Source organism: Pinus tabuliformis, chromosome 1_1, assembly GCF_031772625.1.
Source record: "Pinus tabuliformis cultivar Carrire ecotype Pingquan chromosome 1_1, CPIR1, whole genome shotgun sequence".
Classification (NCBI taxonomy): domain Eukaryota; kingdom Viridiplantae; phylum Streptophyta; class Pinopsida; order Pinales; family Pinaceae; genus Pinus; species Pinus tabuliformis.
This window is the reverse complement of record NC_142297.1, coordinates 460268875-460340963: the sequence shown is the minus strand read 5'-3', so window position 1 is coordinate 460340963 and position 72089 is coordinate 460268875.

Genomic DNA, 72089 nt, shown 5'->3' with positions numbered 1-72089 from the left:
GGAGCAAGGAGCTGGGAACAAGAGACAAAGAGAGAGGACAGGATTGACAAAAGCGAAAGACACCGGTTGGTCAATCTTTTCTTCCTTCTCTGTACTTTCATAAAGGAAAATAATCAAAGCTTTACTTTCAGTTGTTGCTAAGGACTGTCACCCTTAGAGTAGGGATAGGGTCATCCGAGTCGGATACTTTTCCCCACAACAGTTCTAGCTAGCAAGGGAGGCCTGGTTCTATATGCATTGTAGGGTTCCAATAGGAAAATGGAGAAGCTTGAGGATTAATCTTGAGAAATGCACAGTTCAAGTTTGGCTAGGAGGAGATACTATGCAATTCTGGGGATGAAGGGAGGTTGCTCAACTTTGGAATTATGAAGTGCAACTGCCCTGAGGGATAGTGAATGCACACTGCATAGTTCTAGGCAACAAGGTTGCAGCACTAGGGGTTGAGACTGCACAATACGTAGTATAGTCAGGGTCTGGTGAAAGTGAGTTTCCTGGTCGGGAGGATTTTTGGAGAAATGGCTAAGTGCGGGAGGAAAGTGAACTTGTGAGGAGATTGAAATTGTGATCACACACTTAGCGTACTTCAACAACATGACAACATAGACCATCGAGACAATAAGACAAAGCATTACCCTCTATGTAACTGACCTAAAAAAAAAAAGAAACAAGTGCCACACTTGACCTTAGGAGGACCGTGGAGACACTTTTGCGAGAGTGCTTAATTTTTTTTGTATGAGTACGATAGATGTTTACATAGCTAGGAGAACACGAATACACAAATACCAACCTTTGAAACCACTAGAAAGGTTTGAAAGCATGGTAAAACAATCAAACATGCCAAAAGACGACAATTGATCAAACAAGAAAAAGGGGTGAAATAATATAAGGAATCTCATGAAATGAGCTGAAGTGTTTGCAAAAATAAAGGGAAAGACCAAGGAAGGTTATGAAATTTGAGTGCAAGCCAAAATTTTGGAGGGTGTTGTAGCTGCCACAACACTTTGTGACACACTGCTTGAATACTAGCTTCTCTGTCCTCGTTCATTTTTTTAGTGTAGGACCTTGTTCCTTCAGGGAGTATTGATTCATTGTGTAGATTACTTTGGCTTCCCCACTTACCGCATGGGAAGACATGGTTTCCTTTGTACCTTGTCAGTTGAACACAACATAAGATTTATCCAGATCATGGTGTTTTGAATTGGGAAGGGTAATTTAGCTCGTGAGCTTAAGATTTTCAAAGTATAGTTTTTCATCTCTGGTGTTGCTTCGCTACCAGCAGGCCTAGACAATACCCCAACGAAGTCAAGCAGGAACACAAGAATTGCTCCACTACTAGCAAGACTAGAAAGTACCCCAGTGGAGTTGCCTTCTTCACCTCTCTACACAGGAAGCCTTTCTATTCTTTCACATTTATTTATTTATTTAAGAGAACTGTGCATCGACACTTATTTATTTTGGGGCAAAAGAGGGATCCCAACTTATTGAGAGAAGGAGAGGTTTTTCCTTCAGAGAAGCATATAAATATCTCTGATTTAGGTTTTCTCATTTAGATTTTCCCCTTCTACATTTCTACTAGTTTGATAAGCTTGAAAACACCAAAGCATAAAACTGAGTATATGCATGAGGTTCCCAAACTGGACACGAGTTTATGGTTGGACCAAAACTCTCCTTATGGACAGATCATATTTTCCATCATAACTTCTGTTATCACAAAATCAAGCACTGAAGGCTGCTAATCAGTAAGACTCTGTGTAACTATTTCAAACCAGACTTTTGACTAAGGCTTAGCCTCCTTAGTCAAAAGTTATTAATGTTGACTAATGACAAGATGGCTAACTCTTATGAGACACATGAACAAGTATGCTGGCTGGACAAATATTAAATTGATTCCCATTGGGCTTATGGAGTCACTCATACCTCAGTAAACAATAGCACTATCTTTTCATAGAAATCAGGGCACTTAACATCTAAATGTTCAAACATAACTTACATGAAACCACAGTTTGCAAAGGCATACAGGAAGTCAGAGCATGATGAATGAGTTCTGAGTGATTATGCATTTACAAAACTGTAAAAGAACATTAAAGAAAATATACCATCACACATTTGAACAAGAAGATCCATTGTGAATCCTAAGAAGAAAAACAGTCATTTGTATTACTGAACTCTGTTTATACATAAGCCAAAACAGTCTTCTCCTTTTGTAAAAATATCCAACCCTCATTACATCCAAGTTTGATCTATATATAGAAGCATATCCTTAGCTACTTTGAGCTTCCTCCTCCAGCATGAGGGGAGCTTGATGACTGCTACTAATTACTCCTATCTACTATTTAACTAACTCATTAAATACATTAAGTGCTGAACTGGAATTACGAAGAGTCCTAATTAAACTATATCTCTAATTCTATCTTCCTCGTAGCATGATCCTTCTTTGCTCTTTGACACCTGTCTTCTTTCAGTTTGGCCGAGATAACTAAGAAGAGGATGCAATGAACAAGCTGGCTTTGGATACTGAATGCGTTGATGTTTCATTAATCATTAGGATAAAACCCCTGTTTTTCCGGTCCTTGTCTTCCACCACTCTTCGCAAATGTAGCAGCATGTCCCCAGCTTTTTAATACCCCAAAACTGATGAACATCACCATATTTCAGATGTGTTGGAGGCTTCGTTGATAGGCAGGTGTACAAGCCAAAACAATATTCCTCATATGCACCTCCTTCCAAACCCTAATAACCGAAAATAAAGTGCCTTTATGATGAAGACTTTAACTTGAGACAAAAACACTTCACTTTACAAAAGAGGCACACCTGTCATCATTTGAATGGCCTATGTTAGCTTCATGTGGTCTCCTTAATGTTCCTTAGGTGTTTCCTTTGGCAAATTTTTGATCCTCCCATCAAATTGTTTGTCTTCGTTCAAAAACAACACCTACAGCAGTTTCGTAGCGCGCTACGAAACTGCTGAATTTGCTAAAACAACGTTTATTTGCCTTGAGGAATTTTATGCCTGGACCTTTGATTCTTTAAACCCCCTTTACATGTGGCAGAGACCTATATATCTTCAAAATAATGGAACTAAACAAAATTTGACAAAATTTAGCACAACACCTTTTTCAACATCAATGAGCAGCTAATTAACCTAGCTGTGCTTTCAAGTCTGCAACCTCTCTCCTCAAGGCTTTGTTTTCAGCTCTTAGATGCATGTTCATTTTTCTGATGAGTTTAGCTTGTTTGAGAGCTGGAACTGTCCATGTATACACATCAGCTACTGAATCCACCTGACCTACTAGGTTTTTACTACCTTTTAACACAGCTCTTCGATAGTTTGCATACCTGACTGCAAGCTCCCTAGTGACATTCTTTGCCTTAGCAATTTCATTTTTTGCTGCCTCCATCTGGTTCTTTATGGCTATAATATTACCTCCTTGGGAAATAATGACTGTTCTGTTCTTGTCTTTTTGCTTGATTTGCTCTGCCTCCTCTGTTCTAGACAATTCTTCAACTACCTCTGTTCTGGGCATTTTTTCAACTTCCTCTCCTTTATGCAGTTTCTCAGCTTCCCTTACTTGTTTCCTTGTAACCGGCCTTCGTGGTTTGAAGATAAACTCCTCACCTGGTTCATCAAACCTTAGTCTCTTTGAAGCTTTAGATTTTTTAGTGCTTTCTGGTGATGATTGAGTCAAATCAATGTGCATTGGTTCAATATGCACTGGTTCAACCTGCTCAAACTCAATGGCCTCAAGCAAATCACTCAAGCTGGCCTTAGATATTGGACTTTCCTCCACAGCTAATGCTTTGCCCTTTTCTTTGCTTATTTGACTCCTTGTCCTAACTCTTGATACTTTTTCAGACCCACTTGATCCAGGTACATCTTTCTTGTGCTTAACCTCTTCTTTTGATGATGGCTGAGGTTGCTCTTTAATAACCAAGGGCTTCACTGATTTTTTCAACTGTGACTTGGCCTTCTTTTTATCCTTTGCCTCCTTTCTAAGCTCAGCTATTGTGGGTTCCTCAACTGATTCTTCTCTTTCTCTAACCGGCTGTGGAGTAAGGCCTGTTTTACTCTGGAAACCAGCCATAAAGATGAAAGAGTTCCAATCTCTACCAATTTTCTGAAGACCATCCAGCACTAACAGTTTAACCAAACCATGGTGAAATAATGATGTCTCACAATCATCCTTCCTTAATTGTACTTTGTCACACATCTTGCTGAGACTACGAAACAAGTAAAATGGAATATCTATAGATGCTTTACCCGTAAAATGCAACAGCAACTTAAAATGATAGGAGTAGACCTTATTATATCTTCCCTCACAGGTTAAATACTTTTGAATACAGGTAAGAAGAAGGGCATAGTGCTCCTTAACATAGTTTCTAGGCACAGCCTTTGTTAGATCTTCATTCACATATGCCTCTTTTAAGAACTCTTTGCAGGGGTTCATATCAAATTTGAAGTTCTTGAACCATTCTTGCCCCCCTCTTGGAATCTCAGTTACATTAGCAATTGCCTCTGGAGATACTTGAACTTCTAACATAGATATCTTAGAATTTAAACCTGTAAAGTTTAAGGCAAACTCTTTTGTTACCTGAGCATGGCCACCCTGCAGCTTCTTACAGAAATTCCAACAGCCAGCATCCTTGAAGGCCTTCTTCACGCCTTCATCTCTTAATGCAAGGTCCAAACCTTCAGGCTCTGTTCTCTGACATTTTCCAGACCTATGCTCCTTCCTCTCCATTCCGCTTTCGAATTTTTTGCACAGAGAATGACCAACAGCTTCAGCTCAAATGGAAAATTCAATTTTTTAAAACGCGGGCTCGCTTGTAATCAGGCTCACTTGAAAAAAACTCGAACTTGCTTGCAAATTCAAATACCTCATCGGACAGGCTGGACACTTATGCATCATTTACAAACATCATAAAGAATCTATGCACGGTAAAACCGTTTGAATGATTTTTATGTGCATGCCTACAAAACTATTGGTGGAGTGATCGTTCATGAGTGTTTGGGAGGTACGCCCACTGACATGACCGGACGGAAACAATGACTCATCCACAGACGTGACCCTTTTAGGAATCTGCGCTGCAAAACGCCCGAATCCGCGATTTCGTAGCGCAGTTAGTTATAAATTGGCAAAATGCGCTGCGAAACGGCTGGATGCTGACGCGCTGCGAAATGGCTAAACAATAATTGCGCTGCAAAATTAACCAATAAGACTGCGCTGCGAAAATACGGAAAGGACCAGTGACATGTACAAGACAAGACATGGCTGTTGCACTCATGATGGAGGATGACCAATAGGATTAGAGAATGATTCACATCAAAACCCTTTTGAAACATGACCCCTAAGAAAGAAACATAGGACAAAAACCATTTGACACCAATTTTTTGACAGTGAACTTGGACAAAAGATTATATACATGTGTTTGTAGTTCTAGGTGATAACAACTTCATCAGCCAAAAGTTACAACCAATACAAATAAGACGGACATAGGACATACCAAGGGTTGCAGTGTCACAAGATTCTTTGAACTTAAGCCACACACACACTTGGAAGCCGTAACAATGTAAGGCACAACAATTATTTACATAAGCAAAAAAAATAACTAATGAAATTACAACAAAAAAAACACAAAATAATATGTACATATTGTAGGGCATAGCCCCAAATTTTCATTTAAAGTAATATTTTAAGTCTTGGTCATTGATAGGGAGAGAGTCAATCTTCTCATCAAGTGACTGAAGGCGATACATGTATTGGCCGGGGTTTTTGTGGATTGTGTAAGGACTAATCCACAAGGATTGAAACTTAGTGTGCTTTCCTTTATCCTCATGGGCTTTGTCCCACTTCAAGACTAAGTCACCCACACTAAAGCTAGTCTTCCCTGTAGACTTTCTTTCAAACCATCTCTTGATATGGTTTTGATGGAGTGAAATTTTTTCTTTTGATTTCAACCTTTCTTCTTGTAGCTTGTGTAAAGTGTCCATCCTTTGTTGAACTAAGAGAGAAGGCTTGCCCTCAGATTCCTGGGACAATTGGAGAGTAGGCAAGTATATGTTTGGTGGGATGATGGCTTCCTTTCCATACACCAGGAAGCAAGGGGAGGTATTCATGGAAGGCTTAGGTGTGACTTGGTCAGCCCATAAAGAATTCACCAAAGTGGAGTGCCAATTTTTCTACTTAGAGAATATTGTATTTTTGATGATAGGAATGAGGTTATTATTTATGTATTTAGCAAGAACATTCCCCTGTGGATAGTAGTTAGCAGAACATTTCAAGACAATACCATTTTCCAATGCAAAATCATAAAGACTTAATGAAGAAAATTATGTTGCATTGTAAAAAACAAGTGACATAGGAACGTCGAACCTGGAGATGACATTCTGCTGCAGAAAGCTGATGACTTCCTGATCATTCACTTGTTTCGATAAAAATACCTCTGTCTACCATATGAAATAGTTTGTAGCTCTAAAAATATAGTGGTGTTGCTTCGATGAATGAGGGAAAATTTCCCCAGTGATATCCAATCCCCACTTTTGGAATAGTTCTTCCACTGAAGCAGGCTGTAGAGGTGTTGCTGACTTCTAATTTTTGTTGTTGCACCTTTGAACGACTAGACACTTGCAGGCGTAGGCATGAGCATCCTTGAATAATGTAGGCCAGTAAAAACTGGCCCGCATGACATTGTGTACTGTGGTGTTACCCGCGAATTGTCCCCCTGTTGGTCCGTTGTGGAGATCACGTAAAAAATTGTCTCAATCTTGTACCAACAGGAACATGAGAAATATCCCATTGTGGTGATTTTTGTACAACACCCCATGCACAAGCTAATATGATAATTCTTTGATTCGGAGTGCCCTCTTCTTCTGCATAGAAAAATGAGAGGGCACGGTGGCATGCTTAAGGTACTAGTGCACATTTGTGTACCAAGAGTTTCCTTCTAAACTGGGAGAGAGTCCCTCAAAATTGTACATTTATCTTTCTTGCTCTCGGCCTATGATCTCTTCTTCTTCCTCTTATGCATTGACTACTTCCACTGCTAACTTACAAAGAACATGACCCTTGATGGTGTGAACTGGTTGGATTTTAAGATCATATTCCTGTAATCCGGTCATCCAATTCGCCTTTATCTCACCCAACTCTTGCTGAACAAATAATGATCTGATTGTTGGGAGTGGAACAAAGATAATACAATGGCTTTTCAATAAGTAGGGTCTGAAGTGCTTCATCGCCTTGTATATCACATAAGTTTGTTTATCCACGACAGGATAGTTGAGCTTTGGTCCTTGAAAGCTCGCGCTCTTGAAGGATATGGGTTCATTGTTCAACTCATCCTCCTAAGTGAGCACAACAGTGAGAGAAGTGTCAAAAGCGAATGTATAGAGAAAAAAATATTTGCTGAGGTCTGGGCTATACAATGCTGGTGCATCTGCTATTGATTTCTTTATATGGATGAATGCATGATTTTCCCTTTTTCCACAACTGTATACTACATCCTTCTTGATAATCTCCTATATAGGTTTGATGATCTGAGCATAGTCAAACATGAAATTTCTGAGAAAGTTGATCTTCCCCAAGAAATATTGCATAACTTTCTTATTCAGGGACTGAGAAATCTGCATGATAGACCGGACCATGTCTAGATCTACCTTGATCCCACTTGTAGTAATGATATGTCCAAGAAAGTTACCCTCGGACACTGTGAAGATACTCTTCTTGGGATTCAAGGGTATCTCGTATTTTCAGCATCGCTAAAATTTTTTCTTGACGTGGTGTAGGTGGTCTAATCGTTGTCTTGAAAACATTGTTATGTCATTAAGGTAGGCCACTATGCTCTATCTAGTAGGCCTACAAAATGTGATGTCCATTGCACATTGAAACATTGCACCTGCATTAACCAGCCCAAAGGGCATTCAAAAAAATACAAATGTACCCCACTTGGTATGGGATGTAGTCCTTAGCCTCTCAGGATGTACTTTTAGAACCTCATTTTAGCCCAAGAAACCATCCAAAAAGGAAAACATTTCTGGCCTAGATACTATCTACAATACCTGCTCCATGGATGACACTAGGTAATTGTCCTTGTCTGAGGCATGATTAAGATTGCGGAAATCTACACACAGGCGGATCTCCTCGAACTTCTTGTTTATAGGGGATAGATTAGATACCCATGTTGAATGTTGCACTTTATAGATGATCCAAGCATCCAAAAACTTCGTCAATCCCTTCTGTATGAGGGGCTTAAGGGTTGGATGAAATTTCCTTAGTTTCTGTTGAAAAATCTTGGCCCCTTCTTTGATTGGTATCACATGCTAGATTATTCACGTGTCATATGTCTTGAGATCATCATATGTTCATGCAAAGACATCACGATACTGCTTCAATAGGTGGATACAAGTACTGAGATTCACATACTTCAAATCCTTTTTTTTCCTAGATTGATCTTGTCATGCAACAATGTAGAGCTATGGGTCTTAGTGTTCATAGGTCCCTGGAAACAGTTCTTTAGGTCATACAATCTTTCCAGTGATACCACGCCCTTGGGGATGATGTTGTCTTCGATTGTACTAGATGCATCTTGTAGAGTATCCTTGTGCTCATCCTCATCTATCGTTGCATATTTGAATATGTTAGCATTGGTCATAAAATGCAGTATATGTTGATCATAATCAAAATCATGTAAATTACTTATGTTGTCTAGGATGGACAGTTTATACAAGATTTCAATAGTAAAGTTGTCCCTTAATGGTAACATCCCATCACATGTGTTTTCTAAGGCATCCATAGATGCATTACGCATTCTTGGTACTGAAATAATACTGAAAGCTTGGAAATGAAAAATGAGTCACCATACCTCTTGTTGATAGCTCTTAAGACAAGGTGACACATAATGTATAATGTTATGTACCTGATGCACCATGATTTTAGAGTCACCTACCACTTTCAAGACAACAACATTGAGGTCAATGGATTTCTGTAAGCCCAAGACAAGTGATTCATACTCTATGGTGTTGTTTGTGGACTCGAATTCAAAGTGGTTATAGATTAAATGTTTTCTTTGCAGTGGGTCTATTAAAACACAACCAGCTCCAGAGCCCTCATGTGTTTTGGATCCATCAAAGTACATGGTCCACAGATCATATATATAGGGACCACTTACCGCATTAGGACTACTGCTACTACTATTAATAATACTTACTTTACAAGGTTCATTTTCACTAGTTGAACATGGAAGGAGGTTGAACTGTGCGTTTGGTGGGACAGGGGATGGATCTGCAAGATAGCACCCTAACAGTGTCTCTAGAAAATAATTTCCAAAAACAAGTTTCGTGAAAGCCAATGGCTCCTTATGTCCATTCAAGGGATTTACGCTATGCTTCATGTATCTCTTTGATAGTACTTATATCTGGTTGTTCCCACCCTTATATAGAAGGCAAGTGTGACCAGTTAGTGGCAAAGTATCCTTGCAGCTTGCTTGACTAGTCTCTATTCGGCAATACCCCATATGTTGTTAGGATGTCCACAATTACAATATTCATTCATTGATGAACTCATTCATCAGATGATAGCTGGATGATCACATCCTTAAGTTCACCAATTGTTGGAACACAAGTTCTATCCAATTGGATGATTTGTGCATCTATCTTAGTCCATTGAGTGTTGATCTTCTTGGCCATAGAGAGTGGCATGACATTAAACGATGTACCAGAATCAAACAAGAAGTTGTGAACTTTGAAGTTAAATATTTTGAATGAAGATAAGAATGGTGGGCAAAGTGAGTTTGCCTCAAAGCAGAGCACATTAAGCAATGATGCAAGAGCATCAAGACTCTTACTAGATCCCTTCTTTGACGAGGTGGCATCACTAGTAGAGGTTTTCCCATATTCTTGCAGAAGAATGTCCTGCTGGTTCATGATTTTTGTAAGTTCAAATAGAGAAATATTTACATAAACCTTCTTCATGTCTTCTACAATGTTATACTCTATTGTGGGAAGACTCAATGAGGTGTCTGGGGATGGAACTAAATTTATGGTTTCTGGTGGTATGGTTCTATCTTTACTGTTTATGGAAACAATTTTTGTTGAAGTTGTCTTCCTGAAATTTCTCTGAGTGTTCTATATTGAGTCAACCAGAGTACCCATTTTCCTTAACAAGTTTTCTTTGAATTTTTGTTTTGGTACCTCAATCACAATGGTGGCCCCTTGACTTCTCAAGTTGTATCAATTATTTTTCTTCTTGACCGGACCATCACTTAGAGGCTCCTTATGAGTGGTGCTTGTTATCACCCCAAGAGACTCTCCTAGGTTGTATCTCGGAGATGCTCAAGAACATTACAAACTCAACAAAATGTTGGAAATGGATGAATGGAAGGAATGATGCTTGTCCAAGCCAGATAACCACTTCTACCATGCTTAACTCCAGACATGGGTGAACACCCCCAAACTACAAGGCTTTAGACCACCAATTACTCACAGTTTAAGGAATAGGTGAACATGGAGAATACTGAACACACCAGCAGATGCACAGGACCCTGTGATGGTCGGCTGCAACCAGTAAAGAGGTCTACAATCTATTTCCTAATGCACAGATAGGATGACAGCTCTCTAGCACTAAGTAAATAGAAACCTGAAACAACACATTCACTGATACATGCAATATTCTAACACAGAGGTGGGATGATAGCCCCTCTAATGCTAAATATCAAGAGCACATGAATAAATGCATAACAGGCACAACTTAGAACAGAATAGGAGTGGAAAGTGGGCAGTTAACAGCAAAATAAGCTTGTATTAGCTGAAAATGAAGACAAGATGTTGCAAGTATAAAAGTAGTTACAGTCTCCAGAAGTTGAACCTTACATCAAAACTACAACCATCAACCCTGATTACATTGTGTTTGTGGGTATATATAGAGTTTGATTACAAAAATGTTCTGTTGTTCTATGTGTGGAGGGGTCATAATGGACCACCAACCACTTTAACTCTCTTATGGAGTCTCTGGTGCAGTCTACCTGCTTCAGTGAGCAAAATTGATCTTCTCGGATGCTCTGCTGTCCTTCCTGAACAGGTGGAGTGTTAGATGAAAGAAGCTCCATAACTGATAAATGCTCTAATCTGCTCGAGGCATGTCCTTCTTGTTCTCAGCCATTCTGTTTCTTGAATGCAGTGGTTGGAGATGAAATGCTCCGGGTACTAACACTGGCCACCTTTCGCCTTCCAGCCTTCTGTCTCTTTCTTGAAATGGCTATTTGGGTTTCTGTTTTCCATTTAAAATGTTTAATAATGAGTGTTTTCTATTTTACATAGAAAACACTGTAATAATGTAAATCCCGCCCATTTCTACTTTTCCAAACTTCAAAAGTCCTTAAATGTGGCTTAATTATCTATCGGGTCCGCCCTGGGGTCGCTGTCGCAGGTCGCACTCGGCCTGTTCCCTTTTTTCCTTGAAATACTTGAAAAACACGAGAAATACATGAAAAAGGCCTCCCTCAGGACTTCAAATATTTAAACTATTTTCTTCTGAAACCCATCGGGTCCAGGTCTTATCACATCATGCACATATACATGTAAAGGTTGTGCCCCTTGGTTTTCCTAATTGCGATCCGCTGATGCAATGATCGGTGATCGCTGATCGGCAGTGTCCTGTGCCCCTCCATAAGTCCTCCTCTGTGATAGCACTGATGTGATTTGGGCCATCGATCTGCATATCTAATCAACAGTCCTAGTTCAATCACTGATCGCCATCACCATCGCCCCATGATCTGCGCCGATTTGCCTCTATCGATTGCGACCCACTGATATGATCATCGGCAATCGCTGATCAGCGATGCCTCGCATCCGCCCTGTAAGTCCTCCTTTGGTTTTTGCTAATAGTGATATAGTGATGCGATGTGGGCCATCGATCCACGCTGCGATCGATGGTCCACATTGCATCACTGATCGCAGTTTCAATGCCCCTTCTGTCTGTGCAGATACCGCTGATTCGTGTCTGCCGATTGTGACCTGCCGATCCGATCATCGATGATCGCTGATTGGCGATGCCTCGCACCAAATGCCTCTGCCTGCCTATGCTGATTGCTATTTTCCACTTAGATCTGGGCTGTTGATTGTCCAAATCTAACGGCTACTATGATTTGGACTATTTTCATGGTTTTTCATGGTTTTGGAGTGTTTTTGCCTCCCGATAGTGTATTTCCGCTCTTCCAAGGGTTCCTGTAAGGACCTGCAGTCCTTGGCACGACCTCACAGTTGGTGTGACGAGTTGGTTCAGCCCTCGGGCACATGGATTGACGAAGTGTGAGCTCAGACCTACAATGCAATGGCATCATAAGATAATGTACGCATAGAGGAGGAGAGAGAGGTGTTTTATATGAGTGGGGAGCATGAATGCTCAACCCACGGCCAACCAACAAACGTAGCAAGGCCGACTACACTTGTGGGAATTTGAACGAAGGCTGACTCATGTTTAGAGATGTTTGCAATGAAGGATGAGGGCGTGGGCAGGTCGGATGGGTAGCCAAGACCTCGCCTTGCCATTCATATAAACTAGCATGTGTTTGAGCTCATTTGGACAAGCAACAACTTTGCTAATCATGTGAAGAGAAGTGCACAGATCTAATAGGTGGATGTAGCAAGAAAGGAAGGCACAGATTTTGGTGATGCAACCGCTCTTGGGCAAGGCCGCATGGAGGTAGCACATATCTCAGTTTTGGGTGAGACTTGGCACAGGTGTCTTGGTAGCTCAGGTGAGTGCTCGTTCGTCGTGCAAGGGTAAACGGTGGAGACTTGGTGAGTTGCCTGCCGGTGCGAAGTTGGAGAATGGTGGAACGTGTTGAAGCCAGGTGCACGATGGAATGTTGGTGAAGCCGGTTGTGCGAAGGGGGTGTCTTGGTGACTTGGTGGAGTCACCCACCTATCATGCACGTAGACAAGGTTTGGTTGTGAAGTGCGGAAGGCAGCTCGTAAGAGGGCACGCCCGCCCACCTTGGGCAAGGAAATCTCGGTTGTCGCACGGACGTGTGACAAGGTTGTAAAATTGGCTAAGTATGAAACTTGGGGTTTCCAAGTATACTTGTAAACCTTTGTAATATTGGAAGACTCTATAATATATTATTCGGGTAGACTCATTGTTCAGGGAGTTGCCCCTCCCTTTATACTGTGCAATTGTGTTCTTCATGTATAATTGTTGATGTTAATGAATGTGTATGGGTGTTCATTGGTATAAAGGAACATTAATAATTACCTGGTTTTGAATCACAAACTAAGTAGGATAAGTGGTTAGGCGTAGTCCACGAACATAAGTATTGGTGAAAAGAAAGTGTTCGGTGGTGCAGCACCTGGCCAAGCGCGATTGAAAGACTATCGCCGGCCTGGGGGTATGACATTTGGTATCAATGCTATTCTGAAGACTTGGAGGAGTCTTGCAGGAAGCTAATCAAAGATTGGAATTTGGTGACAGTGAAGTAGGTATTTGCAGGTGAAGGAAGCTGTTGCACACAAGTGGAACAAGGGTTGGTTTAGGTTGCAGGAAACTTGGTAAAGCTGTTGGATGGTCGAAACTAGATTGCAAAGAAGAAGGAAGCTACTAGCAATGGTAGTTGAATCTCAGGCTGGGTCTAGTCACGGTGAGAAAGATGCTACTATGGCATTCATTGAAAAAGTGTTGGAGAAGATGGAGGACTTAGAAGCTTTCTAGACTAAGAAGATGGACTTGGTCGAGAGGGATCAAGAGGCCAATTTGAAGATGAGGGAAGAGCTCGAGGAACTCTGGACTCAACACGAGTACACTGATCTTATGTGTATGCAACTTGAAGTAAGGGTCAAGGAGATTGAAGAGGCAAGAGACCGAGGCTTGGTAGAGATCGTGGACTTGCAGAAATCTCTTGACGAAGCCAGAGATGAGATCACAGTGTTGAAGAACGTTGTGAGGCATAACTCAGCTGGAGAAGTGCCTAATGTGAATGTCAAGGAAAGAGAACCTTATGATGGTACAAGAAGTGTGAAGACTCTTGGAAAATTTCTATGGGACATGGAGAAATACTTGGAACGATTGGGTCTATCTAATGATGAGACGAAGTTCAAGGTAGCTACTCAGTTCTTGACAAAGGATGCTAAGATGTGGTGGCGAAGGATAATGGATCAGATTTCCAATGCCAGTGCTGGTGACATTACTTCGTGGGATGAGATGAAGAAAGCTTTACAGACCCATTTCAGTCCTCAGGATGAAACGTGGGAAGCAAGGATGAAGATAAAATTCATAAAGCAGACAGGGAACCTTCAGACATATCAGCGGGAGTTTGCAAGTGCGTTTCTGGAAATTCCTGACATGGCGGAGAGGGACAAGGTTTTCAATTTCATTATTGGATTGAAGCCTTGGGCACGCAATGAAGTGAAGATGTAGAGGATTAGAACACTTGCCGAAGCTTTTGCTGCTGTGGACAGGTTGGTGGAGGATTATGATGAGACTTTTGATGATAGGAAGAAGAATTCCAATGAGCCGAAAGAGAAGAAGAAGGATGATGCTTCGAAATTGGATGATAAGTCGAAGACGAAGAAAGCCTTGAAGTGTTGGATATGAGCTGAACCACATATGGTGAAGAATTGTCCTTCAAGACAGAAAGTGGCTGCTATTGCACAATCTAATACGAAGAATGAAGAAGCTTCTGTGGGGATGATGCAAATACTTGGTGCTTCTACTGCTACAAAGGTGGTCTCTTGGAGGGACCCTAAGAGGAACAAGTTGGAGTATGTTTGGATGAAGGTTGGAGATGCTGATATACTCACTATGGTGGATAGTGGGGCCTCTCACAGCTTCATGGGCAAAGATACTGTGAGAAGGATTGGGCTGAAATTTGTATCAGTGAAGGCACAGATGAAGACAATCAATTCTCCTCCTGATAATGTTCTTGGTGTAGATGAAAAAGTGGACACAACACTAGGTGAGTGGACAGGGAAGGTCGACTTCACTATAGTGCGAATTGATGACTATAAAGCTGTGCTGGGAATGGAATTCTTGAAACAATTTGATGCTATGATTGTTCCACATTTGAAGAGGTTGTACATTTATGATGGAAGGGAAGATGTACCCATTGGTGTGCCAATCATTGGAGTGACAAGGCCTGATTGTAAATTGGCAGTGATGCAAATAGAGGATGAGAAGCGAATGGAAGACATGAGTAAGCAGTTGTCTATGGTTGAGACAAAGCTTACCAAGCAGTCATTAGTCATCAGGACTCTTTCTGATATTATCTTTGATGTGTCAAGAAGGCTAGAATTGGTTGAGGAGGAGGATGATGATGATGAGGCATATGTGAGGCCGAATGTCTGAAAGGAGGATTGGGTCACTTATCTACAGAGGATGGAGATAGAAAATCCTGATAGATGGTTTGAATTTATTAGTGAGGGTGAGCCTTCAGGTTCTACTCCCTCCACATCTTCTTAGATGGGAAAGAAGATGGGGGCTCATTGTTAGCTGCTCATGGCAGTGAGTCCTTAAACAGGTTGAGCAGGTATGACAGATGGTGTAGGGATGGCTTGGCATCAAGCAACATGACGTGTTGTAGATGGGTTGGAGTTTCCATGGACCTAAGCATGGGTGAGATTCTTGCTGAGTCCAGGATGTGGCAGAATTTGAGATAGACTGGTGAAGGCATAAGGATGTTCACTCTCATGGCTTGAGCATGACAGTTGGATTAGCTACCCAACTAGTTCAAACATGGGGTCCGGAAGTGCACGGAGAGATGTTGGCATCAGGCAGACAAGGAGGACAGTTCACAGGACGAGACGACAAATGATGGAAATGGGAATTCTACATATGTTGCAAGGATGTTTGCAGTATGTGGAGGATTTGACATCATGGACCAAGGATGCGACAGATATTGATGATGATCTTGGATGGCTACCAGGATGGAATGTTGTCAAGGACGACAATGATTTCAGGTGGAGGAGGATGTAAGGACTTGCAGTCCTTGGCATGACCTCCCAGTTGGTGCGATGAGTTGGTTCATCCCTCGGGCACACTGATTGATGAAGTGTGAGCTCAGACCTATAATGCAATGGTGTCATAAGATAATGTATGCATAAATGAGGAGAGCGAGGTGTTTTATATGCGTGGGGAGCATGAATGCTCAACCCACGGCCGACCAACAAACGTAGCAAGGTCGACAACACTTGTGGGAATTTGAACGAAGGTCGACTCATGTTTAGAGACGTTTGCGATGAAGGATGAGGGTGTGGGCAGGTCAGCTGGGTAGCCAAGACCTTGCCTTGCCACTCATATAAACTAGCACGTGTTGGAGCTCATTTGGACAAGCAACAACTTTGCTCATCATGTGAAGAGAAGTGCGTAGATCTAGTAGGTGGACGCAGCAATAAAGGAAGCCACAGATTTTGGTGATGTGGCCGCTCTTGGGCAAGGCTCTACGGAGGTAGCACATATCTCGGTTTTGGGTGAGACTTGGCATGGGTGTCTTGGTAGCTCGGGTGAGCACCTACCCGTCGTGCAAGGTTAAATGGTGGAGACTTGGTGAGTCACCCGCCGGTGCGAAGTTGGAGAATGGTGGAACATGTTGAAGCTGGGTACACGGTGGAACGTTGGTGAAGCCAGTTGTGTGAAGGGGGTGTCTTGGTGACTTGGTGGAGTCACCCGCCCGTTGTGCGCGAAGACAAGGTTCAGTTGTGAAGTGCGGAAGATAGCTCGTGTGAGGGCGTGCCTTCCTGCCTTGGGCAAGGAAATCTTGGTTGTCGCACGGAGGTGTGACAAGGTTGTAAAATTGGCTAAGTATGAAACTTGGGGTTTCCAAGTATACTTGTAAAGCTTTGTAATATTGAAATACTGTATAATATATTATTCGGGTAGACTCATTGTTCAGGGAGTTGCCCCTCCCTTTATACTGTGCAATTGTGTTCTTCATGTATAATTGTTGATGTTAATGAATGTGTATGGGTGTTCATTGGTATAAAGGAACATTAATAATTACTTGGTTGCGAAACAAAAACTAAGTAGGATAAGTGGTTAGGCGTAGTCCACGAACATTAAGTATTGGTGAAAAGAAAGTGTTTGGTGGTGCCACACCTCACCAAGCGTGGTTGAAAGACTACCACTGGCTTGGGGGTGTGATAGCTCTCCTCTTGCGATGGTTTTGACTTTGAATGACTCTTAAGAGGATTTTGGAGACTTTTGAGCACAACCAAGCAGACCAAGCCTGTCTCTAACCATAGAAAATCCTCGATGTATAGCAGAGCTAACATTGGCTCCTTTTCGAAATGAGATCCTCCCTGTGAGGTCTCAAGAACTGCAGACCAATGCCTTCATACAAAACTAGCTTAAAAACATTGCCTATTATTCCATTGGGCATGGAGTCTACTTAGCATGAAATAAAATCTTGAAAAAACATATTTACAATACCAAGGCTTGAAAGCCTTAACTAAAATAAAGTTTCAAAAACTGCCCATTGACTGGGCCATCAAAAACATCTCTCCTCCTCTCAGCCGGCCTATCAGCCGGTTCATTGAAGATCTGCAAAATTGGGTTGATTTGATCCTCTACCTCAAAGAGTTTAGGGAATTTGACCTTATTAGGTAGAGATGGCTTACATTTCACCCCCTTTTTGTATGCTCTCATCCTTGGATGTTCTTCATGGGAGCCTTTATACACCCGCTGAATAAAAATGGTTGTTGTGTACTTGACTGTGTCATTTGTGGCCTGCGCAATTAATATAAATGGTGAATCAATGTATTCTTGTGTGGAGGACACAAAGACTTCATCTGCTCCTGCATATTTCTTAGAACAGTCCACATCCAAGGAGGTGTCCCAAAACTGTGCATCCTCTTCCTTTGTGATCTGGCACACTGCCCTTCCAAGATGTGTGGAGGCCACCTGGGCAGGCTTCAGAATATCAAGACTGAGATTATCAGTATCAGCCTTGGGCATTGAGTTGTGGCCTGCCTCAGTGTCTAGGAGGCAATTGTGAGGGATTGTCACTTGAGAAGATAGAGAAACATAAGATGATGGGGAGCTTTCTTCTTCCTTTTTGATCACTAGACTGGGGATAATAGTAGGTTGGCTAGTTTACAGATTTACATAATCATCAGAGGCTTGGCTGGCTTAGGGCTCAGGCTCTTCAAGGATGGTGGGACCTGCTGTTGGTTGCTTCTGCTGATAAGCTTGTTGTTCTGCAGGTACAAAAAACTCATGAGCAGTGCCTTTGGATAATGACTTTTCATAGGAAACTCTGGTTAAGAAAGGGGCACTACCCTTATCTTCCATACCATGGACCTCATCCTCCTCTTCAGACTGCTCTTCCTCCATGACTATATTCTGGAGAACGGGCTTCACCCTTCGGTCTTCGTTAGCATCTTTGCCTCGCTGTAAAACCTACAACTGCTCCTATGCTCCTCTATGTAGATTTGGATTTGTAAGAGTAAAGGAACAAGGAGCTCCTGCTTCCTCAGAATACTGCTCAGCCTCTAATCTAGAAACTTCAGAGGCTAATGACTCTATCATCCTAGCTAATTTATCGATCTTAAGATCTGAGGATGATGAGAGCTCTCCTCCCTGTCTTCTCCTATCAGCATCACCTCCGAGCCTCTCTACAGTGATGATGTTTGATTCTACTTCAAAGGCTACATCTTACATATCAGCCAAAGAAGCACATCTTCTTTCTCTTAACAGCAAGCAAAACTGAGAATCAAAGGCATTGGCATAAGTAAGCATAGTGGAAGTAGGGGTAGTTTTCACTTCAGCTGGTATTCTGTTGTACATATTGTTGAATCTGATGTTGAAATTAGACAGCAGCTCACCATTCTCCCTCTGCAAGTTCCCAAATTCATTATGGTAGTAGAGAAGATCTCTATTATCCCCCCAATGCTTTAGGAAGACATCATCTAAGGCCCCAATGTCTGCTATAGACCTAGGGGTTAATTCTCTAAACCATTTTCTAGCTTCTCCATCTAGGCTTTGGACAAAAACCCTCATCCACACATCATCTTCATTGATATCCAGGTTATCACCATCGCTATAAAAGGACTCAAGGTGCTCTTCAGCTAATACTCGCTCTGTACCAGTAAACTTAGGAATAGACTTCTGATATTCTCCCACAGGCATGGGATTGAAAGGAACAGGCAAGACCAAAGGTCCATATCTAGCAGCAACAATTCCTTCTATCTTCGTAGGTGCTTGTTGGCCTACCATGACTTGGAAAGGTGGAAGGGTACTGGTTGTTTGGATGATAAAAGGCTGAGAAATGATCAACAGAGCAAGAGGGCACTGATGGACTATATGGGGGACTTATTGAACAAGGAGCTCTCTAAATCTCTGAAGCTATTTCTTCACTAGTAGAGATACATGGGATTTTTTAAGGCTTACTTGATCCTGATGCTCCTTTCTCCGAAGTTTTCTTCTGCTTAACAATCTTCTCAGGATCGGGCACTGGAACAGCTGGTGATTTATGAGGATTTCTTTGAGTATGTCTCACAAACTAAGCCAGGACTGTGATATGGAGTTGCCAAAGGTTGGTCTTCCTCCAATGGACTCGCTAGATAGATGATTACAACCAGAAATGTGCCCAGACTTTGTCTATCATCAAAATCTGGAACTGTGTCATTTTCCCAGGGAAGTTGAGCTTCAATCTCCTCTCCCAGGCAATGGCACCAATTAATGTTATCACCCCAAGAAACTCTCCTAGGTTGTATCACGGAGATGCTCGGGAATATTAGAAACTCAACAAAATGTTGGAAATGCATGAATGGAAGGAATGATGCTTGTCCGAGCCATATAACCACTTCTACCATGCTTAACTCCAGACATGGGTGAACACCCCCAGACTACAAGGCTTTAGACCACCAATTACTCACAGTTTATGGAATAGGTGAACATGGAGAATACTGACCACACCAGCAGATGCACAGGACCCTGTGATGGCCAGCTGCAACCAGTAAAGAGGTCTACAATCTATTTCCTAATGCACAGATAGGATGACAGCTCTCTAGCACTAAGTAAATAGAAACCTGAAACAACACATTCACTGATACGTGCAATATTCTAACACAGAGGTGGGATGATAGCCCCTCTAATGCTAAATATCAAGAGCACATGAATAAATGCATAACAGGCATAGCTTCCTAATGCACAGACAAGATGACAACTCTCTGGCACTAAGTAAATAGAAACCTGAAACAACACATTCACTGATACATGCAAGATTCTGACATAGAGGTGGGATGACAACCCCTCTAATTCCAAATATCAAGAGCACATGAATAAATGCAGAACAGGGACAACCTAGAACAGAATAGGAGTGGAAAGTGAGAAATTAACAGCAAAAGAAGCTTGTATTAGCTGAAAATGAAGACCAGATGCTACAAGTATCAAAGTAGTTACAGTCTCCAGAAGTTGAACCTTACATCAAAAATACAACCATTAACCCTGATTACATTGTGTTTTTGGGTATATATAGAGTTTGATTACAAAAATGTTCTGTTGTTCTATGCGTGGAGGGGTCATAATGGACCACTAACCGCTTTAACTCTCTGATGAAGTCTCTAGTGTAGTCTTCCTGCTTCAGTGAGAAAAATTGATCTTCTCGGATGCTCTATTGTCCTTCCTGAATAGGTGGAGTGTTAGATATGAAATAAGCTCCATAACTGATAAATTCTCTGATCTGCTCGAGGCACGTCCTTCTCGTTCTCGACCATTCTGTTTCTTGAATGTAGTGGTTGGAGATGAAATGCGGTGGGTAATAACACTGGCCACCTTGTGCCTTCCATCCTTTTGTCTCTTTCTTGAAATGGCTATACGGGTTTCTGTTTTCCATTTAAAATGTTTAATAATGAGTGTTTTCTGTTTTACACAGAAAACACTGTAATAATGTAAATCCCACCCATTTCTACTTTTTTGAACTTCAGAAGTCCTTAAATGTGGCTTAATTATCTATTGCGTCCGCCCTGGGGTCATTGTCGCAAGTCGCACTTGGCTTGTTCCCTTTATTCCCTGAAATACTTGAAAACACATGAAATACATGAAAAAGGCCTCCCTCCGGACTTCAAATATTTAAACAATTTGCTTCTGAAACCCATCGGGTCTAGGTCTTATCGCATCACACACATATACATGTAAAGTTTTTGCCCCTTGGTTTTCCCGATTGCGATCCGCCGATGCAATGATCGGCGATCGCTAATCGATAGTGTCCTGTGCCCCTCCATAAGTCCTCCTCTATGATAGCGCCGATGTGATCTAGGCCATCGATCTGCGTATGCGATCAATGGTCCTAGTTTAATCACTGATCACCATCACCATCGCCCCATGGTCTGCGCTAATTTGCTTCTGTCGATCCAATCATCGGCGATCGTTGATCAGCGATGCCTCACGTCTGCCCTGTAAGTCCTCCTTTGGTTTTTTCCGATAGCGATATAGCGATGCGATGTGGGCCATTGATCTACATGCGTGATTGATGGTCCACATTGCATCACTGATCACAATCGCAATGCCACTTCTGTTCGTGTTGATACCGCCAATTCGCCTCCAATGATTGTGACCCGTCGATCCGATCATCAACAATCGCTGATCGGCGATGCCTCGTGCCAATTGCCTCTACCTACCTATGGTGATTGTAATTTTCCACTTAGATCTGGGCTGTTGATCAGCTAGATCTAACAGTTGCTATGATTTGGACTATTTTCATGGTTTTTCATGGTTTTGGAGTGTTTTTTCCTCCCGATAGTGTATTTCCGCCCTTCCAAGAGCTCTCCTCTTGTGATGGTTTTGACTTTGAATGATCCTTAAGAGGATTTTGGAGACTTTTGAGCACAACCAAGCAGACCAAGCCTGTCTCTGACCATAGAAAATCCTCATTGTATAGCAGAGCTAACAGTGCTTTTCTGGCGTGTAAGAACATACTGATACATGTTTATGACATGCCCAATACTTGGAGCTTCATTGACTATAACAAATTTTTCTTCTTAATCAGGCTCTAGTTTTTCATCAGCCATGACTTTGTCACAAAAATATGTAACAAGACTACTTATTCCATGCTTCCATTATGGGTATGTTGTTTTCCAAATGATGTTAGAAGATGAAATTTTCATTTGCAAGTACCTAGGGGTCCTTCAACTCATGGTAGTCTCACTTGTCCTCTATTTAAGGTTAGTTGCTTTAGTGGTCATGGACTTGACGAGACGAGTAAGGCACTCAATATCGTTCATTTCCTTTTCCTTGATCTTTCTCACAGTGGTCTGGAACCTCTTACCTACGCCTTTAGAGTCCTTAATGGGTTCATCATCTATTCTGACTGCAATAGCAGAGAGGTCCTTCTCTATGGAAATAAGCTCTTCATATTTTTTTGTTAAAGTTGGTTTCACAGCTCGCTTGAAAAACTGTGCAATAATGGTTGGAAAGGTAGAAGTGTAGTAGTTGACAGTCATGGAGTCATGAGGTTTTGTATCATCAGAGAACTTGTACCAAATATGGTTGAACCTTTGATTGAAATCTTTAACCTTTTATTTCTACTCCATTTTGAGACTACCCAACTCCTTTAGTAACATGACAGGGGTCTTATCTTCAACAAATTTATCAAGAAAGATCCTTTTGAGTGTCCTCTAATTCTGGATAGAGTTTGGAGGAAGGTTGTGGTACCATACAACTGCTCTACCATCTAAGGTACATGGAAATAGTATACATGAAAAATCATCATAACGTACCTCAAGTGTCCACGGATGTAGCTAGAAATTGCCTAAGTGATCTTCCGCCTTCATTCTCTTGTCGGGGTCATATTTTCTTAAGATCTTCTCTGCTGTCTTGGCATCTTGTGTAGGAAACCTGGATGTGCCAATGAGCCTTGAGTCATCCATTCCACATTTTAGTTTTCCATGTTGTCTTCTTCATTTTCTTCCTCTTCTTCTTTTGAATCTGATGATTCATCTTTTGAATTTGTTGGTTCCTCTTCTTCTTCTCCTCCTCCTTCATTTCCTTTCCCTCCACCTCCTTTGTCGGAACTTGAACCTGAGAGTAAGGGGTTTCCTTCTTCTTCTCCTTGAAAGATCTTAGGTTATTCTTTATTCTCCACAAATTCTACTAGATCTTCAAGAGTGGCAAGGATCGCTTCTTCAACAAATGTACCTACTACTCCTGTGGGGTCATCTTGTTCTTCTTTTGAGAATATGGAAGAGAAAACACTCTCAGAATCAGTCCAATAAATTTTGTAAATTGATGGGTGATGGGACAGAGAGCCCATATTTGATGGTAAGGGATTTCATGTTCAGGCTTGGGAGGCAAAGAATTGCCAACTTTAGAGTTATAGGTAGGGGAGACGGAGTGAATGTTAATGCATTGACCAAAATATGAATGAGTGGGGTCGGTGGGACGATCAACCATAAAATACTAGTGGCCCTCCTAGCACCAGAAATGCTGACGGTGTTGTATCTGCCAACATTTAGGTGATCTCCCTGATATGAGGTCCCAATTAGACTTCAAACCATTTGGTGTAGGAGTCTCATCTGGTATAATGGCCTTGTTACCAAATAGTAAAATATTTTCCTCAGCTTTAGCTATTAGCATATGAGAGTGTTGTAATCGTATCTTCGAAAATCAAGGTGAGTGTGCAATGTAACTATGTTTAGGTTCTCTTACTACAAAAAGGGGGAAGAAAAGTGAGCCTGTAAGTGAGAGGTAATAGTACCACCCAGGAAGAGACTCACGTGAACTAGGAAGGCCTATCCAACATCCAACTAAATAGTCCACAACAGATGTGGCAATCATTAAACCAAAGAACATTGAAAGATCTGTTTACCATCTAGCAGAATAGTCCACAAAGAATTTGATGGTTGTTATAACCGATGATTGGGGGAAGGTTTGTCGAGTATCTTGCAGAATAGTCCACAAGGATGAGATAACAACGAAAATCATAGTAGCACATTCCCAACAAGATAAGCACTAAAACAACAAAAATAGTTAAACTATCATAGTACATGTGAAAAAAGACATGAAATATAAATGCCCACAGAATAGTCTTACAAAAATCCATCAGTAATGCATGGAAATGAGCTGGTCTAAAAAGGCTTTTGTATTAAGAAAAAGTTCCAAGACACATATTTACATCATCCATCACTAGCTCCAGTAGTAGTACATTGGAGGCACTTGTTTCTCCTCAAAGAACTGATTGAAACTCTCTATGTTTTGCGGGAGTAGCCAAGGTGAAAATGATTTTGATCATATAATGAGGGGGGTATATATAACCAAGGGTTGATGCTTGACCCTTGTGACTCTTTGACTACCCTTGTGATTGTTCAACTTCTATGAATTTTCAATTGACATGACTCTTCATATTTATGTATGTCCATTAGACTTCCACTTTGCATTACATTCAGTTTACAATAGACATGGCTCATAATAGTGATGTGGCCTTTGACAACTAATGACACCACTTGATATGACAGTGCTGATGTGGACTAGCTTGCTGAGGTGTCAATGTCAAGCTGCTATTTATGCTAAGTGATATTTGTGTTCTTGGATGTGCTTTCTCTTCTCCTCTGCATAGCTTGATGATGTAGGGTCTTAAATGATCTTTGGTCTTGAGAGGTGGTTGCATGCATGTGTTCCCTTTGCTTGTTCTTGATAATATTATTTTTCCATTGAGCTGTAAGTGATTCTACTAGCATGTTCTCTCCTTCTTCTCATTCTTCATCATCTCGCCATGATCTAACAGTGTACTTTCTCCTCCAATTCACTCATGGTGAGATGAAATCAATTGAAAAATCCCTACTCTAAGATGATGCAGTGTTATCAATGGACTATGCTTGAGATAGGTGACAGGCTGGGAAAGAGGGCCCAATAGCTTTACATTGCGCAATTCCGGGTGGTAGGGAGGTTGGTCACTGAGACTACATAGAGTGCAGCTCAGGCTTGACTGAGGAACTTCTAAGCACAGTCCTCATTGAGGGGAAAAGTTGTGCAGGGTCCACTAGGAGAAAATATTGCGCAGTTGAGACAGTCAATGGATGATGCAGGATGGGACCCTAGGAGGCATGTCTACGCAATTTTCATAGGCAAGGCAGGACTTGGCAACAGAGGGGCATGGAGGAAAAATATGTGCAACTCTTGAGCTCAGTTAGTCCCAACTCAAGGAGGACACTGGGGGACACTTCTACATAGTTATTGTAGGCAAGGTAGGCTTGGTTATTTGTGCATTATGGGATTCTCATGGGGAAGGGCGGAAGCTTGAGGACTTAGCTTGTGAAATTCACAATTCAGGTTAGGCTGGGAGGAGATACTGCACAATTCTAGGAATGAAGGGAGGTTGGTCAACTCTAGAATTATGTAGTGAAACTTCCCTAGGGGAGACTGACTACACACTATGCAATTCGAGGTAGCAAGGTTGCATCATTGAGGACTGAGATTGCACAAGGCACATTTTAGTCGGGGTCCGGTGAAAGTGAGTTTCCTCATTGGGATGATCTTTAGAGAAATGGCTAAGTGTGGTAGGCAAGTGAACTTGTGAGGAAATTGAAATTGTTATCACACACTTACCATACTTCAATGATATGACAACATAGACCACTAGGACAACAAGACAAAGAATTACCCTCTGTGTGACTATCCTAAAACAAAAATTGACAAGTGCAACACTTGAGATAAAATTTAGGACAACCGTGACGACACTTGTGGAGAAGTGCTTAAATATTTATGAATGAGTGCAAAAAATGTTTATATAGCTAGGATAACTCAAATATACAAAGACCAACCTTCAAAATCATCAAAAAAGGTCTACAAGCATGGAAAAAAAATTAAACATGCAAAAATATGACAGCTGATCAAACACAAAAAATGGGTGAAAAGACTCTAAGAAAGCTCATGAAATGAGCTCAAGTGTTTGCAAAAATAAAGGGAAAGACCAAGGAAGGCTCCAAAATTTGAGTGCAAGCCAAAATTTTGGAGCGTGGTGCAGCCACTACAAGAAATTCTAAAGATGAAATGGAGGTAGAAGACCTGAAGGTTGAAGATATGCTCCTAAAATGAAGAAAGTGTTGGGCATGGACAAACTTGGTCCAAGTTTTGGGTAAAAGACCCCACAAAAGAACGAGCAGACTGCACAAAACTAGCGAAGATATATTCATCACACAAACTTTTAGGGCTTTTGGGATGGGATAAAGCCCTTATTTTGTAACGGGTATTGGGTAGTAGTCCTTGTTTTATGGATACAAGGTATATGGACCATATTTTTTGTATAGATGAATTGTATAAAAGGACATGTAATACTTTGTAAAGGCATATAGGGAAGAAAGTAAGGAAATATCATAAGTGAATCTTTGTTTTCGCATTTGTAGTTTGTATTTTTAGATAAGGCTCTATAGCTGAGTGCGTGGAGACCTTGAAGTGTCTGGAGTTGAGTGCAGAGACCACCTGCAGCTGGGTGTGCAGGTCAGAGAAGTAAATGTAATTAAAGATCTCTTTAATAAAGATTTTTTTTTGGCGAAGTATTGTATCTCTGTATATGTTAATTGTATACTGCTATGTATCTAATTATTTATGCCTTTCACTGAATTATGCGAAGACCTGTAAGATATAATGTTATGTGTTAGAATTTATTCGTTTTTGTAAACCAATCATATGCATGAAGTTATAATATTGATATACAATAGAAGTAAATACATAGCGCCACTTCGTGGATATCCCTTCGGCTACGGAAACCTGGTTCTGCAATCTCCCATAACTTCTTCAAGTGAAACTACGACCTACTTGTTGAACATTGCCAAAAGGGATAGTAGTTGAGGCTTTTGTTTGTGTGCAACACGCTCTGGACCTGGGTTAATCTTCCTCAATCCAAAAAATGGTTCCTTTTCCGAGACCATGATCTACTTAGAGGGATATGATTTGGCATCCATTGAAGAAATAACTCCACGAGTGGGTCAAACAAAAAGAAAGAGAATTTGCATAAAAAGAGAACATAAACCCGTGTTTATCTATCAAGTCTTGGTTGCAAAGATATATCTTTGAAGATCAATACATGATTTTCGTTGGTTCTTTCCACATTGAGTTTCTTGAGTGGATTTCTAAGTTGGCTGAGAATAAGAATTGTTTCAAAGGCGATGAACCTAAGAAGTGGAAACATGATTTGATATAGTGGCTCAAGAGAATTGATAATAGTATCTCAAGGGATGTTAATTTATGGATCGATAGCATTTTGGGAGGATTTATCACTAAGTTCACGATCGACCAAATCGTATCCTATAGTGAAGCTGAATGAAGATTCTTCACAGGACCACAAGGTATGTTTTTAAATTATCTCAAACTCTGGATTATAAATGTTATTCTGTGAAAGAATGATTCTATGGATCTAGCCAGATTAATGTTTGGGAAAAGAAGAAATAAGCCAGAACCAAGAGCTATATGAAGTGGAAAATGATATAGAATAGATCCGAATAATTTTATTGATGTTGAATATGGCCCTCTGTTGGGATCTAAGAATGAAGAAGAAAGAAGTAACCCTACAACCCCACGATATTCCCCCACCCATCCTGACAGCGCATCAAAGTTAGGGGCTGAAAATAATTAGGACGTCTTTGGGATTCCCCATCCATCCACCCCCTCACACCCCATCCCCCTCCCGATACTTCCCCTACACCTCCACCTCCACCTCCCTTGCCAATTAGCCCCCTGAGAAGAAGAATGGATGATGACCTTAAGCTACATATCTTTAGAGGAATGGGAATAGAGGACCTTGACCAGTTTTTGTTTGTTGTTGATGTAGTATGGATGACAAGACATATTAAAAATTTTTGATGCAAAGAAGGCATAGCTCCTCACGTCAGTGAAGGAGAGGGTGATGACATGGTATATTAAATGCTTTGTGAGTAATCTGAATGCTACATTTGATGAAATTATGAAGGCTTTGGTAAAAGAGTTCAAGCAGCCAAAATTAGAATCGTAGTGTATCACAGAGCTGAAAGAGATCAAGCAAGCATTGATTGAATCTGTGTGGGAATTGGATCAATGATTCAAGGTTTTGATGGGTCAAGTGAGCTTTGAGATACCCCCACAACAACATAAGGAATGGTTCATAACCATGCTACTGCCACATATTAAGTTACGATTGAAGCAGTAGAAGATCGAGACACAAGCTGAAGCATTAGAGATTGAGATGAAGTTGGAAGCGTCGCTGGTTGGAGATACTCACGTGGGAGTACAATAGATACATAATCAACTAGCTACGTTGACCCTAGAATTATAGGATCTGAAAAAAGGTAAAGAAGTCGGACCAGAAAGATCAGAAGTGTGGTGTACGAAGTGTAAAGTGGAAGGTCATTATAAGGATCAATGCCCAGTATTTAGAGATTATATTGCAAGTGGAGCACCTAATACAGTAAATCCAGGTCTATGGTGCAAAATTTGTAGGAAGAAAGGTCAACATCCCTCTGAAGGCTGCTATCTATTACATAAATATATACCGACCCTGAAACAACTATTTTGTAGCTTCAGTAGATTAGTAGGCCATGATGAGAAAAATTGTCAGAGTTATGACTTAATGATGGAGCACACTGCTAATAGTTATAGACTGCAAGTTGTAGGACAGGCACATGAAGGTCAAGGCCAACACATTGGATGAGGAGGATTTCAAGGATGAGGACAAGGATGATGATGAGGATCTGATCAAGGATGAGGCCAGATTATCTGCTATAACTATGGACAGGCAGGACACTTTGCGAGAGACTATCAGAACCTGACAACAACCTCTAATTGTTGTAAGGATTTTGATCATGTCAGCAAAGAATGTCCCATCCTCATTGTGAAGCTCCAGGAGAAAATGAACGAGAAGCCTACAAAAAATGGCCAAATGATGACTCTTGAGCCAAGAGAAGTTCAACCATGCATCGACATTGTAACAAGAAGTGGAACCGTGACTAGTAATGATAAGGCCAATGGAAAAAAGGATGTTGAAGCCACAGGGATAAGGAAAACCTCTAAAAAGGATCCTATATTTGATATTTTGAAGGAAAAGCAGGCATTCATGGAGGCAAGGAAAAGGTTTATGGATGATGGGGACTCAACCTCTACCACACAGCCGACTTAGAAGGATAACTATGAAATAGTACCGGTGGCAACACAAGAGGTGGATCCAAGTGTTTTGAAGTCTTTTCTATAGAAATACGTGAAGTTGTTGAGGAATCAAAAGGATGTGGAGGGATTACAAGAACTGTTAGACACCTTTACTTGTAGGGAGATACCATAGAGCGAGATGCATGTAGTGAGTAATCTGCATAGACACAAGAAGAGAACAAGGAACGAAATGAGGCTTACAACGCATATTGCAGAGTATGATATGGATTAGGTTATCTTATATCTGGGATATGATGCTAATTTCTTGCGAAGGAAAATTTAGGAATTGATGGGTAAGATGAAGCTGCAAAGCTCTACTATTCAGCTAAAGATGGAAAATCAACAAAAAATCTTACCTCTAGGAAGGTTGTCTAATGTCACAGTGGACATCAACGGAGTGCGCACTACCACTGACTTTGAAGTGATTGAAATGGTAGATGATAGTAATCCTTACCCCATGTTGCTTGGATTGGATTGGGTGTTTGACAAAATGGATATAATTAATCTAAAGAAAAATAAAATTATATTCGAAAGAAATAATGAGGGTTATTTTTCCATTGGATCCATTAGAAGGGACGAGGTATACATAGCCTGCCAGTGACGAATATAGCATTGATGAAGTTGATAATATCTATCAGATCACAACGAAAGAAGAAGAATAGATCAATCCCACTATAAAGGGAAAGCTGACTTGGGAGTAACATAGTTCATGTACCTCAGATTCAGAAGAAGAATTGGAGAACTTGTAGAACAGATTGCATGAAGTGTCTACAAGGCGATGTGGAAGGATCACCAAAGTAGTGCACTGCATGAAAACTAGGGTATGTGATTTTCCTTTATATGATGGTTTGGATGATGTAAATACATTCTTTAAATAATATGAAAGGAGGGTACTAGAATGTCAAATACTGTTAGCACTAGATCAAGTGCTAAGGGCTACACTTGCTAAATGGTGGGGTATGCATAAGAAGAATATATGAGATTGGAATGAATGTAGAAGGTTTATGGGGGTAAGATTTGGACAAGTAGAAATAGATCTCACTGACAAGTATGATGGCAAGAATGATCCTAGAGACCATATATAGCTTTGTATGGTAGCTTGGAGAGAAATTTTGCGAGAAGAACGGGTGCATGGTTTCATCCATACCCTAGAAATGATCCCTCGGAAGTGGGATTTGGAAACCGAACTTCAACATGACACTGCTAAATGGAAAAAAATGGTGGATGGAATTGTGATGACATTTAGATTTAAAGATGATTGTCCACATATAGATGCAACACTAAATATAGTTTAGAAAAAGATCTTTGAAAATGAATTTCCAGTTATATGGCAACCTGATTTGGCTATGCAGATCTGAAATGTCATGGAATGCTATAACCTCACTATAGAAGAGGATGAAGTTCCTCACAACATTGATATGAAAGACTCAAAAGGACATCATGAAGTGAATGGAAATGGGATAGAGATGCTAGATATAATGGAACCACTGAAAATGAAGAGAGTGAATATAGGGATAGAAGCTGAACCGAAGTATGCAACCATAGGAGATTACTGGGACAACGACAATGTCAGTAAGATAACAGATTTGTTGCATGAATAACAGGAGATGTTTCCCTCTAAATTTTTAGATATGAAAGGAATCCTAGGAAATTTGGGAGTTATGAGGATTCCAACAGTCTTGTGGGCATATAGAACGACATGCAAGAAGTTGACTGGGCAGACACCTTTTAGTTTGGTATATGGACAAGAAGCAGTTATACCAATGGAATACATTGTGGAAAGTATGAGAATTTCAGTTGTCACACATATGGCAGGCCCCGACATGATGAATGAGATAATGTCACAAATACTTGCTTTAGAAGAAGACATATTCATAGAAGGATTCCATCATTAGGTGCAAAACGAAAGGGAGAAAGGCTAGCATGACAGAAACATCAAAAGAAGATATTTCGCAAACGGGATTTTATATTAGTATATGACAATAAGTTTGCAAAGTTCCCAGGAAAATTTAAAATTCATTGGTTCGTGCCATATATCATCAAGGAAATTACTGATGGTGGTTATATTCAGCTCATGAAGTTAAATGGTCAAATGATTCTAGGATGAGTGAATGGTAGTAGACTGAAAATATACAAGGATAATTATGTCCCTCGACCGTCACACTGAAGAATGAAGGTAAGGAAGTCTTAGTGCAACCTGTAGTTGAATGTGGGCACAACTATAAACTACTATGTATGAGGGGACTTTGCCGAAGGAAGATTGTTGCACAATACTCAAGAGTATGATGAAGTCCATTGGAGCTACGACGAAGAAGAGGTGACTACACCAAAAGGAAATTCAGATGAATTTAGCCAAAAATATGACCATTGTAAGGAAAGAGGGGACTGTTAAAAATAAATTACCATTGAACGGCACGGGAGAGAAGCATTTATGAAGCACAACTGGATGTATCAAGCCCATACCTGAATTAATGAACCAGATCTAGAGCCAATCATGAGTCTCTGAATTCAAAATTGTTATAAAAACCACATCTCGTGCAACATTTGACACTTTGTTGCCTAAGAGACATCAGAAATTGTGTGAAAGTGAAGAAGAGCTATTGCATGTCTGAGAGGACTTGGGAAGAGTTGGTCAAAATATTTAAGAAGAAAGGACTAGCTGGTATCATGGAGTCACAAGTAGGAAAGACCACAGGAGCAAATGTACCTATGTACCCAATTCACTTAAGGACACCAAGGAAGGTGTCGCAAGCACAACTGCAGTTGCAGCCAAAGAAGATGAAGGAAAAGAGACCAGCTAAGGTCTCTGTAGCAAAATTGAGAATGTCTCCATGGAAGAAGATGCAAAGGGAAGTGCAATCAAAGAATGCAAAGGATAAGGGAAAAATTCGCATGCAAAAATGAAAGATACCAATGCAGTAAGACGGATCTCAAGAGGTCCATGATAGTGAGGAAGAAGCCGAGTTTTATAGGAAGGAGACAGAGGATGTGGAGATGCCACCGAAAAAACTAGGCGCAAATCCAGTTAAGGAGCCAAAATAAGGGAAATTTTCTACTTATACGTCATTGTTGCCAAAGGAGGTGCCTTTTGAAGAAGAAGTGTTGTCGAATATTCCCCAACTCAAAATGGAATATTGGGATTTGAACAACAAAAGAAAATATCTGCAATTTGAGCCCACTAGGTACCTGAAGAAAGTCCATTACCCGAAGAGTGGAGTTACAATATTGGAGCCGCAACAATGGGTTGTCAGAGTGCAAATAGTAGGACTTTTGAACATGTTGAATGTGCCACACTTTGGGACAAGGATCTCGATTGATGATATGATCATCAGAAAAATAATAGCACTGCCATATCAAGGAGAGGACCTAGTGGATGAATTCGTGGGTAAAAACAAAGATAAGGAGATGGCCCAAATGATGAAAGAAAAAGTTCAGGCTAGTAAATAAATCCTACTAATACAATATCAACTCCATCAAGGATCACGATGTGTGCTTCGCCACACATATCTTAGTAGGGAAGATCATGGGGAAGCGCAGGGCCAATGAAGTGCCTACAGAAGTATAGTGCAACTAAGGGGTCTAGCTCAAATGGAATTCTTATCTATGTAAGGATTTTTTAATGGATTGTAGGGAAGCACAGGAAGAATGCAAGACCTTCCACTATGCCTGGTTGTTAATTATGATTGCACTTATTGCATGGAAGGAGCCATACGATTCTCAATTTCTTATTTTTGAGGTGGATGTATGAGAAGCAGAGAGGTATGCTTTGCTATGGTGTACGAAGGAGCTGACACGTAGTAGAGAACAAGATGTTCTTTGTATTCATGGCAATGGATTTGCATATGGTGGTGAATCAATATCCTAGACTATCATCGAGCCTGTACAAACAATAATGTCATATAACGAAGTTTAAGGCAGATTTTAAAAGGGTGTATGTGAAAGTGATGAAGGAACCAACAGAGACATGGCATCCATTTCCATAACTGGTAATGGAAGATGATCTCCTTGCGGTAGTGCATGATTGGCTAGAGAAATGGATGACTCCACCTGATGGAGCGATTGGAGGAGAGGGAGCAGAAAAGGGTACCTAGCAGGGTGTGGGTACAAGTAAGAAGAATGTCGACGAGGAAAGAAAAAAAATAGGGTTAGGGCAAGAACACGAGGAACACCGCAATTGATGCGGAGGTCTCAGAAGATTCACCCTTTGTGATAAAAATGTCACCAAGAAAGAAGCATAAGGAAGCTAAGAGTAAGGATGCAGTGCCGCTTGTCCTCATTAATGGGGACATTTATGAGATAGAGGATAAAATCCAGGAGATTAACACAGAGACCTTGGAAAATATTGATGATCTTTGCAAAGAGAAATTGGGTTAGGTACATTAGGGAATCATGGAGATGAAGCCATTATCAGAAGAAGTGAAGCAACCAGAGAAGGCAACCCAACCATTGAAGAAAGGACAGAGACTGGAAACAAGCTTTGGAATGAGGATGTTACATGTGCCAGCTGGGTCACTCAAACTCAAAGTAGCAGAAGATAAAGAGTGAGCCAAGGTGTGGCACAATATCCATATGAATGTCGCTACACTACCCCTCCATGTGCTGCATGAATTCCATCAAGGAATCACCGCAGAGATACAGGAACGACAAAAACATATGTCGTTATTGAAAGAAAACGTAGAGTCAGAGAAAGAAATGATGCAAAAGGAGCTGAAGCAAGTGTCCAAGGAAAGGGAGGAAGCAAGAATAAAATGAGAATAGTTGGAGAAGGCCATTGCTAAGACTTGTGGCACAGTTCCGAACGTGAAGGTCTATGAGGATGAAGCATGTTGGGTCCCTATAATACTAGTGATTACCCCTTTATTATTGTAGTTATACCTCTTATTTATATTTTTGTGCCACTATTACCCCCACATTTTTATTTCTGTGCCCCATAGAATCCCTCTATTGTTATTTTTGTGGCTTTATATTATTATTGTTAGGTCGGCTGGATTATATTGTGACTCCTTACACTCCTATATATAGAAAAGAGGTTTTGTCATTTGAATGATCCAAGAATTGTTCATTTATGTAATGTAAAGGAGGTTTCCCCCTCGAAGAGGCTGAATTCTAAGGCGTTGATCTATCTTTTCTATCTTTTCTTGAGCTGGTTTCATAACATTTGGTTTCAGAGCTTTGGATTCTAGGGTTTCGCTGCTCCAAACAGGTCATCGTGGAATTTTCGCTATAACGTGTTTTCTGTGATGTTTCAGAAATCACAAAAAAAACCCATTTGAGAAGACTTCGCGCTGAACCTTGGGTCCTAATTTCGGAACGTTTCGCGCTATATTTGCGGAGTTATGATCTGAGGAAGTTGGTCTTTTTGCAGACTCCTGAATTACATTCCAAACAGGTGACCTGGGGAAAATCGTCATAACTTTCTCTCCGGGGATCGGATTTCAATTTCGTAAGAATGTATAGAAAGAGGACATACTTTAATTTCTTGTATGCATTTTTCAGATCCAAAGGTTGAAACAGTGACTCGTGGCATGTCGTACAAGTTCGCTCTACTGAACTAGTCTATAATCAAGTCACTGTGGGAGATTTCGCATATCTCTTCCTTGGAGAATCCAATTTGGGTCAGACTTCTGGCATTGGAAAGAGGACACAGAGGGCTACTACAGCTCACAAATTTAGAACTAAATGATTCGAAGGTACATAGATACATTAGAGGCAATATCGAGCTCCTACAAAGTGAAAAAAGGTGTGTAGATTTTCTTAAATTTTTGCTTAAGCTTGGTTTGAAAATTTATTTTGAAGGAATTCAAAGGGCATAGTAGAGCATTATTATTGGTAACTGATGCCCCGAAAGAAAATGCAAACACCTAGTAAGGAACCTGGAAGCTCTAGCATGACTCATGAAGAAGAGGAAGAAATGCAACATGATATATCAAAATTACAAGACCAAGTGCAACAACTGTACCTTACACAAAAAGGAACAGAATCTAAGATGGATGGTTTAAAGAAAGGTGTAGAAGCTAAGATGGACGGTTTAAAGAAAGGCGTAGAAGCTAAGATGATTGACATGGAAGCTAAGATGGATGATTTGAAGATAGATTTGAAGACAGACATGGACGAATTGAAGATAAATGTGAATAAGTTGCTACAAGAAATGGGCACTAAGGGTGAAAGGGTACTAAAGGAAACTCACGATGAGAATAAAAAAAATGTTAATCATGATTCCATAGATGCTAATGTTGGATCGAAGACTCACCATATTCCAAAAATCGATATGAGGAAGTTTGATGGCAAGGATCCTGCCACATGGATATTACAGATGGAGCAATTCTTCGATCTCAATAATGTGCAAAACACACAAAAGGTACGTATGGCAACTTTATATTTGGAACCAAATCAGTTTATATGGTATCAATGGCTTTGCTCTCGTAAAAAAATTATCACTTGGGCAATTTTTATGAAAGAATTGCTAGCACATTATGAGGATACAAAAAGCAACACTTTTTTTAGCCAATGGATAAGTCTCAAACAAAAGGGTTCAATAATGGAGCACATTGAGGAGTTCCAAAAATTGAACATAAGGGTAAAAGATATTCTAGAGGAGCATAGGATTGATGTGTTCATAGGGTCTTTAAAGGATAATATCCAACATGATGTTCTCCTTTGGGAACCTGATTCATTAGAGAAGGCATTCAGGTTAGCAAGAAAAATGGAAAGCAAAATTATGGCAACCAGGATGCATACCACTCACAACTATAAAGACGGAAGTGTTTTTGCCCCTAGTCTTCCACAACCTATAAGATTGACACCACAACAATTGGAAGAAAAAAGAGCAAAAGGGCTTTGTTACAGTTGTGATAGCAAATACACTAAAGGTCATAAGTGTGCTAAGAAGAAATTATTCTACATAGATTATGAAGAGGAAGAAGAAAAGGAGCAAGAAAGGTCAAATGAAGAGGATATACTCCAGGAACAAAGCCTAGATGAAGAACAAATAAATCCGACCATATCTTGTAATGCATTGGTGGGAATTACCACTCCTAAAACCATCAATATAGAAGGACAAATCAAGAAGAAAAAGGTAATAGTTTTGATTGATTCAGGAAGCACCCACAATTTTATTCATTGTAAGGTAGCAAAAGAATTGAATTGCTTCCTGTATCCAACACCAGAGTGTCAAGTAATGATTGCAAATGCAGGAACAATAAATTGTTGTGGAAAGTGCCATAATATCAAGCTATCCATGGGAGAATATGTATTGACTAGCCCAATGCTTTCTATTCCAATGGGAGGTGCTGATGTTGTACTAGGAGTCCAATGGCTACAATCCCTGGGTACAATAACCTTTAATTTTCAAGAACTTTTCATGAAATTTTCTGCGGAAGGAAAGGAAGTTGAATTAGGAGGTATTGCAGGGAAACCAGGAAAGATAATAAGCTCTAATGGTATGACAAATCTTCTTAAAAAGGAGCAAAGAGGTGTAATTGCACAATTATGCTCGCTAGATGTTTCCACATCGGAATCATCTATTTCTCCAGATCTCTAAAAAGTCCTGGACAATCATTCCAAGGTATTTGAGACTCCCAAAGGTCTCCCACCTATGCGTGATCATGATCATGCTATTCATCTGATTCCAAGAAGTGTTCCTCCAAACATCAGGCCGTACAGATATCCCTATGTACAAAAAAGTGAAATTGAACGTATGGTTCCAGAAATGCTAGAGGCGGGTATAATTCAACCAAGTCAAAGTTCTTTCTCTGCTCTAGTAGTATTGGTGCACAAGAAGGATGGATCATGGTGCATGTGTCTGGATTATAGGGAGCTGAACAAGCTCACTGTTAAAGATAAGTTCCCCATTCCTGTCATTGATGAATTACTGGATGAATTGCATGGATCAATTTACTTCACCAAGTTGGATCTTCGTTCGGGATATCATCAAATCAGAAATGAAGATTGAAGACATTCCAAAAACGACATTTAGAACTCATGAGGGTCATTATGAATTTTTGGTCATGCCTTTTGGCCTCACCAATGCACCTTCAACATTTCAAGGTTTGATGAATTCAATTTTCAAACCATTCCTTAGAAAATTTGTGTTAGTATTTTGTGATGATACACTAATCTACAGCAAGTCTTGGAAGGATCATGTTGAGCATGTTGACAGGGTGCTACAAATATTGGAGGAGAAACAATTATATGCAAAAAGATCCAAATGTTTCTTTGGAGTCCAGGAAGTGGAATATTTGGGTCATATTGTATCTCATGAAGGAGTTAAGGTAGACCCTAGCAAAATTAAAGCCATTAAGGAATGGAAAATTCCCACATCCATAAAGCATCTGCGAGGATTTCTTAGGTTGACAGGGTATTATCGCAAGTTTGTTAAGAATTATGGGAGAATAGCAGTGCCTCTAACAGCATTATTGAAGAAAGATGCATTTTCATGGACTCCGGAAGCAACAAAGTCCTTTGAACATCTTAAAGAGGCAATGTGCCAAGCACCGATCTTAGCTACACCGGACTTCACAAAAACCTTTATTGTGGAATGTGATGCTTCAGGAAATGGAATTGGTGCTGTTCTAATGCAAGATGAAAGACCCATTTCTTTTTAAAGTCGTTCAATCAAGGGAAAGTTTTTAAGCAAAGTGATTTATGAGAAGGAAATGTTGGAAATACTCCATGCACTTAAGAAATGGCGACCCTACCTAATGGGAAGACACTTCAAGGTAAAAACAGATCATGATAGCCTTAAATACTTTTTAGAACAAAGATTATCCTCTGAAGAGAAACAAAAGTGGGTCACAAAGATGTTGGGTTATGACTTTGAAATCATCTACAAAAAAGGGAAGCAAAATGTGGTGGCAGATGCACTCTCAAGAAAGGATGAGGATGTGGAAGCATTGTTGTGCGCCATTTCTATTATCCAACCAGATTGGATAAACGAAGCAAGGGAGGAATGTAAGAATGATGAAGAAGTGTGGGCACTTATTCGAAAGCTACAACAAGATTCCAGTACGTCTGATACATTTAGCTGGAAAAATGATTCGTTATGGTACAAAGATCGCTTATACCTCTGTAATAAGTCCCAGCGAAAACAAAAGATTCTTATGGAATTGCACACTTCTCCCTTAGGAGGGCACTCAGGATTTTTAAAAACTTATCACAGGGTTAAGAAGGAATTTTTTTGGGATGGCCTTAAATCAGATATTCAAAAGTTTGTGGCAGAATGTTTGGTTTGCCAACAAAATAAAGTTGAAACAATTAAGACATCGAGTCTATTACAACCTTTATCCATTCCAAGCCAATGTTGGGAGGAGGTTCCAATGGATTTTATCACAGGTTTACCCAAGTCGGAGGGAAAGAGCGTCATCATGGTGGTAGTCGACAGACTTACCAAGTATGCACACTTTTGTGCATTATCACATCCATTTAAGGCCAGTACAGTTTCTATTGCATTTATGGAAACAATTCAAAAGCTACATGGAAACCCAAAGATTATTGTAAGTGACAGAGATCCCATTTTCACTGGAAATTTTTGGACAGAATTATTTTCTTGTCTTGGTACTCAGTTAGCTCATAGCTCATCTTATCATCCTCAATCTGATGGGCAAACTGAGATAGTAAATAAATGTTTGGAAGGATATCTTCGTTGCTTTGTATCTGATAAACAGACACAATGGGTCAAATGGTTGCCTCTGGCTGAATGGTGGTATAACACTTCCTTCCATACAGCAACAAAAATGACCCCATTTATGGCACTTTATGGCTATCAACCACCATCCATCACATCATATTTAAGAGAAAATTCTAAGGTTCAGGCAGTGGAACATCACATCGAACATCAACAACAAGTCCTCCAACTCTTAAAGGATAACCTCGTTTTGGCACAAAATAGAATGAAACAACAGGCAGATCAACATCGCAGTGAAAGAAGTTTTGATGTAGGTGATTGGGTATTCCTACGGCTACAACCATATAAGAAAATGTCCCTAAAGAAAGCTAAGAAGGATAATAAATTATCACAAAAGTATTATGGTCCGTACAAGGTGTTGCAAAAGATTGGTACTATGGCATACAAATTGGAGCTTCTTGCAGCTTCTCGATTGCACCCAGTTTTCCATGTTTCATGTTTAAAGAAGGTTATAGGTGACAAGCTCCCAGTTCAAACAATATTGCCAGAACTTGACGAGGAAGGAAAAATTATATTGGAACCGGAAGCAGTCACAGAAACAAGAACTCGACAGCTACGAAATCGATCAATTTCAGAGTATCTTATCAAATGGAAGAACTTATCCGCTGAAGATTCCACATGGGAGGATGAGAATTTTATGCAAAAGTATCCAGAACTACTCAAGCGTTGAGGACAACACTTTTTTCAAGGAGAGGGGCATGTTGGGTCCCTATAATACTAGTGATTACCCCTTTATTATTGTAGTTATACCCCTTATTTATATTGTTGTGCCCCTATTACCCCCATATTCTTATTTCTGTGCCCCATAGAATCCCTCTATTGTTATTTTTGTGGCTTTATATTATTATTGTTAGGTCAGCTGGATTATATTGTGACTCCTTACACTCCTATATATAGAAAGGAGGTTTTGTCATTTGAATGATCCAAGAATTGTTCATTTATGTAATGTAAAGGAGGTTGCCCCCTCGAAGAGGCTGAATTCTAAGGCGTTGATCTGTCTTTTCTTGAGTTGGTTTCATAACAAAGCACCAATAGAAAAGGTCACGAAGCTCACCCTCATGATCAAGGGCTCAAATAATGCTATAGCCAAGCTAAAATTTAATTATGAAGTGAAGATATTAGAGCTACAAATAAGGTTGTAGCCAGGTATGCCACTAGAGGTTTAGGAGCAGAGAAAAAGGGACCTGAGCACAACACTGAAAGGAATATATGATATAGTGGTAGATTGTGGGAAGTTGCTAGACGACAAAATGCATGATTGGACCTCACTACAAGAGGATCCAAATGTCCTGAAGATTGAGGAAGAACTGTAGGCCAAGTAGAAGCGGCACGATGAGATCATGGTAGCTATTAAGACCTTACGAGTCTTGCAAAGGCTTGCCATAATTTTCGAAGGAAAGTACCTCCAAATGCAAATAGATGATCTTCGAAGGAAAGCACAAATCTTGTAGGAGAGGACTTAGCCATGGCAGGAGGAAGCCCTGTAAATTTCGCAAGAAGTATGTGAACAACTATAGGAATTGAAGAAAAGGGAAGTAGAGCTACTACAGAAGACCATTGGCCCTACTACAGAGGCTTTTTTGAAGAAGGCGCAATGGGAAGAAATGTTGACGACAAAAACACTGAAGCAATACAACACAATATACAATGGGATCACAACGAAGATCAAGGATGTCAAAGTTGAGTGACTTAGGACAAGTCATGGGTGAGTGTTGGGGGCCTGTTGTGTATGGCACAACTTGGTCCAAGTTTTGGGTAAAATACCCCATGAAAGAGGGAGAAGGCCATGCAGAGCTGGCGAAGATATATTCATCGAGTAGAATTTTAGGCCTTTTTGGTAGTAGTCCTTGTTTTATGGATCCATGGTATGTGGACCATGGTTTTTGTATAGATGCATTATATAAAAGGATATGTAATACTTTATAAAGTCATATTGGGAAGAAGGTAAGGAAATATCATAAGTGAATCTCTGTTTTCTCATCTGTAGTCTATAGTTTTGGATAAGGCTCCGTAGCTGAGTGCGCAGAGAACTTGAAGAGTCTGTAGCTAAGTTCACAAACCACCTGCAGCTGGGTGCGTAGGTCCATGAAGTGAATGAAATTGAAGATCTATTTAATAAATAAGAAGTTTTGGTGAAGTATTGTATCTTTGTATATGTTAATTGTATATTATTATGTATTTGATTATGTATGCTTTTCACTAAATTATGCGAAAAATTGTAAGATATACTATTATGTGTTAAATTTTATGCATTTATGTAAACCAATCAGCTGCAAGAAGTTCTTATGCATGCGAAGTTATAAGATTTATATATAGTCAAATTAAATACATGGTGCCACTTCGTGGATATCCCTTCAGCTGTGGAAACCTGCAACTGCGATCTCCCATAACAGCTCTGGTTGAGACTACAACCTACTTGTGGGTTGTTACCAAAAGGGCCAATAGTTAAGGGGTTTTTTTGTGCACAACACACTCTAGACCTAGGTCAAGCCCCCTCAAACCAACAAAAGGACATGTCAAAGATTCAATACTATCATTGCAAAAAAATTGGTCATTATAGAAATCAACATCCTGAAGGGTCAAATGACAGAAAGAGAAATGGAAAGTAAAATACTACCTCAAAAAGAATTTATTAACATCCAAATAAACTCAAGAAGAAAAGTTTAGCTGACAAAGATTTCTTCTATTTTTCTACTCTTATAAGTTATGTGCAGATAACAATGACATATGGTTCATGGATAGTGGTGCTTCAAGACATATGATATGAGATCACGTCAATATCTCAAGTATGATGGAAAGGAGATCGTCACAAAAGGTAGATCTTGGAGATAAAAATAGGTATGCAATCAAAGGAATGGGTTCGACATTTGTTGAGCTAGAATTAGATGAAAATGTTCATTTGAGAAACATACTATATGGACTAGGTTTGAAAAAGAATTTTCTTTCTATTTATTTTTTGGGAGACAAAGGATCTAGAGTAGTATTTTTCAATGGACAAGTGCTTGTATAGACCAAGGGTTCAAATATAGACTCTGCTAGAGTAACTGGAGTTCATGAAGTAAATTTGCATAAACCCTTGAAATAGACTATTGAAGCATTAGTGCTTAATGATATCAATCCATGTGAATTATGACATATAGCATATTCTCAAATTAAATATATAGCTTTCCTACCTTTAACCTAAATGGTTTTAGGTGTTCCATAATTGCATATGGAGCATGAAGAGTTATGAAAAGGTTTTGTGGTTGGGAAAATGTCCAGAAGTCTTTTCCAATCATTGACAGTAGGTCCAAGGAAATATTGGATCCAGTTCATTCTGATATGTGTGGTCCAATGCCCAAGAAATCTCTTGGAGGCTCTTTATACTATGTAAATTTTATTGATGATTTTTCTTGAAGGACATGGATTTACTTTATGAAGACAAAGGATGAATTCTTCAACAAGTTTCATGAATTCGAGGCAGAAGTAGAAAACTTGTTAAGAAAGAAAATCAAGATTTTAAGATAAAATAATGGAGGAGAATACACTTCCAAGGAGCTCTTTTCCTTTTATAAAGAAGTTTGGATTAAGAGGGAGTTGATATTCCCTTACACTCAACAAAAAAATGCAGTTCTTTAAAGAAAGAATATTTCCATTGAAAAGTTTGTTAAGGCAATGATTATTGATCAAGACTAGCCAATGTTCTTATGGAGAAAAGAATCCATGATAAAAGGCTATATTCAAAATAGAAGTCCTCATCGAGTCTTGGGAGATAATACTCCTAAAGTAGAATTCACCAGATATAAACCAAAGGTTAGGAATTTTATAATATTGGGTTTTCCATTCTACAGTCATGTACCCAAATCTAAGATGAAGAAACTAAAGCCTTCAAGAAAGAAAGTTATATTTTTTTTCATATAACAAGTCTTCAAAGGAATATATAATTAATGTTCTAGAATGGTGATAGGTTGAAGTCAACCATGACATTACGTTTGATGAGAATGTTTCCCATTGGATGTTGAAAGAAGCTCCCATGGACTTTTATGATGATGAAAAACATGAAACTCCAAAGGACAATAGTCTATGTCCTTCCAATTCTATAGAACATCTCGTAGATCATCAAGAAGAGATAGAAGGGCCTAATGAACCAATGGATCCAGTTTTTTCTCCTAAAATCAAGAAGAGTCCATATTCTCTCATGTCTACATTGCAATAACCTAAAGGACATGCAACTCAACATGGAACCTTCAGGGAAAGAAAGAGACCTACACAATATTCTAGATATGCAACAATGATAGCTAATGTCATTGATTCTGAACGTTCCAATTGTTAGGATGAAAACAATCAACAAGTTTGGAAGGATGCTATGATGGAAGAATACCAATATATTGTGAAAAATGAAGTATGGGAGATTCTTCCAAGAATTGAAGGAAGTTCAATGTTGAACTCCAAATGGATATACAATATTAAGCATGTAGTGGATGGTAGTATTGACAAGTACAAGGTGGGATTTGTGGCTAGCAGATTCTCTGAGAAAGAAGGAAAGGATTATGATGAGACATTTTCCTTATTTTCTAGGTATACTACTATTAGATATATTATTTATATTGTTGTTTCGGTTTAGAATTTACATAGATCTATGTAAATAATGCTTTCTGCAATTTTGTGATCGGGGAAGAAGTGTACATAGAACAACCTAAAGTTTTTGATGTTCATGGGAAGAAGTCCCATATTTTGAAAGTGAGGAAGTTTGTGTATGGAATTAAGTAGGAACATAGATCTTGGTGTTCTCACATTATGGCTACCTGATAATACTTGATTTCTTCAAAATTGATGTTTATCCAAACCTATATATCATTGTTAAGAAAAATGAACATGTGTGATTTTATAATTATGTGTTGATTTATTATTTCTGACAGGTGTAGAGCATCTCATTATTTAGTGTAAGAGTAAGTTGGCCTCTAAATTTGATATGAAGGATCTTGGGTTGATGCACTACTACTTGGGAATACAAGTATGGCAGAAGCCTGGTGAAATATTCCTTGGTCTAGGAATGTTTATTATCTAGCCATTTTTTCTTGTAATATGCCACTGCCTTGAGGTAAGATTATGACTGGGGGAAAAATTGATGTGCTTCTCTTTGAACTTCACTTCAAAAGATCAGAGGCTTCGAATGTTGCGCACTTTAGGCATATTTTCTTCGGGACTGCGCCCTTTTCTCAAAATCAATTCAAAGACAGAGCTTTGCAATGGGGGATTTGTGTGAGCTGCCCCTTCAAGCTTTGCTGCGTTGCTCTGCCGTAGTCAATGCTTATGGTAGACTGTTAAAATGGAGGACTTGCACTGCTCTGTCTCCATAACTTCGCTGCTTGGTTCCAAGCAATCGGATTGCTTATACAAACATAAAAAGAAAGTGCTTATATGTACATGCACTAATATACAAATATATAAACCAGAACCCTGTATCCCTTAGATCACTGGATCAAGGTAATGCTTCAGCATGCGGCCATTCACAGGTCCCTCTTCAAGTGCGGAGGCATCTTTATATTTGAGGAAATAAGTATTATTTCCTTGCACAAATCTGATGATAAAAGGGCCTTTCCACAGAAAATCAAACTTTGCATGCTTTCCCTTGTCTTCTCTTCACGAATCCCACTTTAGAACCTTGTCGCCAATAAATAAATCCTCAGCTTTAGCCCTCTTGTCAAATGCCTTATTTAGCCTTTCTTGTAACATTTAAGCTCTGTCATAAACTTGTTCTCTGGTCTGTTGAAGGTGAATGGTCTGATTGATCATTTGGTTTAGCTTGAACCTCCTGCAACAGCTTCATAATGGAAATGCCCAAAGAAGATGGGAACCTGGCTTCCATACCATAGACAAGCTCATAAGGGCTCATCCCAATTGATTTTTTTGTTGAAAATCTGTCTGCCCAAAGGGCATTGGTGAGCTTTTTATGCCAGTTCTTCTTGTTTTCTTCAAAGGTCTTCTTAATGATACTGATCAGGCTCTTGTTAGATGACTCGGTTAAGCCATTACCTTGAGGGTAATAGGCTGTGGAATGGCCTAAAGTGATATGGAATTTATGGAAAAAATTGATCATCTTTTTGGATTTGAAAGCGGCGGCATTATCAGTGATGATCTTCTCAGGGCAGCCAAATCTAGAAAGGATATTGCACTCAAGGAATTGGATAATGATGGTGTCATTGGCTTGCCTACATGGGATGGCCTCAATCCACTTGGTGAAATAATCGGTGGCTGTTAAAATCCACCTATGCTGGCCTGAGGAAGAGGGATGGATTTCTCCAATGAAGTCAAGACCCCATTGTTGAAAAGGCTTCTCGGTTGAGATGGGTTTCAGAGGCAAAGGGAGCAGCTTTCTCTTGCCTTCAAAGATTTGGCAATTGTGGCATGAGGTGGCAAACTTCTTTACATCTGCAAACAAAGTGGGCCAATAGAAACCAGCCCTTAAAATTTTATCAGCAGTGGACTTCCAATATAGATGATCTCCACAGTCCCCTGCATGGAATTCTTTCATGACATTGCTAGTTTCATTCTTGGTCAAGCAATTAAGCAATATTCCTTCATGATTTTTCCAAAATAATGCACTATCTAAGACACAAAATTTCAAAGCCTTCATTCTTAAAAATCTCTTCTTGGTCCTGGACAATCCTGGGGGAGCACACAGGTTTAACAATACAAAGCAAATATTAGCATACCATGGGGATTGCAAAAAGGTGTCACTGATCTCTGGAGTCACCAGCTCCTGTTCATTGTCTAGTTGGTTGATGTCTAAGGCTTGAAAGTTTGTTTCGGACATCAGTTTGGCTAAACCTTGTCCCTTTATCAGCTTAGTTGGTTTTATCTCTATGTCATACTCAAGAATGTTAGCAATCCACTTGCCTCTTTTGCCTTCTAACCCCTCTTGGGTTAATATGTCTTTTACAATAGCATTTGGCACATAAGAAATCACATGTGAATATAAAATATAAATTCGGAAGTCTTTGATTGCTTTAACAAGCGCATAGGCTTGCTTCTCCATGATTGGGTATATCAGGGGTGCATCTCTTAAGGCTCGGCTCAAAAATGCAATTGGCTTTTCAGCTCCTTGATCATCCTTTTGCAAAAGGACAACAACTATAGTATTATCAGATGCAAATGAAAATATGATAAAGTCCCTATCAAATTTTGGACTTGTGAGGACTGGGGCTTGAGTTAAGGATGATTTAATGCCCTCAAATGCTTGCTTGGCCTCTAGAGACCACTTTACCTTGGCATCTTTCTTAAGCATGTTTTTTAGCATTCTTATTAGCTCAGCTAAGTTTGGGATAAATCTCCTTAGGAAATTGATTTTCCCAAGGAATGCTTGTAATTCTTTTATATTTCTAGGATATGGGATTTGCAATATGGCTTGGATCCTTTCCAGATCAATTCTAATACCATCCTTTGAGATGATGTTTCCAAGTAATTTTCCTTCTTCAAGGCCAAAGAGAGACTTTTTGGGATTCAAGGAAATGCCATATTTCCTACATGTGATGAATATTTGCCTTAGGTGTTTGAGGTGCTCTTTATCAGATTTAGATAAAGGGGTTAAGTCATCAAGGTAGACAACTAGGAAATCATGGATTTCCTTGGCAAAGGCAATGTCCATTTCCCTCTGAAAGGTGGCACCAGCGTTCTTTAGGCCGAAAGGAATTTTCACATATATGTTCAATGTTCCCCACGGTGTGGTAAATGCTGTCTTGTCTTGGTCATCCGGGTGAACAAGTATTTGGTTGAAACCTGAAAAGCCATCAAGTAGGGAAATTCTTGATGACCCCACTACTCTTTGTAGAATGTGATCCATTTTTGGCAATGGGTAGTAGTCTTTTAGGGAGACTTGGTTCAAATTTCTTAGGTCCACACATAGTCAAATTTCACCTGTCTTCGTCCTTGTGGGAACTAGGTTTGACACCCATTCGGAAAATCTGGTGGGTGCTATGATTCCTGCTTCAAACATCCTCTTGACTTCCTTCTCAATCAAGGGAAGAAGCACATGATTGATTCTCCTAAGTTTTTGTTTGAAGGGCTGTTGGTTTGGTTTTAAGGGAATGGTGTGTTGGATTACTGAGGCGTCATAGGACTTCAAGTCCTCATAACTCCAAGCAAAGACATCTTGGAATTCTTTGAACAAGTCAACATATTTAGGCTTTTGGTTAGGGGGCAAAGACATAGACAGTTTAATCAATTTAGGCTTCTCTGCTGCCCAATGTTGTGTTCTTCTATGGCGGTGTTTATAGGCTGCATTTTTGGCTTTTTGGGCACATCATTTTCATCAAACATGTCTTCTAGTGGAGTGAGGCTAGTAGGGAGAAAGTTATCCTTTAGATCAATAATCTCGGCCTCTATTTTATCTATTTCTTCCAAATGCATTTGTTTCAGCTCTTCAATATTAGCATTGTCAAAAACAGTTGGGTTTAGGATTTGTTTGGCTGTTATGGCTTGTTGGTTTTCATTTAATGCTTATTGTTGTGGGTCCTCCATGGTATCCTCATCAATGTATAGGCCTACAAATTCATGTTGTAAGGTAAGAAAATTGTTTATTTGAGCATCATCCTCGAACACTTGCCAGTCTTTAATGTTATTTGGGACAGCAGGCCTATGTTTTATTTCAGCAGTGAAATAGTGATTTGGCTCAAAGGGAAGCTTGCATGTACTAGCGAAAGTGGCTAGGCTGTGAGCATGAATGTTATGATTTCTTGAAATCTTGGCAAGCTTGGATTCAGAGAATGCATTGAGTATATTAGTGGCAGTTGTCCTATAGGTCCTCATTCTATTGTCATTGGTTACAAAGTTACCTTTCATTTGTTGGATTACTAGGTCGGAGTCACCTAGAATAGACACTTTTGCAGCCCCCAAAGCCTTGAGCAGTTTAAGGCCTAAGAGGAGAGCCTCATACTCTGCCAATTTGTTGGTGCATCTAAAGTTCAGCCTATATGTATGACCCTGTGCATGATTGTTATGAGAATTATGAATCCATACACCTGCCCCTACTCCTAACTTGTTAACAGATCCATCAAACTCTAAATACCATGTGATTTCTTGCTTGTGGCTAGTCTCAAGAGTTTGAGTCATTTTAGGATTGGGCAGATTTGAAAGTTCTGTTTGGGGAGGTTCTTCTTGTATGCTGGTTGCATTGGCTGTTGTGGCGATTTGTTGAGTATGTGCAACCGATTCTTGATTGATATGTGCTTGTGGTTCTAAATCCGAAGGCTTGTTATCAGTTAGAAGGCAGCTATTATCATCAAACAAAATAAAAGAAACCATATCGGTATGGACTGAGTAGATGGGGAAATTTTGGGGCTTGTCCTCACTACTTACCATGTATTTCATGAGAGTTTCTCTATATAGTCTTTTTGGTTGCCCAAAGACTGATATAGTGGCGTAAGAAAGGTCTAATTAAAGGGATCCTTGGAGTTTTTCTCCCCAGGATCTTGATAGGAGCATCCCATACTTTGGAGGGATGTCAGCAACTACGACATCCATGAGGATGGTCTTGTTGGGATATTAGACTAAGGAGACACACAAATATTTGATGAGACCTAAACACTTGACTTGACTTGAGTCAAAGGAGAATAGATCTTTATATGGCCTAGTGACATCAAGGTTTAGTCTTTCCATTACAGCTTTAGGCATAAGGTTATGCGAGGCACCTGAATCAAACATTGCATTATGCAAGATCTTGTCATGTATATGCAGGCTGACATAAAATGGTAGAATAGATCCATATGTTGATTTTTCATTAACTTCTGGACCAAACAACAGTTCCGGGGTATCATCTAGAATATTAACATCATCCTTACCCTCTGGTATTTGCAGTGATTTTTGAATTTGCCGCCTATAAACATCATGCTTGGCAAGTTCAGAGAGGGGGATGGATACCTTTAATTTTCCTATTTCTGCCTCTAAATTGAATGGCTTATCCAATGGAGTCTTTGCGTTAAAAATGGCAGATTTCTCTTTTTCAATTGAAATTTCAGGGTTTTTCTCTTGTTTTCCAGCATCAGGGAGAGTGATTGCTTGCGTTTTTTCAATGATGGGCAGGCTTTTTGGAATACTATACGAATTTTCCTTTGAAGGAAAGAGCACCACAGGCTGGTCAATAGAAGGTTGCCTTTCTGTTATGTCATCTATGGCTGTTTGATGCGTATTTGGGACAACTTTATCAGCATGCTCTGTTATAACAGCCTTGCCTTTGAGTTTGTTGGGTTGTTGTTTTTCTTTTGGTTTGATGGGCACAGGAACATCAACGGTTCTGGTTTTGAGTTTATATTGCTTGTTTAGCTCATAGACAGCTGGGTAATAGGCTTGTTTAGAATTTAAAGATTCTTGGGCTTGGGATTGCATTTGATGGAAATCATCACTGTCTTGGTCTTCTTCGGATAAGAAGAGATGTTGATCATTCTTTATTCCGATAAGATTTATGTGAGAGTCTTCCAAAGGATCATTGGAAGTGGATGCCTCTGTGTAATTCTCTTGGAAAGGAGGTCTTATTTCACGGTCCGGGCTTGATCTAGCAGCATTTATGTTTTGATTTTTTCTGAAGTTTGGGTTTCTAACAGCGTTGTTTTGCTGCCCGTCCCATGATGATTTTCTCTCAACGTTGTCCACTCTATCTACCAGCCTATGCATGCCATTGATAAGGGCATCAAGCTTTTGGTCTATGGCTGAGGGTTCTTCCTTAAAGGTTGTTTTCCTCTCTGTTCTGGCTCTGTTTCTCTTGGCAATTAAATTCGCCTCCACAGTAACAACCACATTTTTCATTTCGGCAAGGCTGTTAGGGGCTCTTTCCTTTAACTGGTAGGCCATATCTGGGTCGAATCCATCAGGGAATTTATATAAGGCAAGGTCAGGTGGGGGCCTTAAGTTTTGTGGGATAGCATTATAAACGCTATTGAACCTTGCACAATAGTCCAAGACTGTTTCTTGTGGACTTCTTTTGATCGTATCATATTCAGCTAGTATGTGCAAGGGGTCTTTCTTTTTCTCCCATCTATTGATAAATGTCTGGTATAGGGCTTTTGGGTCTGCTATGGAATTAGCTGCGAGTGCTCTAAACCAAGTCTTGACATCGCCTGTCAAACTTTGGACAAAAATTTTCATTCTCACACTATCATCGTCAATCTCATAGCTTTCAAAGTAATCCTGCATTTTCATTGTATGTTGAAGGGATGTGTAGGCACTTGTGCCATCAAAATATGTGATTTTAGTTTGGTAATCCTAAGGCATGGCCCCAGGATTAGCAGGTAATTGCAAAGGTGCATATCTGTTAGCCATATTCACAGGGATAAGAGGGATAACAGGAACAATTGGGATAATAGGAGTAGTAGTGGTAGTATGTGCAGTGAATGGAGGTGTGGAAGGAGTGGATGAAGAACAAGGGGAAATAGGGGCTGAACGAAATAAAACTTTGACAGTGGTAGGGCCACAGTTTGGCTGAACTATTGTAGGAGTAGAATCAGAAAAATCCTCCTTTAGCTCTAATTTCCTGAGTCTTCTTTGGATCAAATTCGGATTTTCAAGAGCAGCTGAGGGATTTGGGTCTGGATTTGACCTTGTATAATGTTTCTTTGTCTTCGGAGCCAGTTCTAATAATATTTCAGGGGAATTTTCTTAAGCAAATTTGGGCTAAATGAAACCTTTGCAGGTCTGATTTTATCCCAGTGGAGCTTTGCCAATTGATTTGTGAAATTTCTGAGGAGGATTCCCCAGCGGAGTCGCCACTATGTTATCACTCAGGTTGTCCCTAAAGCTCCTTAAAGGGATACGGCCGAGGTAACCACAAACCAATCTTTGGACTGCAGGTCCTAGCCAACCTGCAGTCAGAGAGGGCTCTCTCTTTATGATTTAGCTTTGCTGAAGATGATATTAGGCTAGTTATTGAGTTCAAGGGGGTTTTGTTTATGTTTGGTGGGAAGGAGGATGCTTTCAAATAGTGAGGCAATGTATAGTATTATAAGTTTCAAACCATTGGGCATGGAGTCATGGGCTAAGACTGCTAAAGCGTTTTCCTGGTCACAAGAGGAATGAGGAGCAAGGTAGCTGCTCATGAAACAATACTCAAGCTAAATGGAGATGGATTGGAGGCTAAGGAATGAAAGGCAACAAAGAATATCTCAATCAGGTTAGCAGAGGGAAGGTGAATGAGCTCTATCTAGGAGCAGCTAAGAATTCAAAGATAACAGTCATTCATATGTGAAATAGATCAAACATGAGCCATAGAGGAATTCATATTTATGCCTAAATCAAGAGGAAAACATTAAGAAGCCACAGAAACTGAGCATAGAGTGCGGCTAAGCAAATTCTAAACCAATCTTTTGTTCAGTGACTTGAACATATATGAAAATGAAATAACAGAGGTGAGAAACACTTATTGATCCATATAGTAGCACATGAATTCCATCATTCACTCTTCAACCATTAACAACACATCAAACAGTTCATCCTCCAAGCTTTAGCAGTCTTTGATTAAAGAAATCATATCAGATACAGAGCGAGTCTCTAGAGGAGTCATACAGCCAACCCTTTACAATGGTTCATAGGGTTGTTTAAATAGAAAAAAACAACCAAAACTGGCCCTTGAACAGGTGTCAAGGGGAAAAATGTCTGAAAAATATCTAGTAAAAACCGATCAAAAGATATCTGTGCAGTCATTGTCATTGATCCTAATATATGCTGGAAATAAATGCATAAAACATATTAAGCAGCTGCACATGAGGTAGCAGACTTCTCAAGTCATGTAAACAAGGGTTGCGCATGAGGCAGCAGCCTCAAAAATGGGTGAACAATGGCCTCGAGCTGTGTGCTGGCCTCATGGCCATAACTGTGCATGGGCTGAGCAGCGCCGCCCCAAAATGCGGCTTCACACATTGTCCTTGCAATAGATATGCTTTGAAATCCTTTATTTGTGTCTTCAAGTGGTCCTGCTGCCTTAAATGGAAAAATCTGCAAGTTGGTGAGCCATTACAGCTCAATGATGCCATGCTAAAACTGCTGGGGCCCCTTCTGCCTTCATCTGCTTTGAAATGCAATACTGATACCTCCCGCCGCTTCCTGATACACTTTGACACTGAATCTGGGCCTTTCTTCACTGCTGATATTCTCTAAACTATCCCATAGCCCCTTTCTGCCTATTAATGCAAAAATCACTGCTGCAAAGGTTCCCGTGGCCTTTGGAATGCTATCGATGCTCTGGCCGGTCTGAAAAATGGTGCAAAAAGGAGGAATAAGTGTTGTTGATTGAGCCGAGGCCAATACTGGCCCCCTGGAGAAAAATTGGGCTTGGAGCGATCCTAAATGACTTAAGTATGTATGATTTCCCTTAACAGTTGTGGCGAGCGAGAGCACTGTACAAAATTTAAACAAATACCCCTTTTATCATAATACAAAAGAAAATCTTCACAACACTGCAAAATTATGAAAATCGGGCGCATAAGTGGACGCTGTAGCCATCATTAAATCCTGGCCATTGGATCCGGCGTGGGCTGATCCAACGGTCGGCACTAAATCGCATCGGGGCGGACCATTGGTCCCATATCATAGTGCCTCCGAAAAGCCAGCGGACCCGAAATTGTTTTAAGGCTCATTTATTTGAGATCGGGTCCGGCCCATCGGCGAGACCCAATTGGCGGACATTAACAAAATGAATAATCGGACCCGAAATCCTTTATGCACTGCGCTTTATGTTATTTTGGCTCCGCCATATCGGGGCAATACATGGGGAATGCAGCGATTAAATCAGGGCCGTTGATCTGGTGCCCGATCCGACGGCTGGCGCTAAGTCGCAATATCGGCAGCCGGAGGTACAGGGGGAAACATTTGTGCGATCACCGAAAAGCTCGCGGACCCGAAATGCTTTAGAAGCCCACAATATTGTTTTTCGGGTCCGAGCCATCAGAACACATATATCGGCGGATTTACAATGAAACGGGTCCAACGGACCCGAAATGCCTTCAAAACTGTTTCTTATAACTTTTTGGGTCACGAAAGGGAGCGTACAGTACTACCCCTTTTCGGACCCGAAATCTTTTATGTGCCGCTTTATTTTATTTCGGCTCAGCCATATCGGAGCCTTCCCATTTCGCTGAGCACGGGGACCTTACGGACCCGAAATGCTTTATAAGACCCGCCCTGATAATATTTTGGCTCCACCAGTCGGAGCCAAACATAAGGGGTGATAGCCGATCAAACATGGGCTGTTGATCTGGGGCCCAAAATGGATGGCTGCGATTCAATCGGCGTTTCGCTATCGGCAGAAACATGGGTTGCCACATAAAATCGCCGAAACACCATCGGACTCGAAATGCTTTAGAGGCCCTTTATTATATGAAATCAGGTCTGGGCTTTCGGCAATGCACCATAGAGTAACACATTTTATCGCCCGACCTCCGACATCGATATCGCGTCGGAGGGAGGGCACATGCCTTGAGACTTAGCCATTTTTGCTTATAATATGCCACTGCCCCCTCCCGATAGCGATATCGCATCGGAGGGGAATCAAATAGATCCTTATCTCATCGGAGCATGATTTTTATGAAAAAGGCAAGGCAAATGAATTCAGAGGGGTGATTAAGGGCTTTAAAATGGATTCCTACGGCATCAGAAGGGGTCCGATGGCCCGAAAAGAGGATTTTTTCAATTGGTTGAAGGTTTAACATGGTTTTTGCATGGTTTGGGTAGTCTTTTGCCTTGGAAGGAGTCCAAAGGCACTTAGGAGGAGAGTGATGTGCTTTTGAGAGGGGTTTAGTGCTCAAAAGGGGTTTTATGCCTTAGAAAGGTGAAACAAGGCCAAAGGTGGATTTTATATACATATGAAGGGAAATTATGCATAGGAATGAGTCCTTATGCACTTGGAAGATAGTTAGGGGGGTGATTAAGGGTTCTATGTATTGGAAAGGGTCCAAAATGCATGAGAAGATGGTTTGAGGGGGAAATGAGGGTTCTTGCTGAGTTTCAGATAAACTTAACAATTCCCAAGGATATATATGGTTATTTTTCAACCAGGGGGCGGGATAAATATATAGGGGAGTTATATACATAGTTTTAGTAGGGGAAGGGTAAAGAAATAGGGAGTTACATAATAAAGTTAGTAGTTAATATGATAACGATGAGAAAAAGCGCTAAGAATGATGTCTTAGGCTATCAATGGGGGAAAATGACAGATAGAAGAAGTGTGAACATTCCTTGAGTGAAGCAGATCTTCACCAAGGCAAATGATATGGAGAATGATGGAACTAAGAGGTATCAAGCAGATCTTGACCTCTTTTAGGGAAGTTAGTGAGTGATTTGGGGAAAGAGGAAGAAGGGGAAGTTAGACATGCCTCACTTGAAGTCCTCCAACTGAAAAATTGCCTTCAACTTGTGATATGATAGATATAACACTAGACAATATGAAATGGATCACAAGCCATGATTCTGCAACCGCAAAGCTACCTACCCGACCTACTCACCTAGCATTTTCTCTTATTTTTGGTTTGGGTGCACTTGAACTAGCATACCCAACTTTTCACTCTTTTCTTCTTGATGTGCTCCTATCTACTTCTACACTTATTTCAACCAGGGGCTCAGATTAAGCTGTTGAGCACCTTTGCTTCTCTACCTAACTACAAATCTGCCAATATTAAGCTGTTTGGATAGATGTTCATTCTCTATATTCTACAACATGAAATTGAAACCTAGGGAAGCCAAGATTAAGCTGTTTGGCCTTCCCATACTTGAAAACTGATCAAAAATGGATTACTCATCAAAACTGGAACAAAGCAGTGGCATTTAGATTGGCTCACTTTCACGGATACTTCTTTGGCCCTCTGTAACAAATATGGAGCATTGTAGCAAGCAAAGTATGACATATTTGGCATGTAAAAATGTCGATCATGAAAGATGATTAACCTGCTGCAGTAGGAAGCTAACACTAGGGAAGATGTTCATAAATTTCTCTATGAGAATTAGATTTTAATTTCATAAGAAGTGACTAAAAGGGAACATAATATAATTTCTTGTGTATCATTTTCAATTCTGAAGGTTGAAACAGTGACACGTGGCACTCTATACAACTTCTCTGTATTAAACAAGTTTATAATCAGGTCATCGTGGGAGATTGGGCATAATGATTTCTTGGAGAGACCAATCACAGTCTAACTTGTGGGGTTGGAAGTAAGACTCATAGATATACCATAGGACAGATATTTAGACCTTGAAGATCTAAATTTATAGAGATACAATCGATTCAATATCTATCTCCTACAAAGTAAGAAAAAGGTGTGTATTTTTTTAAAATTGGCATAAGTTTTGTTTTAAAAATTAGTTTGAAGTGATTCAAGGAACATATTGAAGAATAAATATCATTGTTTGATTCCAAAATGTTTTGAAGAAAGAAAATGGAAACACCTAGTAAGAAAGCATAAATCTCTACTATGACACATGAAGAAGAGGAAGAAATGCAACATGATATATCAAAATAATGAGACCAAGTGCAAAAAATTTCTCTCTCACAAAGAGTAACAAAAAATGAAATGGAAGCTAATATGGATGGTTTGAAGAATGGTTTAAAAGTGGACATGGAAGGTTTTAATGATGGAACAGAACAAAAAATGAAAGGCAACATGGAGGTTTACAAGAATGGTTTAAAAGCATACATGGAAGGTTTGAAGGAAGGTTTGACAAAGTTGTTACAAGAAATGATTCATGTTGGGACCTACTTTTGTACCCATTTTTCACCTACTATTTCCTTGTTCCTATTAACATTTACTCTCTTTTACCCCTTTTTGTACCATGGAGGTAGGATGTTTTACTTGGTGTTATTTTCATGTGTTTTTGATTAGTTTAAGTAGGTATTAATGGACCTATATCCATTGGATTATTTTGACTAATCCTTATACGAACTCGTAGACTTTGAAAACATGTGGAAAGGTAGTATGGGCTCCAGAACATTGATGGACAATGTATCAAACAACCTTTTGTGGACTCACTATTTTGTACCCAATTTTGCATCTTGATTCTGTACTCTATTTGGCAGCAGACGTTCAGTCAAATCTTTGGCATTCTAGAGCTGATCTCCTTATGCCTAATAAGGAGTTGGTTTCATCAATTGTGTTATGATCAGGATGAGCTCAACTAGGATCTGTTTGAAGTTGTTCGAGAATATTTCATACAACTTAATTTTAGTCTTGATGTTATATGTTTACTTTTTCTAGTTAATTAGTTACATCTATTTTTCATTGGCTGAACTTTATATAAAGCCTGATGTTTTGTATGTAAGATAGTGGGAAGTATCATTAAGTAATATTGTTGCAAGAAGCTATACGCTCAAGAGAACATGGAGACTGTGATGTATTTGTTATTTGAACTTATGTTTTGTTGAACCTTAATACATAATCTTGATTCAACATCTAAATTCCTGTAAGAATTATGATTTCTGGTTCTTAAAGCATTGGGTTAGTTTAGACTTGCTCCAGGAAGTGGCAAGGGCCCACCACCACCTAGAAACAAGTCCTGTAATTGACATAAATTGTAGGAAGTGTGTTTGATTGAGATTCAGAGGTTTAGATCTCTTTCTGAAAATGTTTTCCAGATAGATCTTAGAATTACCATTTTCTATTATGTACTCAAGCACTTACTCTGTTTTCCTTGGATTTGAAAGAATATCTTGTATCTAAGTCTTTGCAAACCAAAAAGGATTGTATTGATTAGTGTTTTCAATGCATGAATGATTTCTCCAACACATCTTCATGGTTAAGAATATTTAAAAGAATGCTTTCCAATTTTGATAAATTCAAAGGATGATAATTGTGTCATAAGTTCCAGTTGGAGTCGACTTTGTAATCTTGAATCATGTACATTTCTCATTAGTACAGAAATCCTGTAGCATCATGTTTTACATGAGAATTCCCAGAAGTAATAAGACAAGACATTAGTTGTTGATAGAGACTGTAGTATAACTCTGAGATTTGGTATAATTGTAGTAAGGTTGAGTTGAAAATTGTAGGTTAATGCTCTTTCATAGAACAAACTTTCTGAGTTTATTTGAAGTGGTTTTAAATTAGAATAAAATTTGATCTTTAAAGTCTTTTAAACCTGAGTGTGTCAATAAAGCCAGCATAAGAACATCGATTTGGAACTCTGTCACTTAGTTTCTTTTGAAGTTTGTAGAGTCGAATGCATGAACTAGGAGAGATTAAGAAATCAGTTTGAAATTCTCTTTAGTTTGTCTTATATGCCCCGGGGATTGGAATTAGTCTTGTTTGGATTGGGATGTCCATTTACTTAGATTAAGATTAAAATCATTTTGATTTGAATTAGTCTTGCCTGGATTGAGATTTCTATTACTTAGAATAAGATTGATATCATTTCGAATAGTAATCAGTCTTGTTTGATGTGAGATTTCTATTACTTCAATTAAGAGTAATATCGTTTGAATAGTAAACCTTATTGTTTGTATTGATATTTCCATTATTTAGATCGAGATTAAAATGTTTGAATAGTAGTCTGTCTTATTGAATATTTCCATTGAATTCGTTTGAATGGTAATTTGTATTGTTTAGGTTGTAATAAGTATTGCTCAAATGATTGACAGATAGCGGGGGAGAGCATGGTAGGGCGCAGGGTTCGATCCGGAAACCCTAGTGTTATAGACATTTTTGTGCCTTACAGCTCTAAGCATGAAATGTCCATAATCCAAGGGATCCAAAGTCCCTAAACATGTTGTTCCTACCCCTAAAAGAACAAGGTCAACAAACCACAGCTCCTCCCAGAAGTTCTCCACCAAAAACTGCTCAGAACTAGTCAAATCAGGATCATTTCAGAAGGTACACTAGCTGCCTGCGTTGCAAAGCACCCCAGTACACTAGCTAGGTGCGTTGCAACGCACCTAAATGCACTACTAGGGTGCGTTGAGCGAGAAGTGACAAGTGGAAAAGTCATCATGCGAGGTGGAAAGACACTGGAAGCTTCTAGAATCTTCTCCAATGACACTTGCCTCACTGAATTCGACCAGGGATGAGTAAGAGGCTCTCAGTCTCCAAGTGGAAGGCTCTCACTCTCCAAGTGGAAGCAAGAACTAACAGAGAGAAAGGACACTAGTCAGATGACAAGCTGACTCATCCTCTTTGCAAACAACTATATATGGATCCCTCATCCAAGAGATCCGGAGGCTGGAATTTTGTACTTTGTAGAGAATTGCTGTTGGTTTGTGGATTGAGATTAGAACTATTGGGTGATTGCTTTTGAAGGAGGTGAAGAAGGGATTCCTTTGCTGGGAAGGTGATGCTGGATCGGGCCTCATTTGGTTGTATCTCTTCCTGAACCTTTGTTACTATATCAATAAAACCATTTGAGTTTCTCCTACATACTTGTGTATCTTGATGTATGTTGCATTAGTATGTTTTGCTTATAATCTGATCCTAAGATTTTATGCATATGAACATCTATCTTTGTGTAGTCTCTCTTTCCTTTGATCTTGCAGGTATTATGCTGCTGGGCCACTGAAGGAACAAGAGGTTGAAAGCCATCAAAGAGAGAAGGAACTAGGTCAAGGGAGCTAGCGGAAGACAACGGTTAGTTCATTCCTTCCTTCTTTGTTCATTATTCATAAGGAAGAATACTCAAGTAGTTACTTTGTTTGTTGCTAAGGCACTGTCACACCTTAGGTGGATAGGGTCGTCCTGCATAGGCACTTTTCCCCACAACAAAATGGCGACTCCACTGGGGAACGTGTCTAGTTAGTTTATTTGTGTTTCTCTTATTGTTTGTCTCATAAACTTGGAAGCAGCAAATCGAACTGCATTTGTCATTATTGAATGCAAAGTAGACTGCTGCTGCCTCAATCCTCTCACTAGATTTGTTTATGATTTGAACAGTGGATTCACAAATGATCTGATTACCCTTTGTGATAGCTCTTAGTCCTCTTTTAAATCATTCCTCTAATTGTACCTTACTGCTTACTTGTACTCGGCCACAAAGCCATAGATTAAACTGCAAACCGTAACCCAGAACCCGGAGAAAGTCTCGTTTCTGCCCCAGCACAGGCTCTGTGAAGAGACTCTGCATTTCAACGCAGGTCCCGAAGGGCCTACCTGCGCTGCAATTCAGTTTCTCTGTTCTGCAGGTGCGCTGATCAGCCTTGCCCTGTGAAGCTGTGGTTCTTTGCTTCCTTTTGCTCAGTTTTATCTCTGTTTTTTGCAGCCTGTAACCAGTATAGGTACCTATCTGAAAACCCCTTTTCTCTGCCTCGATTCCGCCTCCTTTGTACAAAATAACTGTGAGTGTTTTTGTGTATTTGTGGCATCATTTACAGTTTTCCATTACGAAAGTGAAATAGTCTTACTGTCGTCCTTAGATTCAGATTTGTCGTGAGTATCGACTTTGGTCTTAGGAGAAAGTTTATTTGCTGTAGACAGTTGATTATACATTTGCTTTTATCTTTTGGTTTGGATTTGTGCTTTTCTAAGTGTCGAAACGAGTTTTTCTTGTTTGTATTAATCACTGAAAAGCGAATTCAAATTTGTACAAGCACTTTCTTTATAGGCATCAATATTAAGAAAGGAAAAGCAAATACATGCATTTGTGCATTTGCATATTGATAGTTTGTGTGGCTTGATTTAGGAAAAAGTGCATTTACGGTGTGCTCTTTGCTCTTTGAGAAAAGATGTTGTCTTTCTTTTCCCCTTGTAGCTAGGATTTTCATTGTCGAAAAGAGATAAAAGATTTGCTTATCATCTTTAGATTGCATTTAGGAATTTGTATCTACATCTCGTGGTGATCCCAAAAGGCAAACTTCTAAGAAAGATCAACCTAAAATAAATTGAATGAATCTAACAATGCTTTGTAACTTAACGCACAACATAGAGGTCTAGGCTAGAGACGCGTTCCGGTGTCGTAAAGCCTGATATCTTACCGTCGAGTGGTTGGGTGATTCCTCCATGGTGAAGCGATAATTATCAGTACGGATTGTGCTCCCACGTACCATCGAGTATATATTGGGAGACCCCTATAGGCTTAAAACCTTTTATCCATAGGAAGCCATGTCGGCCGCCCTACTGATCGCAATGCACCGAACACAGCATTCGGGAATATTGACTGCCATACTGTAAAACGTATTCTGCAGTTTTGTGATTGGTTTGGTACTCCCTCTACCTAGATCTCCAGAGCAGTCCCTTTCGTTCCTTTTCAGACTCCTTAACGGAAAAGGTTCATCTGAGCATTTGTCACTTCGGGCTCATTAAAAATTCGAAGGAGACTAGAGTCATCTTTTGTTTTTTCTCGACTCTTTAAAATTGAAAAAACAAGTTGTGTCAAAGCGTGTCAATTTATTTTAAACGAAAACAAAAATCACCCTTTTCCTACGTTGATCTTTCGGTTGAGAAAATGGAACCCACCAACCAAGGAATTCCCCTTGGTGGAAATCCTAGTCCCTTCTCCTCTTGGGGAGATGTTGGTGCGCCCCATATGGCCACATTGTCGCTTCCAGGACTGACAATTGGCTTGCCGGTCCGGCTCTTCTCAACCAATGTCGTTTAGAACACCACTATTCCTGAACAGTCGAATCGACAGCTAGACGAGTCTAAAGTTGCCCACCAACCTTCTACCTCTTCTAACTCTTCCTCTCCTCCTTCCTCTTCGCTTGAGGGAACTGGTAAAGCTAAAAGCCAAGTTCCTAAGGAGAAGAAGGAAAAGAAGAAGAAATAGAAGAATAAGAAGGAGCCAAAGGCGCATGGGGGCAAACAAGAGTTGTCTAGAAAAAATCCACACACAGCACTGACCGGGCCTAAATCGCCATGTGTCATTTGCAGAGGAGACCATTTCCACAGAGATTGTCCCTGTATTCCCTGGATACTAAGGGACTGGTCCCCTCATTTGCACAATCCGGTGTCATCAACCTCTGGTGATCATGTTGAAATTACACCATCAACTAGCGAAAGTGAAGCCCTAGGACAAAGAGGGAGAGCTAGATCTCCCTGCAAACTGTGTGAAGGCGATCATGCCATCCACCATTGTCCCTTCTTAGACGAAGCGAAAAGAGTTTTGGATGATTGCCCGGTTTCACCGTTACGACTTCCTCCTGGATATAAAAAACTCTTGCCGAGTCCTTCGTTAGTTGAGAATCCAGCTGGCCCGCTCAAGTGGTCGGCTGAAGCGCCTGTCATTTAAGATGAACCAAATGAATCCATACCAGACGAAAGTCAAAAGGTCGAGGTGACAGTTGACCCGGTATTGCCTTCAGAAGTTTTATCTTTGAATGATATAGTCACTGAGGAGAATAAGGATGACACCATCCAAATTCTCTTCATCAACACAGACTCCAATGAACATGAGGTTAATATACCCGTCCCTTTACCGCAGGAAGGGAGTTCATCAGGGTCATACCTGGCTGTCTATTTGGTCCCACCTCCAAGCAACCTAGTTGTCTCCTTCGACTGGAATCAACTAGGCAGACCCTGCTTACCAGCGAGCATACCATTCAGAATTATCGTTCAAATATATAGAATGGTCATGGTTGGCACCATCATTGATGAAGGGGCATCTGTGAGTATCCTTTCCTCGACTGCTTGGAAAGCACTTGGTTCACCATCGCTTTTGCCTGAAATGAGAAATCTGACAGCCTTTGGGAAAGGAACCAGTCGACCTTTAGGGATTCTTCCCAATGTGCCCATAACATTGAGGAAGAAGACAGTTCAAATGAACATCATGGTAGTTCAAGGACCTTTGGATTATAACCTACTCCTTGGACGAGACTATATTTATTGCATGGGAGCCATTGTCTCCTCACTCTTTAGAGTAATGTGTTTTCCGCACGAAGGAAGAGTGGTCAAGCTCGTAGACCAACTTTCATTTCCCGGATCACGCATAGCAAATAGTAATATACCATCCCTGAATGGTCTATTCATGCAAGAAATGTCTCCACCCCCAGTCCATCCTCCCGATGAGCGTGAGTGATTTGGAAGGATGTAACTGGAACCCAGGGGGCATGCATCCTGGTCTGCTTCGGGCAGAGAAAACTTTGGGTATAGAGTAGGTTTCCGCGGGAGAATATGACTAGTTTGTACCTCGTCCGTGATTGGAAGAGGGGTTATTCTAGAATAAGATTCTTTTGTCAAAGTTATGTGAGTATTGGTGGGGATCGTCGCTCACCTTTGTTTATCTCGGTAGACATCGCCGAAGAAGTGTTTTGTTTGAAAGATTAATAAAACAATATTTGGGTAACCTGAAAGAGGTTAGCCTCTCCCGGTGAAACAAATGTTTTAACAGACCAAATTGAGAGGTAACCTTGAAATCATATTCTATACCTGGGGGCATGCAAACCTTTTGAAGTGCAAGCAAGGGGCGGCTATTTATTTTTTAAATTTTTAGGTCCTCCCTTTAAACCCGTAGGTTCTAACCCTTTAAACTCGTAGGATTAGTTGTTTCCGAACTTGCATAAAGAAAGGATCCGGATCAAAGCTTTGTAAGGCGCAAGCTCCATAAAAATGGAATCTTACATGAGACATTCTTATCATATGACTGGTAAATTCGAGCAGTTTTAGCGCATAGTTCATGCTCGTTAAAAAATAAACATAAGTTTCGAGCAGTTTTAGCACATAGTTCATGCTCGTTAAAAAATAAACATAAGATCGAGCAAGTGTTTCAACCCGCGTTTAAGGTCGTTAAAAAATGAACTATCCTTCAGTAAATAACCACTGTGAATGTAACCTCATCAGCCACTAAAGCCTTGGTCGTGTTTTCACCGTCACCTCCACCTTTCATTGGCCGATCATTCACCTCCATTTGATTGTTTACCCATTTTGAGGAACAGCTGCGAAGAGTGATTTCACTAGCCATCCTTGTGACACTGCCGTGATTGGAAAATTCCAAGCCTTACCTGGAATCAGCTGCTACCCTGTTTATCACTCGTTCCTCAAAAGACGAGTCTTCTTTAAGCTCTTTTCATTTGACTCGTAAAATATGAAAAGATTGCCAAGTTCTTGGCCTTCCAGCTCGTTAAAGGGACAGGAAGTGCTATCCCTCCTCTAGATTTTAATCTTTTTGGACCTGAGGGATTATTGCACAAAAAGATCGAGCACTTGTTTAGTTCGGCTCGTTAAAACTATCGAAAATTCATCCCTTCTGTATTGTTTTATACTTTTTCGGACTTAAGGGATTAGATGATGAAAAAGGAATTTCGAAGTTAACTTTACGTACCTTTTCAGACTCTCTAAAATTGAAAAGGATCGATTTATCTTTGTCGTTAGACTCGTTAAAAGCATTAATAGCGACAAACTTGTCTTTAGACGAGAACGAGTTTCACTATCGCTAGGCTCGTTAAAACATAGCGATGGGTTTACCCGAAGGGTAAATTATAGAACAAGCATATGTTATCCTCCTCAAGCTTGACAAAAATAAAGAGGTACTGTTCAGCAATGACTGGGGAAAATTGGGAAAAACTCAAAGAATCTTTTTGGTAGCAAGTCTCTCTTGAACATGACACTTCCTCTTCGTGCCCGAGTCAGGTTGGGTTGTTTCATTCACCGGTCACATCGCCATGGTCTCGCCATACCATCCACATTTGGGGTAAATGCTCAATCCATCACACAAGTGTCGCCGATATGTTCAAGAGAAGTCATTCAGAAAGAGTCAACCGTGTCCCATCCACTACCACACATTATACTTCATTCTTTCATGACCGCCACCCTGAATCATATATCATCAGACTGTTTTCACCTCCATCAAAATCATTTGCTCCGTTCCGTGTCATTGATGTGGGATTCATTAAGGCCCTCCCTTGATGGATCACTTCTTGTCGACATCAGCTCATTATCCAAGAAGTTGATCTAGGAACACCCCCCTCATTACTTTGAAGCTTGCATGCCTCAATGGCAAGTTTCTCACTTTCGGCGACAAGTATACATCAATGACCTTCGACCGAAAGATTTTGCGTGGTGTTCGACACCAAGTCCTCTATTCACACCACGTGAATTGTACTGCAGTACCTTGACGGTCATCATCATTATCGGTGATTCCTCTCGCGCTTGTTAACAACTTACATCATTGACTGGTAATCAAGCGATGTCTTTCCATGTTCGAATTCAGAACAATTCTCACATGGATCAACTTGTACATCGAGTGAAGATCGGACGAGATTGAAGACCCCAGATCTAGTTTCATCCATCCGGGCTGCGATATATATTCAGGAAAATAAAGACATTGAAATGTACAACATTACAGCACAGATAATCATCCTACCAAAAGGATGATGGCTCTATCAGAATCATCAGTCTATCAACAGACGATTGTCTATCCTATGTACATGTAAATGAATTTATAAAGCTGAGCATGGGAATGCCCGCCTCAGCTAGATCATGAAAAGCAGTATGAAAATAATGTATTGTATTGTATCTTATTACAGGTCTCCTCCCAGCATCGGAAGAACTTCGGATCCTCCTAATAAAGTATTTCACCCGATAAACGGCCTCATACTTTAGGGGGCAACTGTTATAGACATTTTTGTGCCTTACAGCTCTAAGAATGAAATGTCCATAATCCAAGGGAACCAAAGTCCCTAAACATGTTGTTCCTACCCCTAAAAGAACAAGGTTAGCAAACCACAGCCCTCCCAGAAGTTCTCCACCAGAAACTACTCAGAACCAGTCAAATCAGGATCATTTCAGAAGGTACACTAGCTGCCTGCATTGCAAAGCACCCCAGTACACTAGCTAGGTGCGTTGCAACGCACCTAAATGCACTACCAGGGTGCGTTGAGCGAGAAATGACAAGTGGAAAAGTCATCATGCGAGGTGGAAAGACACTGGAAGCTTCCAGAATCTTCTCCAATGACACTTGCCTCACTGAATTCGACCAAGGATGAGTAAGAGGCTCTCAGTCTCCATGTGGAAGGCTCTCACTCTCCAAGTGGAAGCAAGAACTGACAGAGAGAAAGGACACTAGTCAGATGACAAGCTGACTCATCCTCTTTGCAAACAACTATATATGGATCCCTCATCCAAGAGATCCGGAGGCTGGAATTTTGTACTTTGCAGAGAATTGTTGTTGGTTTGTGGATTGAGATTAGAACTATTGGGTGATTGCTTTGAAGGAGGTGAAGAAGGGATTCCTTTGCTGGGAAGGTGATGCTGGATCGGGCCTCATTTGGTTGTATCTCTTCCTGAACCTTTGTTACTATATCAATAAAACCATTTGAGTTTCTCCTACATACTTGTGTATCTTGATGTATGTTGCATTAGTATGTTTTGCTTATAATCTGATCCTAAGCTTTTATGCATATGAACATCTATATTTGTGTAGTCTCTCTTTCCTTTGATCTTGCAGGTATTATGCTGTTGGGCCACTGAAGGAACAAGAGGTTGAAATCCATCAAAGAGAGAAGGAACTGGGTCAAGGGAGCTAGCAGAAGACAACGGTTAGTTCATTCCTTCCTTCTTTGTTCATTATTCATAAGGAAGAATACTCAAGTAGTTACTTTGTTTGTTGCTAAGGCACTGTCACACCTTAGGTGGATAGGGTCGTCCTGCATAGGCACTTTTCCCCACAACACCTAGGCTGATGGCCTAGGTGACGCAGACAGCCTACCTCTAGGACACGCAGGTACGGGCTGGGCTTAATGGCAGACCCTCTGAGGCTAGATGTATTCGAGGTAACCTAGAAAGAGACAGCTGGGTGGTTTAGCTTTTGTTTCTTCTCGGTTAGGGTTTGGAGTCAATAGCTGTCGGTCTATGTCGGTAGATATCCATTGTGGGTTCCTTAAGCGAAGAATACTCTAAGGCGGTTTTGGAGCAGCATTAACCGAGACCCAAAACGATAATTTTCCCCAGGTGGTTTCAGGAGCGTTTTTTCAGGTAACGGTGGTTTTGTGAGGTGTCAGGTTTACTACAGCTTTGTTACCATGGTGAATCAAAACGAGGCGGTGGATCTAGACCTAGCCCCGGAAGACATTATTTCGGTCTGGGGTAAGGAGGTCACCGAACAAAACATTGACAAGTTCTTTGGGCAAGTGGGCAGTCTTGCATCCGCCACCTTCTCAGTGGGAGGACCGTGGAGCAACAAACCACCTAAGGGTTTACTGGAAGAAAGTCTGGAACTGTCTGGTGCGTTCAGCAAAAGCGGCGGGCTCATTGGAGATTCAGGAGCTCAAGCGGAGGAAGGTGCACCGAAAGAGAAAAGTCTCGGCTCCCTTGATGGTAAGGCTTTATCCCCCTTGAAGGTTTTCTGTCCGTCTGGTGGTCTAGAAGACATCATAAATTTCAATACCAACCAAGGAATATGGAGATCTGTAGGGGGTTTTCAAATTTCTGATAAGGAAGCTCGGGATAGAAACAGTCATTTGGCAGCTATCAGGCACCTTTTCTCAAAAGACTCGTCTCAAGCTGGTTCGGGTGAAAAGGGGGTTATCATTGAACTTGGCAAGGTTTCCAATCAGGGGAAGGATGATCAAACCCTCGTTCCTGGAAGGGCGGGAGAGAAGGGAAGTCTGATTGTAGGCAAGAAAGGAAACTCCGTAGGAGTATCGCTTTTTATCTCTTCAGGAAAGGAAGTAAACCCCTCTGCGGAGAATGTGATTGGTGTTCAAAGGGTATCAGACAAAACAGGCTTGGAATCTTCAGACAGAGAAGTGGAACCGGAACGGGAAAGGGCCGGGGATAATGTTATGAAACCAGCTCAAGAAAAGATAGAAAAGGAGTTGGAGGACTTGTTGTTGATGTTCGATGTGATGTTCCACTGCCTGAACCTTAGAATTTTCTCTTAAATATGATGTGATTGATGGTGGTTGGTACCCATAAAGTGCCATAAATGGGGTCATTTTTGTTGCTGTATGGAAGGAAGTGTTATACCACCATTCAGCCAGAGGCAACCATTTGACCCATTGTGTCTGTTTATCAGATACAAAGCAACGAAGATATCCTTCCAAACATTTGTTTACTATCTCAGTTTGCCCATCAGATTGAGGATGATAAGATGAGCTATGAGCTAACTGAGTACCAAGACAAGAAAATAATTCTGTCCAAAAATTTCCAGTGAAAATGGGATCTCTGTCACTTACAATAATCTTTGGGTTTCCATGTAGCTTTTGAACTGTTTCCATAAATGCAGTAGAAACTGTACTGGCTTTAAATGGATGTGATAATGCACAAAAGTGTGCATACTTGGTAAGTCTGTCAACTACCACCACGATGACACTCTTTCCCTCAGACTTGGGTAAACCTGTGATAAAATCCATTGAAACCTCCTCCCAACGTTGGCTTGGAATGGATAAAGGTTGTAATAGACCTGGTGTCTTAATTGTTTTAACTTTATTTTGTTGGCAAACCAAACATTCCGCCACAAACTTTTGAATATCTTATTTAAGGCCATCCCAAAAAAATTCCTTCTTAACCCTATGGTAAGTTTTTAAAAATCCTGAGTGCCCTCCTAAGGGAGAAGTGTGCAATTCCATAAGAATCTTTTGTTTTAGCTGGGAATTCTTACAGAGGTATAAGCGATCTTTGTACCATAATGAATAATTTTTCCAGCTAAATGTATCAGAAGTACTGGAATCTTGTTGTAGCTTTTGAATAAGTGCCCTCACTTCTTCGTCATTCTTCCATTCCCCCTTTGCTTCGTTTATCCAATCTGGTTGGATAATAGAAATGGCACACAACAATGCTTCCATATCCTCATCCTTTCTTGTGAGTGCATCTGCCACCACATTTTGCTTCGCTTTTTTGTAGATGATTTCAAAGTCATAACCCAACGTCTTTATGACCCACTTTTGTTGCTCTTCATAGGATAATCTTTGTTTTAAAAGGTATTTAAGGCTATCATGATCCGTTTTTACCTTGAAGTGTCTTCCCATTAGGTAGGGTCGCCATTTCTTAAGTGCATGGAGTATTGCCAACATTTCCTTTTCATAAATAGCTTTGCTTAAAAACTTTCCCTTGATTGGACGACTTTCAAAAGCAATGGGTCTTTCATCTTGCATTAGAACAACACCAATTCCATTTCCTGAAGCATCACATTCCACAATAAAGGTTTTTGTGAAGTCCGGTGTAGCTAAGACCGGTGCTTGGCACATTGCCTCTTTAAGATGTTTAAAGGCCTTTGTTGCTTCCGGAGTCCATGAAAATGAATCTTTCTTCAATAATGTTGTTAGAGGTGCTGCTATTCTCCCATAATTCTTAACGAACTTACGATAATACCGTGTCAACCCAAGAAATCCTCGCATATGTTTTATGGATGTGGGGATTTTCCATTCCTTAATGGCTTTAATTTTGCTAGGGTCTACCTTAACTCCTTCATGAGATACAATATGACCCAAGACTTGCTGTAGATTAGTATATCATCAAAAAATACCAACACAAATTTTCTAAGGAATGGTTTGAAAATTGAATTCATCAAACCTTGAAATGTTGAAGGTGCATTGGTAAGGCCAAAAGGCATGACCAAAAATTCATAATGACCCTCATGAGTTCTAAATGCCGTTTTCGGAATGTCTTCAATCTTCATTCTGATTTGATGATATCCCGAACGAAGATCCAACTTGGTGAAGTAAATTGATCCATGCAATTCATCCAGTAATTCATCAATGACAGGAATGGGGAACTTATCTTTAATAGTGAGCTTGTTGAGCTCCCTATAATCTGGACACATGCACCATGATCCATCCTTCTTGTGCACCAATGCTACTGGAGCTGAGAAAGAACTTTGACTCGGTTGAATTATACCAGCCTCTAGCATTTCTGCAACCATACGTTCAATTTGACTTTTTTGGACATATGGATATCTGTACGGCCTGATGTTTGGAGGAACACTTCCTGGAATGAGATGAATAACATGATCATGATCACGCATAGGTGGGAGACCTTTGGGAGTCTCAAATACCTTGGAATGATTGTCCAGGACTTTTTGGAGATCTCGAGAAATAGATGATTCCAATGTGGAAACATCTAGCGAACATAATTGTGCAATTACACCTCTTTGCTCCTTTTTTAGAAGCTTTGTCATGCCATTAGAGCTGATTATCTTTCCTGGTTTCCCTGCAATACCCATTAATTCAACTTCCTTTCCTTCCACAGAAAATTTCATGAAAAGTTCTTGAAAATTAAAAGCTATTGTACCCAAGGATTGTAGCCATTGGACTCCTAGTACAACATCAGCACCTCCCATTGGAATGGAAAGCATTGGGCTAGTCAATACATATTCTCCCATGGATAGCTTGATATTATGGCACTTTCCAGAACAATTTATTGTTCCTCCATTTGCAATCATCACTTGACACTCTGGTGCTGGATATAGGAAGCAATTCAATTCTTTTGCTACCCTACAATGAATAAAATTGTGGGTGCTTCCTGAATCAATCAACACTATTACCTTTTTCTTCTTGATTTGTCCTTCTATCTTGATGGTTTGAGGAGTGGTAATTCCCGCCAATGCATTACAAGATATGGTCGGATTTATTTGTTCTTCATCTAGGCTTTGTTCCTGGAATATATCCTCTTCTTTTGACCTTTCTTGCTCCTGTTCTTCTTCCTCTTCACAATCTATGTAGAATAATTTCTTCTCAGCACACTTATGACCTTTTGTGTATTTGCTATCACAATTGTAACAAAGCCCTTTTGCTCTTTTTTCTTCCAATTGTTGTGGTTTCAACCTTGTAGGTTGTGGAAGACTATGGGCAACAACACTTCCATCTTTATAGTTGTGAATGGTATGCTTCCTAGTTGCCATAATTTTGCTTTCCATTTTTCTTGCTAACCTGAATGCCTTCTCTAATGAATCAGGTTCCCAAAGGCGCACATCATGTAGGATATTATCCTTTAAAGACCCTATGAACACATCAATCCTATGCTCCTCTGGAATATCTTTTACCCTTATGTTCAATTTTTGGAACTCCTCAATGTGCTCCATTATTGAACCCTTTTGTTTGAGACTTATCAATTGGCTAAAAAAAGTGTTGCTTTTTGTATCCTCATAATGTGCTATCAATTCTTCCGTAAAAATTGCCCAAGTGATAAATTGTTTACGAGAACAAAGCCATTGATACCATACAAACTGATTTGGTTCCAAATATAAAGTTGCCATACGTACCTTTTGTGTGTTTTGCACATTATTGAGATCGAAGAATTGCTCCATCTGTAATATCCATGTGGCGGGATCCTTGCCATCAAACTTCCTCATATCGATTTTTGGAACATGGTGAGTCTTCGATCCAACATTAGAGTCTATGGAATCATGATTAACATTTCTTTTGTTCTCATCATGAGTTTCCTTTACTACCTTTTCACCATTAGTGACCCTTTCTTGTAGCAACTTCTTCAATTCTTCCATCGAATCCTCCATCTTAGCTTCCATGCCATTTATCTTAGATTCCACACCATTTATCTTAGATTCCACGCCACTTATCTTAGCTTCTGTTAGCTTTTGTGAGCGTGACATTTGTTGCACTTGTTCTTGTAATTTTGATATATCATGTAGCATTTCTTCCTCTTCTTCATGAGCCATGCTAGAGCTTTCAGGTTCCTTACTAGGTGTTTGCATTTTCTTTCCTCGGGGCATCAGTTACCAATAATAATGCTTTACTATGCCCTTTGAATTCCGTTAAACCAAGCTTACATAAAAATTTAAAAAAAAAACTACACACCTTTTTTCACTTTATAGAATCTTGATATTGAATCTGATGTATCTCTGTAATTTCGGATCATCCAGTTCTGAAATTGATACCTGTAGTAGCCTTCTGCATCCTATTTCCAATGCCATAAGTCTGAGCCAAATTGGATTCTCCAAGGAAGAGTTATGTGAAATCTCCCACAGTGACTGGCTTTTAGAACGTTTCAGTAGAGCGAACTTGTACGACGTGCCACGAGTCACTGTTTCAACCTTTGAATCTAAAACACACATACAAGAAACTACAGTCCGTCCTCTTTCTGTACCTTCTTACGAAATTTCAATCCGATCCTCAGAAAGAAAGTTATGACGATTTTCCCCAGGTCTCCTGTTTTGAATGTAATTCAGGAGTCTGCAAAAAGACCAACTTCCTTAGAGAATATCGCCGCAAATATCGCGCGAAAAGATCTGAAATTCGGACCCAAGGTTCAGCGAAATTTCTTCTCAAATGGGTTTTTGTTGCAACTTCTGAAATGTCACAGAAAACAAGTTATAGCAAAAATTCCACGATGACCTGTTTGGAGCAGCGAAACCCTAGAATCCAAAGCTCTGAAACCAAATGTTATGAAACCAGCTCAAGAAAAGATAGAAAAGATAGATCAACACCTTAGAATTCAGCCTCTTCGAGGGGGAAACCTCCTTTACATTACATAAATGAACAATTCTTGGATCATTCAAATGACAAAACCTCTTTTCTATATATAGGAGTGTAAGGAGTCACAATATAATCCAGCCGACCTAACAATAATAATATAAAGCCACAAAAATAACAATAGAGGGATTCTATGGGGCACAGAAATAACAATATGGGGGTAATAGTGGCACAACAATATAAATAAGAGGTATAACTACAATAGTAATGGGGTAATCACTAGTATTATAGGGACCCAACAGATAAGCGGAAAAAGGCGAAGCCCTTGAAAAAGAAAAGGATTGCAGGAAATTTGGTATTAGGAATGGACGTTTAGGTGGAGGATTCCTTGGAAGTGGCGGAGTGTACACTCGTGGGTAGAGCAAGAGGGAGGTTTGTCTCGGGCAAGTTTTTACAGCAATGGGCGGAGAGTCAATGGAAGGAGACCCCGACGAAGTCCTTTAGAACTGCTACACTGGTTAAAGGGTGGTTTATGATCAGATTCGACAGCAAGGAAGCTATGGAATGGGTTGAAGGGAGAAATTGGGCTTTTGGGAATCGCCCAGTTTTCTTCAAAAGGTAGTCTCCTCTATTCGACGCTTCCAAGGAGAAAGTTGAGGAATTCCCTGTCTGGGTCAGGGCTCCTGGTCTGCCCCCCTTCCTTTGGGTTGACTCCGTTTTTACTTCTATTGGAAATCTCATGGGTACTTTTTTGGAAGCGGACAAGTCCTTTCTCCACACCCACGAAAGAGCAGTGGCCAAGATTTTAGTGCGGCTAAACCCAAATGAAGGGCTAGCAGAATCTATAAACTTGCAGTACAGGGATTATCTCTTTGAACAGCTTCTGGATTATGAACTTCTACCTTTTCGGTGTCACAGATGTCATGAGTATGGGCATTTGGCAAGGGATTGCCCACTGGGGAAGCGCAGAAGGAGGACACAGAAAATAGATGAGCAGTGGGAGGATAGCACGAGGAAAGAAATGAAATCGGTGGAGAAGCTAAGCTCAGATGCAAAGCCTATGGAAGGGATCCAAATTCAGGAAGAAGAA